Source organism: Orcinus orca, chromosome 8 (assembly GCF_937001465.1).
Source record: "Orcinus orca chromosome 8, mOrcOrc1.1, whole genome shotgun sequence".
Taxonomy (NCBI): Eukaryota; Metazoa; Chordata; class Mammalia; order Artiodactyla; family Delphinidae; genus Orcinus; species Orcinus orca.
Genome location: NC_064566.1, coordinates 86,812,947 through 86,885,035, shown reverse-complemented (window position 1 = coordinate 86,885,035; position 72,089 = coordinate 86,812,947).

Here is a 72,089-nt window from a genome sequence, read left to right as displayed (position 1 = left end):
TACCATTTGCCCTAGGGTTCTATCTGTCCGCTTTTTAGTTTTGGGTTTTTTTTTCTTATAGTTTTTAGCACTTGTTATCATTGGTGGATTTGTTTTTTGGTTTGGTTGCTCTCTTCTTTCTTTTTTTTTTTTTCTTTGATTACAAAAAAAATTTTTTTAATAATTATATTTTATTTTTTATTTTAATGACTTTATTTTATTTTACTTTTACTTTATTGTATTTTAACTTCTTTCTTTTCTCCTTTATTTTCTGAGCAGTATGAATGACAGGCTCTTTGTACTCCTGCCAGGTGTCAGGGCTGTGCATCTGAGGTGGGAGACCCAAGTTCAGGACACTTGTCCACAAGAGACTTCCCAACTCCATGTAATATCAAATGGCAAAAATCTCCCAGAGATCTCCATCTCAAAGCCAAGACCCAGCTACACTCAAAGAACAGAAAGTTACAGTGCTGGACACCCTATGCCAAAAAACTAGCAAAACAGGAACACAACCCCATTCATTAGCAGAGAAGCTGCCTAAAATCATAATAAGGCCACAGACACCCCCAAAACACACTACCAGACGTGGACCTGGCCTCCAGAAAGACAAGATCCAGCCTCACCCACCAGAACACAGGCACTAGTCCCCTCCACCGGAAGCCTACACAACCCAATGAACAAAACTTAGCCACTGGGAAGAGACACCAAAAACAACGGGAACTACGAATATGCAGCCTGTGAAAAGGAGACCCCAAACACAGTAAGTTAAGCAAAATGAGAAGACAGAGAAACACATAGCAGATGAAGGAGCAAGGCAAAAACCCACCACACTTAAAAAATGAAGAGGAATTAGGCAGTCTATGAGAAAAAAAATTCAGAATAATCATAGTAAAGATGATTCAAAATCTTGGAAATAGAATGGAGAAAATACAAGAAACGTTTAACAAGGACCTAGGAGAACTAAAGAGCAAACAAACAGTGATGAGCAACACAATAAATGAAATTAAAAATTCTCTAGAAGGGATCAATAGCAGGAGAACTGAGGCAGAAGAACGGATAAGTGACCTGGAAGATAAAATAGTGGAAATAACTACTGCAGAGCAGAATAAAGAAAAAAGAATGAAAATAATTGAGGACAGTCTCAGAGACCTCTGGGACAACATTAAACGCATCAACATTGGAATTATAGGGGTCCCAGGAGAAGAAGAGAAAGTCAAAGGGTCTGAGAAAATATTTGAAGAGATTATAGTTGAAAACTTCCCTAATATGGGAGAGGAAATAGTTAAACAAGTCCAGGATGCACAGAGAGTCCCATACAGGATAAATCCAAAGAGAAACACATCAAGACACATATTTATCAAACTATCAAATATTAAATACAAAGAAAAAATATTAAAAGCAGCAAGGGAAAAACAACATATAGCACACAAGGGAATCACCATAAGGTAAACAGCTGATCTTTCAGCAGAAACTTTGCAAGCCAGAAGGGAGTGGCAGGACATATTTAAAGTGATGAAGGAGAAAAACCTACAACGAAGATTACTCTACCAAGGAAGGATCTCATTCAGATTTGATGGAGAAATTAAAACCCTTACCAACAAGCAAAAGTTAAGAGAATTCAGCACAACCAAACCAGCTCCACAACAAAGGCTAAAGCAACTTCTCTAAGTGGGAAACACAAGACAAGAAAAGGACCTACAAAAACAAACCCAAAACACTTAAGAAAATGGTCATAGGAACATACATATCAATAGTTACCTTAAACGTGAATGGATTAAATGCTCCAGCCAAAAGATACAGGCTTGCAGAGGGATACATAAACAAGATCCAAAATATGCTGTCTATAAGAGACCCACTTCAGACCTAGGGACACACACAGACTGAAAGTGAGGGGATGGAAAAAGATATTCCATGCAAATGGAAAACAAAAGAAAGCTGGAGTAACAATAGTCATATCAGATAAAACAGACTTTAAAATAAAGAATGTTACAAGAGAGAAGGAAGAACACTACAGAATGATCAAGGGATTAATCCAAGAAAAAGGTATAACAATTATAAATATATATGCACCCAACATAGGAGCACATCAATACATAGCACAACTGCTAACCACTATAAAAGAGGAAATTGACAGTAACACAATAATAGTGGGGGACTTTAACACCCCACTTTCACCAATGGAGAGATCATCCAAAATGAAAATAAATAAGGAAACATAAGCTTTAAATTATACATTAAACAAGATGGACTTAATTGGTATTTAAAGGACATTCCATCCAAAAACAACAGAATATACATTCTTCTCAAGTGTTCATGAAACATTCTCCAGGATAGATCACATCTTGGGTCACAAATCAAGCCTTGGTAAATTTAAGGAAATTGAAATCCTATCAAGCATCTTTGCTGACCACAACGCTATGAGACTAGATATCAATTACAGGAAAAAATACAAACAGAAGGAGGCCAAAGAATATGCTACTTAATAACCAAGAGATCACTGAAGAAATCAAAGAGGAAATCAACAAATACCTAGAAACAAATGACAATGAAAACACGACAAACCAAAACCTATGGGATGCAGCAAAAGCAGTTCTAAGAGGGAAGTTTATAGCAATACAATCCTACCTTAAGAAACAAGAAATGTCTCAAGTAAACAACCTAACCTTACACCTAAAGCAATTAGAGAAAGAAGAACAAAAAAACCCCCAAAGTTAGCAGAAGGAAAGAAATCATAAAGATCAGATCAGAAATGAAAAAGAAATGAAGGAAATGATAACAGAGATCAATAAAACTAAAAGCTGGTTCTTTGAGAAGATAAAATTGGTAAACCATTAGCCAGGCTCATTAAGAAAAAAAGGGAGAACACTCAAATGAATAGAATTAGAAATGAAAAAGGAGAAGTAACAACTGACACTGCAGAAATACAAAGGAGCATGAGAGATTACTACAAGCAACTATATGCCAATAAAATGGACAACATGGAAGAAATGGACAAATTCTTAGAAATTCACAACCTGCCAAGACTGAACCAGGAAGAAATAGAAAATATGAATAGACCAATCAGAAGCACTGAAATTGAAACTGTGATTAAAAATCTTCCAACAAACAAAAGCCCAGGACCAAGTGGCTTCACAGGCGAATTCTATCAAACATTTAGAGAAGAGCTGACACCTATCCTTCTCAAACTCTTCCAAAATATAGCGAACACTTCTCAAACTCTTCCAAAATATAGCGAACACTCCCTAACTCATTCTACGAAGCCGTCATCACTCTGATGCCAGAACCAGACAAAAATGTCACAAAGAAAGAAAACTACAGGCCAATATCACTGATGAACATAGATGCAAAAATCCTCAAGAAAATGCTAGCAAATAGAATGCAGCAGCACATTAAAAGGATCATACACGATGATCAAGTGGGGTTTATCCCAGGAATGCAAGGATTATTCGGTATATGCAAATAAATCAAGATGATACACCATATTAACAAACTGAAGATAAAAACCATATGATCATCTCAATACATGCAGAGAAAGCTTTCAACAAAATTCAGCACCCATTTATGATAAAAATTCTCCATAAAGTAGGCATAGGGGGAACTTTCCTCAACATAATAAAGGCCATATATGACAAACCCACAGCCAACATTGTCCTCAGAGGTGAAAAACTGAAACCATTTCCACTAAGATCAGGAATAAAACAAGGTTGCCCACTCTCACCACTATTATTAAACATAATTTTGAAATTTTTAGCCACCACAATCAGACAACAAAAAGAAATAAAAGGAATCCAAATTGGAAAAGAAGAAGTAAAGCTGTCAGTGTTTGCAGATGACATGATTCTATACATAGAGAATCCTAAAGATGCTACCAGAAAACTAGTAGAGCTAACCAATGAATTTAGCAAAGTAGCAGCATACAAAATTAATGCACAGAAATCTCTTGCATTCCTATACACGAATGATGAAAAATCTGAAAGTGAAATTAAGAAAACACTCCCATTTACCATTGCAACAAAAAGAATAAAATATCTAGGAATAAACTTACCTAAGGAGACAAAAGACCTGTATGCAGAAAATTATAAGACACTGATGAAAGAAATTAAAGATGTTACAAATAGATTAAGAGATATACCATGTTCTTGGATTGGAAGCATCAACATTGTGGAAATGACTCTACTACCCAAAGCAATCTACAGATTCAATGCAATCCTTATCAAACTACCACTGGAATTTTTCACAGAACTGGAACAAAAAATTTCACAATTTATATGGAAACACAAAAGACCCCGAATAGCCAAAGCAATCTTGAGAAAAAAAAACAGAGCTGGAGGAATCAGGCTCTTGGACTTCAGTCTATACTACAAAGCTACAGTAATCAAGACAGTATGGTTCTGGCACAAAACCAGAAATACAGATCAATGGAACAGGATAGAAAGCCCAGAGATAAACCCATGCACCTACTGCCACCTTATGTTTGATAAAGGAGGCAAGAATATACAGTGGAGAAAAGACAGCCTCTTCAATAAGTGGTGCCAGGAAAACTGGACATTTACATGTAAAAGCATGAAATTAGAATATTCCCTAACACCAAACAGAAAAATAAACTAAAAATGGATTAAAGACCTAAATGTAAGGCCAGACACTATCAAAGTCTTAGAGGAAAACATAGGCAGAACACTCTATGACATACATCACAGCAAGATTCTTTTTGACCCACCTCCTAGAGAAATGGAAATAAAAACAAAAATGAACAAATGGGACCTAATTAAACTTAAAAGCTTTTGCACAGCAAAGGAAACTATAAACAACACGAAAAGACAACCCTCAGAATGGGAGAAAATATTTGCAAGTATTTGCAAAGGATTAATCTCCAAAATTTACAAGCAGCCTATGCAGCTCAATATCAAAAAGCAAAAACCCAATCCAAAAATGGACAGAAGATCTAAATAGAGATTTCTCGAAAGAAGATATACAGATTGCCAACAAATACATGAAAGAATGCTCAACATCATTAATCATTAGAGAAATGCGAATCAAAACTCCAATGAGATATCATCCCACACTGGTCAGAATTGCCATCATCAAAATATCTACAAACAATAAATGCTGGAGAGGGTATGGAGAAAAGGGGACCCTCTGCACTGTTGGTGGGAATGTAAATTGATACTGCCACTATGGAGAACAGTATGGAGGTTCCTTAAAAATTAGAAATAGAACTACCATGTGACCCAGCAATCCCACTACTGGGTGTATAGCCTGAGAAAACCATAATTTAAAATGAGCCATGTACCAAAATGTTCATTACAGCTCTATTTACAGCTGTAGTTACATTACAGCTCTATTGCTTCCAGGACATGGAAGCAACCTAAGTGTCCATCAACAGATGAATGGACAAAGAAGATGTGGCACATATATACAATGGAATATTACTCAGCCATATAAAGAAACAAAATTGAATTATTTGTAGTGAGGTGGATCTACCTAGATACTGTCATACAGAGTGAAGTATGTCAGAAAGAGAAAAACAAATACCATCTGCTAACACATATATATGTAATCTAAAGAAAAAAAAAAAAAAGGTCATGAAGGACCTAGGGGCAAGACTGGTATAAAGACACAGACCTACTAGATAATGGACTTGAGAATACAGGGAGGGGTAAGGGTAAGGTGGGATAAAGTGAGAGAGTGGCATGGACATATATACACTACCAAACGTAAAACAGATAGCTAGTGTGAAGTAACCTCATAGCACAGGGAGATCAACTCGGTGCTTTGTGACCACCTAGAGGGGTGGGATAGTGAGGGTGAAAGGGATGGAGATGCAAGAGGGAAGAAATATGGGGACATATGTATATGTATAACTGATTCACTTTGTTATAAAGCAGAAACTGACACACCATTTTAAAGCAATTATACTCCAATAAAGATGTTAAAAAACAAAACAAAACTAAGGCAGCATTGAAATTGGTTCCTTTGTTTAAAACATGCAATATTTATTGCTGAAAGTCTAAATAAATGTCTATAAATAATGAAACATTCAACTTCAATTCATAGAAATTTAAAAATTCTTCATGTGTTTTGATTAGTGCTACAGCAGACCTGTTAAGTCTTTTGAACATTGATTACCTAACATATTAGGGGGCAAAGATTGCAACCTCCTTCCAAACCCATGATGAAGTCTGAATGACTCCATCATATTTATTTTTGATTGGAAAATATATTCTTGCTCTTTATTCAGGGAACTGTACTGATAATCTATGTTTTGCTGTTTTTCTACCCCAAAGGTAAAAATTAATAGGGAAAAAAATTTGAGGGCAAAGAGGTTAATGTCTAGTTGATTGAGGGAATGGCTTATTCCTTCCAGAAGAATAATTTACACTAAAGTCCACTAATCCCAACATTAAATATTAAAGAAAATAAGCAATTAAAAACAAAGGCAGTCTTCTGACTTCAAATATAGTAACATGTGATAAGTCTGAGAAAACAAAGGGCCCATCAATACCTTATTTATGAAAGGATAAAATAATGATTTTTTCTTACCTTTATGATATTCTGTTTTAAAAATAATATTATTGTAGTATATTTACATAAAATAAAATGCAACCATAAGTTTTGACAAATGTATTTATGTATGTAACTAACATCACGACCTAGATAAAGACTATTTCCATTACTCTGAAATGTCTGTCCATTTGCAGCTAATTCCCCACCCACCCCCTGCTGGATGCAATCTCTGTTCCACTTTATGAAAGAATAGATTGGTTTTGCCTGCTCCGGAATTTCGTATAAAGGGAATCATACAAGATGTACTCTTTTATTCTTGCTTTTCTCACTAAGCATATTACATTTATCAGTAATTTATTCCTTTCTTATTGGTAAGTAGTATTCCATTGTAAGTTCATGCTGAAATTTGTTTATCCATTCACCTGTTTGGTGGACATTTCAGCTATTTCCAGCTTGGGTCTACTAAAGCTGCAGTGAACATTTGAGTCCAAGGTTTTTGGTGGACAGATGTTTTCTTTTCTTATGGGTAAATTCCTCAGAGTGGAATTGCCTGAATGTACAGTAAAGCATGTTTAAGTTTATAAGAAGAGGCCAAGAAGTTTTCCAGTGTAGCTGTACCGTTGCTAGATTCCAACCAGCATTGTATAAAATTTCCAGTTCTTTGACATTTTTGTTAATGTCACTAATGATACTTTATTATTCGTGTTCATGATTTTTCTTTTTACTTCGAGTTCATTTCCTGGAATCTTGTTTATAGGAATTCTTTGAGATCTGTTTTGAATAAGAGATTCTCCAAAGAGGATTTGTGTTTTCTTCTTCTAGTTGTTCTATAATGGAAATTAAATATCCCTGCATCAGAACTCTCTAGATGCTCCAGATTTTGTTATTTCTGAGGCATAGTTCTTCATAATTTCCTGAATTTCTGAGCTTTTACAGGAGTTATTCTCTGTACCAATGTCCCTGTCCCATTCCCATTCCCAATTACTTGACATAATGAGTGAGTCTTTACTTCTTTACAACTGAGAACCTAAGAATGTCTCCTGAATTGTAAGCAGCTGTGGATAGAGTGGATACTATGCCAGGAAAGAAACCTAGAGGTTCTTCCTTAATCTGTCATACGATTTTGGGTCCTGGACTTCCACATTTATTTGGAAGAAATGAGTCTAACTTCCAGTGCCCTCCAAAGATATTATGGAATTACTTTGTTGTAAACCCAACAAACCCTGGCCATGCGTCTCACAACTTGGTGCTATGCTACACACCGCCCATTCAGGAGACAATGAGATGGTAAGTCAGAGAAACAGGGGAAATGCATGTGGGAGTCCAGTATCACACTCCACATGCAGAATCAGTTATGGAAATGCAGCAATATCCAACTTGCAATGCCAATTTCTGGCTCTATGAAATTTGGGGAAATTTCTTCCTCTGTTAAGCAAATACAGTACTGTACTGTATAAACATGGCTTCTGTTTTTAGTGCATGCCAAGAATGGTGTTTGAACTGAGCACTTGGTGATCTTTTCAACTATTGATTCTTGGCTGTGTCTCATGTTCACAAGGTGAAAATAGCTGCACCATTTTCCAAGTTCTAGTGCTTATTTATTTACCTAGTAATATAGTGCCCTTTGGGTTAATTGGCTTATTGATTAATTACTGCCTTAAGCAGAAAAATTTTTTTTTCTAGTTGGGAGAATAGCTCAAAGGCCTTTCATATTTGAAAAGTTGTATCTACACAGTAACTAATCAGAGGTCAGTGGTTTACAATAGGTTTGGTACTTATAGGTTCATTGGCCCAGAGTTTAGAATTACAAATGTAGTCACAAACATACATTCCATGTTCTGGCCCTCAGCAATGAACACCGGGCAGTACAAACTTTTGCATGTTCAGGTGCACATTTGCAATGTATTCGTGCATATAGAAGGAAGATGAATTAGAAAAAAAAATAAAGATTGAATTATAACCTACATTTTTCTTCACTACTGTGTTCTAAACATCCACATAGTCATACTGTGGGATTACTTATTCAGAAAGAACTGAGAATTTTTTTGATAAACTTTATTTTTAAAGCAGTTTTATGTTCACAGAAAAATTGAATGGAAGATTCAGAGATTTCTTATATATCCTTGTCCCCCACCCCCAACAGCCTCCCCTCCTATCAACATCCCACACCAGAGTTGTACATTTGTTACAATCCATGAACCTATTGTACATTGACAACTCATATCACCCAAAGTACATAGTTTACATTAGGGTTCACTCTTGGTGTTGTACATTCTATAGACAAATGTATAATGGCATGTATCTGTCATTATGGTATCATACAGAGTATTTTTCACTGTCCTAAATACCCCCTGTGCTCCATCTATTCACCCCTTCCTCCTCCCTAAACCCTGGAGACCATTGGTCCTTTGACTGTCTGCATAGTTTTGCCTTTTTCCTGAACATGATATAGTTGGAATCGCACAATATGTAGCCTTTTCAGATTGGTTTCTTTCACTTAGTCATATGCATTTAATGTTCCACCATGTTTTTTCATGGTTCATTTTGTTTTAGCACTGAAGAATATTCCACTGTCTGTGTCTGGATGTACCACGGCTTAACTGGGGAATTGTTTTTTTAAATTATTTATTTATTTTTGCTGTGTTGGGTCCTCGTTTCTGTGCAAGGGCTTTCTCTAGGTGTGGCAAGTGGGGGCCACTCTTCATCGCGGTGTGCAGACCTCTCACTATCGCAGCCTCTCTTGTTGCAGAGCACAGGCTCCAGACGCGCAGGCTCAGTAGTTGTGGCTCACGGGCCTAGTTGCTCCGCGGCATGTGGGATCCTCCCAGACCAGGGCTCGAACCCATGTCCCCTGCATTAACAGGCAGACTCTCAACCACTGCGCCACCAGGGAAGCCCTGGGGAATTTTTTTAAATGTTATTCTTTGGGGGTGATTAGAATGTAATCAAGTATGGAATAAGCCTCTTAAAGTGGAAAGAGGAAATTAAAGACCTAAGACACTCAGTTGTGGAGTGGAAAAGAGATTGCCTAATCGCATTGCAATACAAAGTGAGCAAGCAATAAATGTTTGTTGAATTGAACATAAAGAGGGCTCTCCCTGGAATAAGACTTGCATGCAGGGAGTAAAGGAAATGTGGGCCACAATTAACTATACTACTTATCATGTCATCTATCAGAAGACAGTTGCCTGCTAGTGACTCAGGGCTCAGTCTTAAATTATTAAATTGGCCAGCCAGTGTTTTAGGGGAATACTTGACAAGTGATCAGAGAAAAGCTCTTTCCTCATGCCTGATTTTTAGTTAAACAATTATTTTTTCAATGTAGTGAGTGAAAAATTCAAATTCTAACAGGCACTCTTAAATCAAAAGAAATTTCTACAAAATTACATTTATTTTCTACTCAAGAGAATCCTAAGCAATAATCTGATATATCTGTACCTATTTCTCAGGCCTCTGCTGATGACATTTTCTTTTCTTGAATTGTTTCAAAAGTCCAAATAGTGCCTTAAGTGGGGTAGACAAAGAGAAGTTAGTTCAAGGGCAAGTTCTGAGAATGAGCTGGCCACTGCTTCTGAGCCTCACTTACCTAGAAGAATGATGACCAGCTCCCTTGAGATGATTGGCAGTGATGACATCCAACTAAAAGTTTTTATTTTGGGCCCAAGGATTGGGCTTTTTCTGGTTTCAAAATGAAACATCACAATGTTGTGAGCATGTTCAATTTTCTATGACATCACGCAACTCCCCCCATTATTGTAACTTGTATGAATAATTTCTTGGGACTGTAGTAGTCTAGACATAACTTTTGTATTCATTAGATAATTAATTCATTAATTCAAGCAATACTTATTCTGCACTTATTGTGTCAGATAGTGTTCCAGGCACTGAGGCTACAAGAGTGAATTAAATAGACAGGAGCTGTTCTTCATGGACTTTATCATCCAGTGGGAGAAATAAACTATGAGCAAGTAGAAAACATGGTTTTGAGGATAGTAAAGAATTATAAAGGAAATACAACAGGTTAATGAAATAGTCACTGAGTGTGGAGACTGTTTTACACAGGGTAGTCAGAGATGGACTTCATAGCACTGTACAGCAAAGGATCAATTTTTCTTTAAATGACTGAATGAAATATTTAGGGAGAAACATGGTACCACTGTGGATATATACATTCATTCCTCATCTGGCTTTTGGGGGTTCTCTTGCTCACTTACCCTAAAGTGAATCTTGTGAAGCAACAACTGCACCCATATACACTGTGGCCCTGTTGCTTCATTTTAAAATATAAATAGACATCAAGAGTCTAGACATATTTGGGAAATATAGAAACATAAAGTAAAAGACCTCTCCCAACCCTCTAAAGAAGAAAAACAAAACCAGAAACAAATAATCTAAGACGAATTAGAGGTAAATGTGAGAACAGGTGAAAACTTCAGATAAATGGTTTTGACCCCAAACTGCAGTAAACTAAATGGGACAAGACTATTAGCAGTTGGTGAGTGCAGAGCAGGAGTGTCCATTTAAACTAAATGTGAGAATTATTCTTCAAGTGTCAGAGAATTGACACTTTAATGGCAATTCAAATGGCATCAGAGTCTTGGAGAAGGAAGAATAGTCATAGTACACAGGGTGTCTCTGCAGATAATATTTACATGATTACAATAATGTAAACATCATTTACTGGTGTTCAACCTTTGCAATCAATTTGTAAAGGAATGATGAAAGACTTAACCATCATAACTACCATCCACTTTAACTATGAAAGTAAAGTTAGAGTTGACAGGTGTTAGGAGGTAAAGGGGGAATAGAAAGTGAAGAGAAGAAGGAATCCACCAATAACCCCAGCTCCAAAATGGGGAGGCAAGAAAAATTGGCTGTCTGAATGGTGAAGGTTTAAGTCTGAAGTTTCAGACATGAACTGAGAAGAGTGATATAACTATATTTGGAGGCAGAGGGTAGAGGAAATGCAAGGTGGTACAAGGGAACTAAACTTTATCTATTACAACCTTCATCAATTGCAGCTAATCATTAAAGGTGATACACTATGAAATAGTGATTTAAGCATACTATTTAGAGTTATAAGTAACCACCAGAAAAATAATTAAAAATGGTTCCCCCTGGACTTCCCTGGTGGCGCAGTGGTTGTGAGTCCGCCTGCCGATGCAGGGGACACGGGTTCGTGCCCCGGTCCGGGAAGATCCCACATGCCGCGGAGCGACTGGGCCCGTGAGCCATGGCCACTGGACCTGCGCGTCCGGAGCCTGTGCTCCGCAACGGGAGAGGCCACAGCAGTGAGAGGCCCGCATACCGCAAAAAAAAAAAAAAAAAAAAGTTTCCCCCTAAGGAGAGATGTCACAGAGGGGGATGAGTGGACCAAATAACTGGTGTTTTCCATTATAAGCTGTGGTGCTAAGTAATTTATGTATATAAAATTTGTATCCTGAGGAAATTTCTGAACCATCTTTCCCTCCAGTCCTTAAGGAGGGGCACACGTGCCTCCATCATCTGATGGCATGAGTATAGGAGCCTTTTCTGTATAATGACACAAATCATTTACTAATTTAGTTTGGGGGGGGGCGGGAGAAAACACCTTTATTTACTGAGGTGAGGGGTGAAAATCTCACCTCAATTTCTTCAGACTCGTATCTTTAAACTATTTTTTATTGTGGCAAATATATATAACAAAATTTGCCATTTTAGCCATTATTAAGTGTAAAGTTCAGTGGCATTAATTATACTCACAATGTTGTGCAATCATCACCTCTACCTATTTCCAAAATTTTGCATCACCTCAAACAGAAACTCTGTTCCCATTAAGCAAGAACTCCCAATTCTCTCACCCCCAGCCCCTGGTAAATTTTATTCCGCTTTCTGTTTCTATGAATTTGCCCATTCTAGGTACCCCATATAAGTGGAATCATACAATATTTGTCCTTTCATGTCTGACTTGTTCCACTTATCTTCAGGTTATCTTTGACAATTTTCTGAAGCCTTCTTTGGCCAATGGCAGGGCCTGAAAGTCATGAAAAATGTGAATTTAAAGTATTTTAATCCATATAAAATCTGGTGGTACCAGAAAAAAATGCATTATATTCATAAGGAAAAATGGCTGCTGAATTTTCCGGAATCCAGGAAAGGTGACTGTGCCACAACTTTCTCTGACTGAGGTCATTACAGCAGAGAGGCACATATTGTTAGAGTGGGGAAGAAAGTGCTATGAAATCTGGTGCAGTGCCCTCCAAACAACACTGGTACCAGCCTGCCCATACTGAAACTGGTATCTGACTGCCCATACTGAAACGGTGCTGGGAACCAATCTTCAGAACTCAGTCTGGCTCACGCTGTTAATTCTCTTCACCAGCTGAGAAAGGCATGGTTGTTGCATGGACAATTTAATAAGATGAATCATCCAAATCTTGCCCTTTATGTACACACTGATACTGTTTCATTCATGCTCTGCATTTCTTTCTGGAACTTCTATCTCCAGTGTGTTTCCAGGGGAATGAATATGTATGCAGTGATATGAGTTACAACATACCTGAAGAGATTAAACCATCTCTTGTTATTTGTATTGATTTTCCATTACCAACTAAAATTAGTTTCAAGAGTATAGCAATTTGTAGGAAAACTGAAGACAGGACTGATAACTACTGTGTTATTTTCCATGCTTTCTTGAATAGCTGTCATTCTTGACAGATACCCTGGAATGCAGTTATGCAAGGAAATGCTAAACTGTCAGCATTTCATTAAAAATAAACTGCTGGAGATAACAGGGTGACTACTTTACCATGCCCCAAAGCACAGAGAGTACCAATATATTTGCAAGAATATTCCCAAGAGCTCAAGAGCAAAGCATCTTTGTGAATGATTCACCTTCTCAGCATCTGCAAAGGCACAACAGGGAGAATTTCATGTATCTCAGAGGTGACCATTCCTGAGAGGGACTTGTAGCTAAAATGTAACTGTCAAAATGAATTGGGACGTGGGAGCTCTGATTTCACAAGCTAAACAGACATGAAGGATGTATGCTCTGTGTGTGTGTGTGTGTGTGTGTGTGTGTGTGTGTGTATGTGTGTGTGTGTTAGGGTAATGGAAAGAGAGTTTAGGCAGCTTTACTGTGAAAACTGCCGGGATATCATCTACAATGATACCGTATAAAGAGTTATGCTGTTAGACTATTTTGAAGCGGACATCCATTAATGGAAACACCAGTGGAAAGACAGGGAGGAAGAGAGTAATGGGCCTTTAAAAGCATGAAAGGAGAAGCAAGCAATAGGGTCTTGAAAAAGAGATTCCAGGCATTTGGATTGTACTGGGCTGTTCACTTCAAGGAAAGATGAGATGGTGGGAGTAGGGGTGAAGGTGGGGTGAGGTAAAGCTCTGTAGGATGAAAACACTAAAAATGGCTTGATTGACGTATGGGATATAGGACAAAGGTTTTGAGTGGGCTCTATAAGAATTACTGCATTAAGGAGAATTCATCAGTTATATAAATATGTCTGAAGGGTTACCAAAGGGATAGGTTTGTTGACAGCTTAAGATTGCTGATTTATGGTTAATCGGAGAAGGTTAAATAAGGAAGGGTCGTCCTTGTCTTATGCTCACGTCCCCTCACAAAGCTTGTTTTCACACTATGTGTTTAGAATGCATTTATTCCTCTGGTGATAAGTAAGAGGGAAGCAGAACAGTACAACTTGACTCCGTTTGTGCTGCTAGACTCAGAGGACATTGGTGCCACCCCAAGTAGGAGGTGTGACCTGGGGGACAGAGCTCCATTGACTTTACAGGATCTGAAAGAGAGGTTTTGCAATGATTTGACTTTGTTTCTGTTTTCCACCTTCACACCTTGTGACCAGAGTCAGCCACCCACATCAGGCACCTGTTGTCTTGGTGGTTTGGGAGGATCTACTGGACCCATGGAACTGAGCCTTGTGACATTGCTGCCTGGTCTAGCCTGACCCACTCAAGATCCAGTTAGTGTCTAGGACAAAGTCCTTGGGGATCATGCTTGTGTCTCTTCTATTTGTCTCTTACCCCATAGACAATCTGGCAGGAAACTGTGTCAGCTCCTCCTGCGAAATACATCCAGAATCCAGCTACTGAAACACCACCTTCCTGGTGAACACGCTGATCCCAGCCACTTCTAAGCTGTCTCCCACTTCTGCCCCTGTGCCCAGTAGTCTCAACCCCTTTGCCCAAAGCCGTCCAGTGGCCCCCAACCCACTCAGTGTGAAAGCCCAAGTCCTAATCTGGCCCACAAGGCCCCACAGAGTTTGACCCCTCAGCTCTTGGGCCTTGTCTCCTACTCTTCATCCCCACCCCGTGACCTTCTTGCAGTTACTCAGATATGCTCACTGCTCTCGCCTCTGTGTCTTTTCTGACTCTATTCCCTCTGTCTGGAGCCTCTTTGCCCTAATAGTCCTATGACTCACTTCCTCATCTCTTTGGGTCTTTGCTTACATACCCCCTTCCTAGAGAGGCCATCCCTCCTTGGCCATCTCATTTAAAACCTTCTCCCACACCCATTATGTCCTGTCTCTCTTCTCTGCTTTATTATTCTCCATTGCATTAATCACCCTCTGCTATATATTTTCGTATTTATTTTATTTATAAGTCTATCTCCTCTGATAAAATGTAACTTCATTGGGAGCAGGGATTTTTATATGCTGCTATATCCCTAGTGCCTTGAATATCATCTGACATATTGTAGGACTCAGTACATGTTTGTTGGGTGAATAAATGAATGAATGTCTCTTATTTCCTATTTCTGGGGCCAGGACCTGGCCTTGTTCTAAGTGTCATCCTGATTCAGACTGTGTCTGAGGTCCTTGTCTTAATAGCTTACCCTGTCCTGGTCCTTGATGACTTGGTCTTGTTTTTCCCTTGCCATCATTGCCCTTCTACTCCACCCAACATAGCAGTCTCTTCTTGAGCCCCAGTCTTGTGAAATGAGGGGTACCACCTCCTACCAGCCCTCCCTGGGGCTGGTCTACCTGCCAGAGTCACTTATATGATCGTTCTTAGGGTTCCCCTTGTCCTCACCTGCTGTTACTGTTTACCACACTTCATTGATGACTAAAGAAAGTACAGTCTGTTTTCCATCACCATGCTACCCAGGTACTGTTCTCCAACACTGTGAGCCCATCATCACCTATATGGCCACATTTTCTTTTCATATTCAAAGTAATGACAGAGTCCCCATCCTCCCTATGATGAAAAGATGTTTCTTTCACTTCTGGAGTACTTCATCCCATGATAACAAAATTCTCAGGGTCTTACTCAATCCAAAGACTCTCATCAAAGAAGAAAACCAGAAATCTACTTAGTCCATTGGGAAGTTCAGGGTTGTTGTTACTTCCACCTGGTGGCAGCCTGAATGGTGGTATTGCCCTAGCCTGCTGGCAGGAAAACCACAGTTACCTGGTGCTAAGTGTCATGTTACCACTGATATCTGGAAATTCAGAAGCCTAGGCTGATCCTGTTGTACACTGAACAAAGATGCTTCAGTGCCTGGGGGCTGTGGCTGCAAGCTCTGGGTGAAGGTCTGGATGAGGAAGTCCTGACCTCAAGTATTATCCTGAACTGCTGTCATTCCATGCCAGTGTGGGCCTGGGATCCCAGCATCATTGCTTCTGGGGTAGCTGGCTCAGTAGTTCATGTACAAACACATATAAACATCCATGCACACTCCACCCCAGGCATGTCAAAGGGGTGAGTTCCTAAGAGGTTTTCAGCAGCCACCTGGATCAAGCTCTCCCCTTACCCCAAGTCCTGATCCTGAGAGTGCAAGAAACCCTTCATTTTCCTTGACTCAAAGCCACCTAATTTTGTATTTCAGATGAATGACATTTCTTTTAGACAAAATGTCATCTTATTACACATACAGTTAGGCCCATGTTCCAGGTACTTGCCTCACCCAACTGGCAATGTGTCCTTTTTAGATTGCCTGATACTTCCTAGCTTTCGTTCCTGCCCATGTTGTAGGATTTGACAAAGCTTGACTTTGATGGAAAAGGCAACCCAAAGGGAGTACTTTAACTATAAGGACAATGCTATTGGGGCAACAAAAAAGAACAAGGAAACTCTGAAGAGATGACTGATTTATTAATTAATAATAAAAATAATCAAGAAAATAGTTATCAGTTAGGCAACTAATATATGCCTGACTTTTAGGCATATTATTTCATTCGACCCTTATTAAGCGTCCTGAAAGCAAATATTATTAACAGAAATGTAGAGATAAGAAGTCCAAGAGGTAGAGAAGTAAAGTAACTCAAAGCATAAAGCCTTGTGCAGCAAAGTCAGGGTTTAAACTTAGGTCTTTCAGACTTTAAAGCTTGGAATCTTTCCAATGACTACACTTACTCTTTAGTAAGTGAATAATTATGGAATGTTTGGGTTCATGACTACTGAGAGATACATACATTATTGGTTATTCCCAGACTGACTGCTACCAAATCCATTCACCTACCAAAAAAAATCCTCCCATACTTTTGGTTCTGGGGGTGTGTTTAAGTTAGTGTCTTCTTTACCTTTTAGATCATTCTTATTTCAACTCACTCTTTTAGAGTGACATGATAATTTTCTGATCTGCTCCTTCATATCTCAGCTGAAGGAACAGAGGGAGAAACAAGTCACTTGGACTGATGGAGGTGGAGTCCCTTGGAGATGCCTTGGAGCACGCAATTGTCCTTGTTGGAAGATCACTCTGGCACCTCCAATAAAAGTGAGGATGTCCTTAGTGAGAGATGTTCTTTTCTGAAGTGTGATCACAGCTCTGGGCCTGGGGATTTCTTAGCAAAGTGTAATTCTTTATTTCTCTTCAGAGTTTAAATGACCCCTATAATTCATTGGCATTGTTAGTCATAAAGTGAACTACTGAAGTGGAGAAGATAAAAGGCCAACACCTCAGAAAACAGTGAGAATTTCATTTGGTGTTGCCTTCATCTCACACTTGATAATTCCGTAGGGTTTTTGCTGTCACCCTACAGCAGTTTTCTTTTGTCTCAGAAAAAGCCCCCAGCGTCTTGCTATCTAACTTGGGGTCATTAAAATGCTTGAGTAAACTTCTAAGTTCCTCTTGGTTAAGAAAAACTTATGTAGGAGGTGTGTCTAGGCCAGGCATCAAAATGCTACAGGAATTATCTCAAAAGAGGAACATTTCCATTCTGCAATGCTTTCATATGAGCATATTCAAATATTCCAAATCCTCTTATATTTTGGCATAGTTTTTTCTTGATTTGCCTTAAGGATTTCTAAATAAGAATCACTTGATTATACATTTGTGTTATTGATGCCTCACAGCACACCCCAGAGAAGTGAGCACATTTCCAAAGGAGGAAAACCAAAAAAAATTTCTTTAAGCTAGAATGCTTACAATGCAAAGATCTTTGTTCTATTTTATTTTCTGAAATGGAAGTAAGAAGAGAAATGATGGAGAGTCTGAAGTTCTTAATCCTGAAAGCTTTTACCTACATTAGGGATTTCTTTTGTCCAATTATCTCAATTTTACTGAACCCTAAATGTATTAAGAGCCTCAGCTGACATGGGAGGGGGTCACTAATGTTTTGGCAATGACTCTAACAGCCTCCATACTTTTAGTTATGTGATTCTTATTCCTCTTCTTGACTCTATCAATTCATATATTTTAGCTTATCTCTATTTGAGGATAATGGTGCAGAACTAAAACATTTTTCATTTACTAAATGGATTTTATTTGAAATGTATACTCCATTAATTTTCCCAATAATGTATAGGTCATACAATTAATTACTGAATATTATGGGATATCTTGCTTTGATGAGAAAGCAGCACATCAGGTGTTTACTGTTATTTTATAGGGAGTTATTCTTCAACCTCTTCAGTAAACCACAGTGAATTTTCCTTCTTGATTATGCTAGGAGATAGAGCAGAAATTTGTGGATATGTTATTAGTAATTAGACTTTAGAATCTAGATAGTGTCTAATTTACTTTTTAAAGTACACTCAAAGTAAAATTGATGGGACAAGGTAGCTTGTTAATACAAATGAAGATGGTCAGCATTCCAATTTCTGGCCAAAATTGAAAGAACTAAAATATTTTAAAAAGGCAATGGAGTCTATTCCAAAGTAATAAAAAAGAACCCTTTCTCTAAAGAATAAGAATATTAGGTATCTGTGATGCTTACTGGAACTATGGATATGAATCTATAAGACTACACCAGGGGTCATAAACTTAAAAGTCTACAAGGCCAGGCCAGTAATATTAATTTTGGCTTGTGAGAACTGAGGTGAACTGCAGAGTATACTCATGTTATCTAGAAGGGGCAGCTGGTCCTCAGCTCTTGCTGGTTGTTACCATTTGGAAATGTGGATGTGGCCTTGTCAGAGCTCTTATCTCTTCAAGAGAAGCCACAAGCCTGGATTTGCATAGGAAGTTCCTACACCCTTGACCTAGACTTTGACAGGGTGCTTTATCTCACCTTAGATATTAGCTCTGCATTTCAAACAGTTATAACCAGGGAAATGATTGTGTTGGACATTTAGCTACATGAGTCAATAATCCAAACTTTCCCTGAGGGAGAGGGAATAGCACATTATTTAATTGATTATACTTTTTTTTAAAAACAAGACAAACTTTCTTAAAAACAATCTAACGGGGTGGCGGGGGGGGAGACCTTCAAAATGGCAGAGGAGTAAGACGTGGAGATCATTTTCCTCTCCACAGATACATCAAAAATACATCTACATGTGGAACAACTCCTACAGAACACCTACTGAATGCTGGCAGAAGACCTCAGACTTTCCAAAGGGTAAGAAAATCCCCATGTACCTGGGTAGGGCAAAAGAAAAAAGAAAAAACAGAGACAAAAGAAGAGGGACAGAACCTGCATCTCTGGGAAGGAGCTGTGAAAGAGGAAAGGTTTCCACACACTAGGAAGTCCCTTCACTAGTGGAGGCAGGGGGTGGGCAGTGGGGGGAAGCTTCGGAGCCATGGAGGAGAGCACAACAATGGGGGTGCAGAGGGCAAGGCAGAGAGATTCCCGCATAGAGGATTGGTGCCGACCAGCACTCACCAGCCTGAGATGCTTGTCTGCTCACCCACTGGGTGAGCAGGCAAGCTGAGGTTCGCGCTTTGGAGGTCAGACCCCAGGGAGAGGACTGGGGTTGGCTGCGTGAACATGGCCTGAAGGGGGCTAGTGCACCACAGCTAGCTGGGAGGGAGTCAGGGAAAAAGTCAGGACCTGCCAAAGAGACAAGAGACCATTGTTTTGGGGTGTGTGAGGAGAGGGGATTCCTTCCCTCTGTGCCCACGGAAGGCAGATCACCATGTATGTAAATTCTAGAGGTAGGCATGAGCTGTGGCTATCAGCTCGGACCCCAGAGACAGACATGAAACACTAATGCTGCTGCCTCTGCCACAAAGAATCCTGTGTGCAAGCACTACAACTCCCACCCCCAGGAGGCTGTTCAGCACAACACTGCCAGGGTCCTGAGATCCAGGCACAACTTCCCTGGGAGAACACACGGCATGCCTCAGGCTGTTGCAATGTCACTTTGGCCTCTGCCACCACATGCTCACCCTGCATTCCAATTATGACCACCATAGCCCACCCTCGCTCTGGCATGAGAGAGCAAGAGAGCCCTAATCAGCTGCTGCTTTAACCCCCTCCTTTCTGGGCAGGGAACAGATGCCTGAGGGCAACCTACATACAGAGGTGGGGCCAAAAGAAAAGCTGAACCCGAGGAGCTGTGCAAACAAAGAAGAGAAAGGGAAACTTCTCCATGAAGCCTCAGGAGCAGTGGATTAAATCACCACAATCAACTTGATGAACCCTGTATCTGTGGAATAGCTGAAGAGACAATGAATATTCCCAATATTGGGTCAGTGGACTTTGGGAGCAACTGTAGACTTGGGGTTTGCTGTCTGCAACTGATTTGTTTCTGATTTTTATATTTACCTCAGTTTAGTTTTTAGTGCTTGTTATCATTGGTGAATTGTTTATTGGTTTGGTTGCTCTCTTATTTTTTTATTTTAAAATTTTTATTATTATTAATTTATTTAACTTAAAAATTTTTTCCTCCTATTTTTTCTTCCTTTTCTTCTGAGCTGTGTGGCTGACAGTGTCTTGGTGCTCCAGCAGGGGGTCAGGTCAGAGCCTCTAAGATGGGAGAGCTGAGTCCAGGACATTGGACCACAAAAGACCTCCTGGCCCCACATATCAATCGGCAAGAGATCTCCCAGAGATCTCTGTCTCAACACTAAGAGCCAGCTCCACCCAACAGCCAGCAAGCTCCAGGGCTAGATGCCCAGGCCAAACAGCTAGCAAGACAGGAACACGACCACACCCAATAGCAGAGAGGCTGCCTAAAATCATACTAAGTTCACAGACACTGCAAAACACACCACCGGATGTGTCCCTGTCCACCAGAAAGACAAGATCCACACCCAACAAACAGAACACAGGCACCAGTCCCCTCCATCAGGAAACCTACACAAGCCACTGAAAAAACCTCACCCACTGGGGGCAGACACCAAAAACAACAGGAACTACAAACCAGCAGCCTGCAAAAAGGAGACCACAAACACAGTAAGTTAAACAAAATGAGAAGATAGAGAAATATGCAACAGATGAAGAAGCAAGGTAAAAACCCACCAGACCAAAAAAATGAAGAGGAAATATGCAGTCTACCTGAAAAAGAATTCAGAGTAATGATAGTAAAGATGATCTAAAATCTTGGAATAAAATGAAAAAAATACAAGAAAAGTGTAACAGAGACCTAGAAGAACAAAAGAGCAAACAAAAAATGATGAACAACAAAGTAAATGAAATGAAATTAAAAATTCTCTCGAAGGAATCAATACCAGAATAACTGAGGCAGAAGAACAGATAAGTGACCTGGAAGATAAAATATTGGAAATAACTACCACATACAGAATAAACAAAAAGGAATGAAAAGAATTGAGGACAATCTCAGAGACCTCTAGGACAACATTAAACACACTATCATCGAATTATAGGAGTCCCAGAAGAAGAGAAAGAGAAAGAGACTGAGAAGAAATTTGAAGAGATTATAGTTGAAAACTTCCATAACATGGCAAAAGAAGTAGTCAGTCAAGTCCAGGAAGTGCAGAGAGTCCCATAAAGGATAAATCCAAGGAAAAACATGCCAAGACACATATTAAACAAACTATCAAAAATTAAATACAAAGAAAAAATGTTAAAAGCAGCAAGGGAAAAGCAAGAAATAACATACAAGGGAATCCCCATAAGGTTAACAGCTGAACTTTCAGCAGAAACTCTGCAAACCAGAAGGGAGTGGCAGGACATATTTAAAGTGATGAAAGGCAGAAAACTACAACAAAGATTACTCTACCCAGAAAGGATCTCATTCAGATTTGACAGAGAAATTAAAACTTTACAGACAAGCAAAAGTTAAGAGAATTCAGCACCACCAAACCAGCTTTACAATAAATGCTGAAAGAACTTCTCTAGGCAGGAAACACAAGAAAAGGAAAAGACCGACAAAAACAAACCCAAAATAATTAAGAAAATGGTAATAGGAACATATATGTCGATAACTACCTTAAATGTAAATGGATTAAATGCTCCAACCAAAAGACATAGACTGGCTGAATGGATACAAAAACAAGACCTGTATAAATGCTGTCTACAACAGACTCACTTCAGACCTAGGGACACATACAGACTGAAAGTGAGGGGATGGAAAAAGATATTCCATGCAAATGGAAATCAAACGAAAGCTGGAGTAGCAGTTCTCATATCAGACAAAATAGACTTTAAAATTCAGACTATTACAAGAGACAAAGAAGGACACTACCTAATGATCAAGGGATCAATTCAAGAAGAAGATATAACAATTGTAAATACTTATGTACCCAACATAGGAGCACCTCAATACATAAGGCAAATGCTAACAGCCATAAAAGGGGAATCTGACAGTAACACAATCATAGAATGGGACATTAAATCTCCACTTTTGAGAGAGGAACTTCAAGATGGCAGAAAAGTAAGATGTGGAGATCACCTTCTTCCCCAAGTACATCAAAAAAAATCTACATGTGGAATAACTCCTACCAAACACCTACTGAAACCTGGCAGAATACCTCAGACCTCCCAAAAGGCAAGAAACTCCCTACGTACCTGGGTAGGGAAAAAGAAAATAGAAAAAACAGAGATAAAAGATCAGGGACAGGACCAGCACTAGTGGGAAGGAGCTGTGAAGGAGGAAAGGTTTCCACACACCAGGAAGCCCCTTCGCAAGCAGAGACTGTGAGTGCCAGAGGGGGGAAGCTTCGGAGCCACAGAGGAGAGCACAGCAACAGGGGTGCAGAAGGCAAAGCGGAGAGATTCCCGCACAGAGGATAGGTGCTGACCAGCACTCACCAGCCCGAGAGGCTTGTCTGCTCACCCTCCTGGGTGGGTGGGGGCTGGGAGTTGAGGGTCAGGCTTTGGATATCAGACACCAGAGAGAGGACTGGGGTTGGCTGCAGGAACACAGCCTGAAGGGGCTAGTGTGCCACAGCAAGCCGGGAGGGAGTCTGGGAAAATGACTGGAGCTGCTGAAGAGGCAAGAGACGTTTGCTGGCCTGTTTGTTTCCTGGTGCGTGAGGGGAGGGGATTAAGAGCGCCACTTAAAGGAGCTCCAGAAACAGGCGTGAGCCGCGGCTATCAGCATGGACCCCAGAGACAGCCATGAGATGCTAAGGTAGCTGCTGCAGCCACTAAGGAGCCTGTGTGCAAGCACATCACTATCCACACCTCCACTCACGGGAGCCTGTGCAGCGCGCCACTGCCAGGGTCCTGTGATCCAGGGACAACTTCCCCGGGAGAACGCATGGCACGTCTCACACTGGTGCAACTGCATGCCAGCCTCTGCACCTCAGGCTCGCACCGCACTCCGTATCCCTCCCTCCCCCCATCCTGAGTGAGCCAGAGCCCCCAAATCAGCTGCTCCTTTAACCCCGTCCTGTCTGAGCAAATAAGAGATGCCCTCAGGTGACCTACACGTGGAGGCAGAGCCAAATACAAAGCTGAACCCAGGAGCTGTGCGAACAAAGAAGAGAAAGGGAAATATCTCCCAGCAGCCTCAGGAACAGCAGATTAAATCTCCACAGTCAACTTGATGTACCCTGCATCTGTAGAATACCTGAATAGACAAAGAATCAACCCAAATTGAGGAGGTGGACTTTGGGAGCAACAATATATATCTTTTTTCCCCTTTTTCTCTTTTTGTGCATGTTTATGTGTATGTCTGTGTGGGATTTTTTTCTGAATAGCTTTGCTTTGACCATTAGTCCAAGGGTTCTGTCTGTCCGTTTTTTTCAATTTTTTTTTTTAGTATAGTTTTTAATACTTCTTATCATTGGTGGATTTGTTTTTTTGGTTTGGTTACTCTCTTCTTTCTTTCTTTTTATCATTTTTCTAATTACTTAAAATTTTTTTTCATACTTAATTTTTATTTTAATACATTTTTTATTTCATTTTATTTTATCTTTTTCTTCTCCCTTTTATTCTGAGCCATGCAGATGACAGTCCCTTGGGGCTCCAGCCAGTCATCAGGGCTGTGCCTCTGAGGTGGGAGACCCAAGTTCAGGACACTTGTCCACAAGAGACTTCCCAACTCCATGTAATATCAAATGGCAAAAATCTCCCAGAGATCTCCATCTCAAAGCCAAGACCCAGCTACACTCAAAGAACAGAAAGTTACAGTGCTGGACACCCTATGCCAAACAACTAGCAAGACAGGAACACAACCCCACCCATTAGCAAAGAGGTTGCCTAAAATCATAATAAGGCCACAGAAACCCCAAAACACACCACCAGACGTGGATCTGCCCACCAGAAAGACAAGATCCAGCCTCATCCACCAGAACACAGGCACTAGTCCCCTCCACCAGGAAGCCTACACAACCCACTGAACCAAACTTAGCCACTGGGGGCAGACAACAAAAAACAACGGGAACTACGAACCTGCAGCCTGTGAAAAGGAGACCCCAAACACAGTAAGTTAAGCAAAATGAGAATACAGAGAAACACACAACAGATGAAGGAGCAGGTAAAAACCCACCAGACCTAACAAATGAAGAGGAAATAGGCAGACTACCTGAAAAAGAATTTAGAATAATGATAATAAAGATGATCCAAAATCTTGGAAAGAGAATGGAGAAAATACAAGAAACATTTAAAAAGCACCTAGAAGAACTAAAGAACAAACAAACAGTGATGAACAAAACAATAAATGAAATTTAAAATTCTCTAGAAGGGATCACTAGCAGAACAACTGAGGCAGAAGAACAGATAAGTGACCTGGAGATGAAATAGTGGAAATAACTACTGCAGAGCAGAATAAACAAAAAATAATAATAAATAAATAAAAGAATTGAGGCCAGTCTCAGAGACCTCTGAGACAACATTAAAAGCATCAGCATTTGAATTAAAAGGGTCCCAGAAGAAGAAGACCAAAGAAAGGGACTTAGAAAATATTTGAAGAGATTATAGTTGAAAAGTTCCCTAATATGGGAAAGGAAATGGTTAATCAAGTCCAGAAAGCACAGAGAGTCCCATAAAGGATAAATCCAAGGAAAAACATGCCAAGACATATATTAATCAAACTATCAAAAATTAAATAAAAAGAAAAAATATTAAAAGCAGCAAGGGAATAACAACAAATAACCTACAAGGGAATCTCCCTAAGGTTAACAGCTGATCCTTCAGCACAAATTCTGCAAGGCAGAAGGGAGTGGCAGGTCATATTTAAAGTGATGAAGGGAAAAACCTATAACTAATATTACTGTACCCAGCAAGGATCTCATTCAGATTTGATGGAGAAATTAAAACCTTTACAGACAAGCAAAAGCTAAGAGAATTCAGCACCACCAAACCAGCTGTACAACAAATGCTAAAGCAACTTCTCTAGGCAGGAAACCCAAGAGAAGGAAAAGACCTACAATAAAAAAACCCAAAACAATTAAGAAAATGGTAAAAGGAACATATATGTCAATAACTACCTTAAATGTAAATGTATTAAATGCTCCAAACAAAAGACATAGACTGGCTGAATGGATACAAAAACAAGAGCCCTACATATGCTGTCTATAAGAGACCCACTTCAGACCTAGGGACACACACAGACTGAAAGTGAGGGGATGGAAAAAGATACTCCATGCAAATGGAAATCAAAAGAAAGCTGGAGTAGCAATTCTCATATCACACAAAATAATCTTTAAAACAAAGACAATTACAAAAGCCAAAGAAGGACACCACATAATGATCAAGGGATCAATCCAAGAAGAAGATATAACAATTGTAAATATTTATGCACACAACATAGGAGCAACTCAATACATAAGGCAAATACTAAGAGCCATAAAAGGGGAAATCAACAGTAAAACAATCATAGTAGGAGACTTTAAAACCACACTTTCACCAATGAACAGATCATCCAAAATTAAAATAAATAAGGAAATACAAGCTTTAAATGATATATTAAAAAAGATGGACTTAATTGATATTTATAGGACATTCCATCCAAAAACAACAGAATACACTTTCTTCTCAAGTGTTCGTGGAACATTCTCCAGGATAGATCATATCCTGGGTCACAAATCAAGCCTTGGTAAATTTAAGAAAACTGAAATCATATCAAGTATCTTTTCTGACTACAACGCTATGAGACTAGATATCAATTAGAGGGAAAAATCTGTAAAACATACAAAAACATGGTGGCTGAACAATATACTACTTAATAACCAAGAGATCACTGAAGAAATCAAAGAGGAAATCAAAAAATACCTAGAAACAAATGACAATGAAAACTGATGGCCCAAAACTTCTGGGATGCCGCAGAAGTAGTTCTAAGAGGGAAGTTTACAGCAATACAATCCTACCTTAAGAAATAAGAAACATCTCAAATAAACAACCTAACCTTACACCTAAAGCCATTACAGAAAAAAGAAAAGAAACTCCAAAGTTAACAGAAAGAAAGACATCATAAAGATCCGATCAGAAACGAATGAAAAAGGAATGATGGAAAAATAGCAAAGATCAATAAAACTGAAGCTAGTTCTCTGAGAAGATAAACAAAAGTGATAAAGCTTTAGCCAGACTCATCAAGAAAAAATGGGAGAAGACACAAATCAACAGAATTAGAAATGATAAAGGAGAAGTAACAACTGACACTGTAGAAATACAAATGATCATGAGAGATTACTACAAGCAACTACACTCCAATATAATGGACAGCTTGGAAAATGGACAAATTATTAGAAAAGCACAACCTTCCAAGACTGAACCAGGAAGAAATAGAAAATATGAACTGATCAATCACAAGCACTGATATTGAAACTGTGATTAAAAATTTTTCAACAAAAAAAAGCCCAGGACCAGATGGCTTCACAGGTGAATTATATCAAACATTTGAAGAAGAGCTAACACCTATCCTTCTCAAACTCTTCCAAAATATAGCAGAGGGAAGAACACTCCCAAACTCATTCTACAAGGCCACCACACCCTTATAGCAAAACCAGACAAAGATGTCACAAACAAAGAAAACTACAGGACAATATCACTGATGAACATAGATGCAAAAATCCTCAAAATAATACTTGCAAACAGAAGCCAACAGCACATTAAAAGGCTCAAACACCATGATCAAGTGGGGTTTATCCCAGGAATTTAAGGATTCTTCAATATATGCAAATCAATCAATGTTATACATCATACTAACAAATTGAAGGACAAAAACCATATGATCATCTTCACAGATGCAGACTAAGCTTTTGACAAAATTCAACACCCATTTATGATAAAAACTCTAGAAAGTAGGCATAGAGGGAACATACCTCAACATAATAAAGGCCATATACAACAAACCCACAGCCAGCATCATTCTCGATGGTGAAAAACTGAAAGCATTTCCTCTAAATAAGGAACAAGACAAGGTTGCCCACTCTCACCACTAGTATTCAGCATAGTTTTGGAAGTTTTAGCCACAGCAATCAGGGAAGAAAAAGAAAGAAAAGGAATCCAAATTAGAAAAGAAGAAGTAAAACCGTCACTGTTTGCAGATGACATGATACTATACATAGAGTATACTAAAGATTCTACCGGAAAACTACTAGAGTTCATCAATTAATTTGGTAAAGTGGCAGGATACAACATTAATGCACAGAAATCTCTTGCATTCCCATACACTAATGATGAAAAATCTGAAAGAGAAATTAAGGAAACTCTCCCATTTACTACTGCAACAAAAAGAATAAAATACCTAGGAATAAACATACCTAAGGAGGTAAAAGCCCTGTATGCAGGAAACCATAAGACATTAATGAAAGAAATTAAAGATGATACAAACATATGGACAGATATACCATATTTTTGGATTGGAAGAATCAACATTGTGAAAATGACTATACTATCCAAAGTAATCTACAGATTACATGAAATCCCTATCAAACTACAAATGGCATTTTTCACAGAACTGGAACAAAAAAATTCACAATTTGTATAGAAACACAAAAGACCCCCAATAGCCAAAGCCATATTAAGAAAGAAAACAGAGCTGGAGGAATCAGTCTCCCTGGTTTCATACTATACTAGAAAGCTACAGTAATCAAGAAAGTATGGCACTTGCACAAAAACAGAAATATAGATCAATGGAACATGATAGCCCAGTGGTAAACCCACAAACATATGGTCACCTTATCTTTGATAAAGTAGGCAAGAGTACACAATGTAGAAAAGACTGACTCTTCAATCAGTGATGCTGGGAAAACTGGACAGGTATATGTAAAGGAATGAAATTAGAACACTTCCTAACACTGTACAGAAAAATAAACTTAAGATGGATTAAAGACCTGAATGTAAGGCAGACACTATAAAACTCTTAGAGGAAAACATAGGCAGAACACTCTATGACATAAATCACAGCAAGATCTTTTTTGACCCATCTCCTAGAGTAATGGAAGTAAAAACAAAAATAAACAAATGGGAACTAATGAAACTTAAAAGGTTTTGCACAACAAAGGAAACCATAAACAAGATGAAAAGACAATCTTCAAAATGGAAGAAATAGGGCTTCCCTGGTGGTGCAGTGGTTGAGAGTCCACCTGCTGATGCAGGGGACATGGGTTCGTGCCCCAGTCTGGGAAGATCCCACATGCCGTGGAGCAGCTGGGCCCATGAGCCATGGCCGCTGAGCCTGTACATCCGGAGCCTGTGCTCCACAACAGGAGAGGCCACAACAGTGAGAGGCCCAGGTACTGCAAAAAAAAAAAAAAAAAAAAAAAAAAAAGAATGGAAGAAATAGTTGCAAATGACACAGGAGTAATATCCAAAATATACAAGCAGCTCATGCAGCTCAATATCAAAAAATCAAACAACCCAATCCAAAAATGTGTGGAAGACCCAAATAGACATTTCTCCAAAGAAGATATACAGATTTCCAACAAACACATGAAAAGATGTGCAACATCACTAATCATTAGAGAAATTCATATCAAAACCACAGTGGGGTATCTCTTCACACCAGTCAGAATTGCCATCCTCAAAAAATCTACAAACAATAAATGCTGGAGAGGGTGTGGAGAAATGGGGACCCTCTTGCACTGTTAGTGGGAATGTACATTGATACAGCCACTATGGAGAACAGTATGGAGCTTCCTTAAAAACTAAAAATAGAACTACCATAAGACCCAGCAATACCACTACTGGGCATATAGCCTGAGAAAACCATAATTCAAAAAGTGTCATGCACCAGAATGTTCACTGCAGCACTATTTACAATCGCCAGGACATGGAAGCAACCTAAGTGTCCATTGACAGATGAATGGATAAAGAAGATGTGGCACATATATTCAATGGAATATTACTCAGCCATAAAAAGAAATGAAATTGAGTTATTTGTAGTGAGGTGGATGGACCTAGAGACTGTCATATAAAGTGAAGTAAGTTAGAAAGAGAAAAACAAATACCATATGCTAACACATATATATGGAATCTAAAAAAAAAAAAATGGTTCTGATGAACCTAGAGACAGGACAGGAATAAAGACACAGACATAGAGAATGGAGTTGAAGACACAGGGAGGGATAAGGGTAAGCTGGGACAAAATGATTGAGTAGTATGGACATATATACACTACCAAATGTAAAATAGATAGCTAGTGGGAAGCAGCTGCATAGCACAGGGAGATCAGCTTGGTACTTTGTGACCACCTAGTGGGGTGGGGTAGGGAGAGTGCGAGGGAGGTGCAGTAGGGAGGGGATATGGGGATATATGTATGGATATAGCGGATTCACTTTTTTAAACAGCAGAAACTAACACAACATTGTAAAGCAATTATACTCCAATAAAAATGTTAAAAAAACTCAACAACCTAACATGTGATGAAAGAACACAATTATGTGACTAAATTATATTTTTTAAAAAGCCGTTTGATTATAATCAAAATTGCTAATTTTGATTAATATGTTTTAGAGATTATATAATTTGGGACAAAATCTAATGATCTACATACACTTTCTTGGCTAGATGTGTACTGTTATTAATTTAACAACTTAGCTAACTTAGTTTCCTCTGTGAGGTCCATGAGACCCTGAACTCATCACAGACATAGATGATGACACAGAGCCAAATCTCAGCCCTCGATTTTGGTACTTTTGGACTCAATATCTCTTTAGGTGGATAATATCTTACTTACTGCTCTTTTGCATTTGATTCCTCTGTCGTAGATTGACCTAATATCCTTAATGATGTGAAGGGTCTTGTAAACTCAGTTAAATGCATTTGCTTGTATTTACAAAATATCCTTAAGGATGTGAAGACTCTTGTTAATGCAGTTAAATGCATTTGCTTGTATTTCTTGATGAACCTCGTCTACATGTTCCAAATTCCTAACCCATACAACTTTGAATGAATCAGTTAACCTCTTCATGCCTGAGCACTGTCATGAGGATGCTGGTCTTAAACATTTCCAAGGCTCCCTCCACCATTCTGGCCAATGTACTACATTCTCAGGTTTTCAGGCCTGTCCTCTGATTAGGATATAATTCCCTTATTTCTATACTTTGATGACTCTTTAAGTTTGAGATGTCTTTCTAACCCACTGTGGTTTACTCCTTTTCTTCCTCCTCTGCATTATGAGTGAATAGCTCATCCAGACCTGTGTATTAGGACCTATTATTCTGTGTTATGTGTGTGTGTGTTTATTCTTGGAGCTCCTCAAAAATAGGGACAAAACATTTTATCTTATATTGCTAGCGTGCAGTTATTGGTACATAATAGACATGAAATGAATTAACAAATCATCAAATTAGTGTCCCTAATTTTATCATTTTTTCCTCTGCCTAGTTTTCAAACACCTTTTAAACAAAACACTGCTTAATTTTGAGAAAGTGGGTTTCTTCAAAATTTCTAAGACTCATTATTAAAAATGAGTTGTACTGACAGTTTGGTTACCATTTGGACTCCATACTATATGCACAGACTTACATATATACACACATTAATGTATATATTTCATATATAGTTTTGATTGTTGTTGACATTGATTAGGACAGTATTGAAGTCCAAATTCATCTTCCTAACCTAATTGGTCAGTCTTTGTGTTTGTGTCCTAGGGACTAACTGCACATCTAAACCAACACTCTCTTATATACAATACATGCCCAGTTCAGTGTGGTTTCTTTTTTGAGAACAGTTATGTAAGTACGGAATAGATTTAGGGTATGATATATAGTGGGTTTTTTTTTAACAAAATTTAAGATGACCCAATTTTGAACACAGTTAAGAGGTTCTTGGACATATGAAGAATGCTCATGTTTGCCTCAGGGATATTAACTAAGAAAATAAAACCATATTTACTCCAAACATCATTGAAATTACATTTAAAGATGTCTCAGGGCTTCCCTGGTGATGCAGTGGTTGAGATTCCGCCTGCTGATGCAGGGGACATGGGTTCGTGCCCTGGTCCGGGAAGATCCCACATGCCACAGAGCGGCTGGGCCTGTGAGCCATGGCTGCTGAGCCTGCATGTCCGGAGCCTGTGCTCCACAACAGGAGAGGCCACAACAGTGAGAGGCCCATGTACTGAAAAAAAAAAAAAAAAAGATGTCTCAGCCAATTCATCATATACAGAAAAATCTCTTGAAAGGAACATTTGTGTTGTAGATTTATTTTATTTAGCTTTATGTGCCTAACTACAACTACATATAAAATAATTCCCTTGAAAGGGGACCTGAAAACAGGAAGAACAGAGCTTCCACAACAAGGCTAAAGGAACAGCATCAAGATGTATAGGAGAGGCAGAGATATGATATGGAAAAACACACACCCCAGCCAGAGAAATCCACAATCAGGAGGGATCACAAAGGTATAGATTTTTTCCCTGAGGAGGAAGGAACAAAAAAATCCCACTCTTAAAGGGCTCACTCACAGACTCACTTGACCTGAAAATCAGCACAAACACACCAGACTGAGAAGTGCATGGCCCAAAGGTGAAGGGAACACACTTACTAATTTTAAGGCATCTTCTGGAGGGGCAGGAAAAAGGTGGGACACTCCCTGGGACTTAGACACTGGTGGGAGAAATTTTTGCAATCTAAGGTTACCTTGCTAATGCCAGGGTTTGTGGGTGTCAGTTTGGAATTTTCCTTCTAACCTGATAACATCGGTGGGTAGGTGATAACATGGGACAGGACCCATGGAGAGTCCTGTCCACTCCTGAGCCTTGGCCAGGCCTCACAGCCAACCAAACAGTAGTACCACCCACCAGAGTGCCAGAAGTCATAGGCAGGCCTTGAAGCCAAGCCAGAGGCCAGCCCCATCCACCAGCATCCGTTAGTAGCAGACATAGTCCCACCACAACAGAAGAGCACACACAGCCCACATGGGGGTCTCCCCTTGAGTGCTTGGCTCTTGTGGCCATTCAGGATTGGATCTCTGAGCTCCATAAGACATTTCCTAAATAAGGTCAATCCTTGAAGATGCAGAGAGATAGCTAACTTGATACATATAAACAAACACAGAGAACTAGGCAAAATGAGGAGAGAGAAGAATATGTTCCTATCTAAAGAACAAGACAATACCACAGAAAAAAAGTGAACAAAATGGAGATAATCAGTTAATCTGACAAAGAGTTCGAAGTATGGTAATGGTAATAAAGATGCTCAATGAACTCAGAAGACTCTATGAACACACTGAGAACTTTGACAAAGAAATAGAAAATAGAAAACCAAATAAGTTATAAGTGATCTGAAAAATATAGTAGAAGAATATATAGTATATATTCAACAATAAACTGGATGAGACAGAAGAATGAAACAGGCAGCTGGAAGATAAAACAATGGGACTTACCCAGACAGCAGCAAAATGAAGAAAGAATTTAAAAAGTGAAGATACCTTAAGGGACCTTTGGTACAACATCAAGTGGAATAATATGTACATTATAGGAGTCCTAGAAGAAGAAGAAGAGAGAGAAAGAACCAGAAAAATTATTTGAAGAAATAGTGGCAGAAAACTTTCCCAATCTGGGGAAGGAAACAGACATCCAGGTCCAGGAAGCCCAGAGACTTCCAAATAAGATGAATACAAAGAGAAGCACACCAAGATATATTATAATTAAAATTGCAAAAGTTAAGGATAGAGAGAGAATCATAAAAGCAGCAAGAGAAAAGGGAAACCCCATAAGGCTATGAGCAGATTTTTCAGCAGAGACTTAACAGGCCAGAAGGGAGTGGCATGACATATTCAAAATGTTAAAAGGAAAAAAATCTCCAACCAAGAATTCTCTCGGGCTTCCCTGGTGGTGCAGTGGTTGAGAGTCCACCTGCCAATGTAAGGGGAAGATTCCCACATGCCATGGAGCAGCTGGGCCCGTGAGCCATGGCTGCTGAGCCTGCATGTCTGGAGCCTGTACTCCACAACGGGAGAGGCCACAACAGTGAGGGGCCCATGTACTGCAAAAAAAAAAAAAAAAGAAAAAAAAGAAAAAAGAATTCTCTCATTCAAAATAGAAAGAGACATCAAGAGTTTTCCAGATAAGCAAAAACTAAAGGAGTTCATCCCCACTAAACCAGCCCTGCAAGAAATAGAAAAGGGACTGCTTTAAGCTGAAAAGAAATGACACTAGTTAATAATAAAACATATGAAAATAAGAACCTCACAGGAATAGATAAATATACAATAAAGGTAGTGGGTCACTTACAAAGCAAGCATGAAGGTTAAAAGACAAAAGTATTAAAATTAAGTAAAATTAAAATAACAGTTAAGGGATGTATAAAATAAAAAGATGTAAAATGTGTCATCAAAAGTATAAAACATAGGGAATGGGAGAAAAAAAATAAAGCTTTGGAATGTCTTCCAATTTAAGTTGCTACCAACTTAAAACAGGCTACTATTTATGTAGAATATTGTATGTGAACCTCATGGTAACCACAGGAAAACATTTATAGTAAATACACAAAAGAAAATGAGAAAGGAATCTAAACATAACACTAAAGAAAACCACCAAAACACAAAGGAAGAGAAAGAGAAGGAATTAACAGAAGGACTGCAAAAACAGCCAGAAAACAATTAACAAAATGAAAACAAATACATACCTATCAATAATTACTTTAAATATAAATGGACTAAATTTGCCAATTAAAAGACATAGAGTGGCTGACTGAATAAAAAATCAAGACTCATTTATATGCTGCCTACAAGAGACTCACTTCAGAAGGAAGGACACACACAAACTGAAAATGAAGTATGGAAAAAGATATTCATGCAGATGGAAATGAAAAGAAAGCTGGAGTAGCTTTACTGACATCAGGCAAGATGGACTCTAAAACAAAGACTGTAATAAAAGACAAAGAGGGTAATTACCTCATGATAAAAAGATTAATCCAGAAAGAACATAAAACATTTATAATGTATATGCACCCAACAGGGACACACCAAGATATATAAAGCAAATATTAATGGACCTAAAGGGAAAAATTGCAAGCAATGTAATAATAGCAGGGGACTTTACACTTTACACTTATATCAATGGATAGATCATCCAGACAGAAAATAAGTAAAGAAACAGTGGTCTTAAATGGCATAGATCAGATAGACTTAATATATATAAACAGAACATTCTGTCCAAAAGCAGCAGAATACACATTTTCCTCATTGTTTTAAGTGCAACATTCTCCAGGATAGATGACATGTTAGGTCACAAAACAAGTCTCAGTAAATTCAAGAAAATTAAAACCAGATCAAGCGTCTTCTCCAGCCACAGTGATATGAAACTAGAAATCAATCACAAGATACAAACAAACAAAACCACAAAAGTGTGGAGATTAAACACTGTACTACTGAACAACAAGTAGAGTATCAAAGAAATCAAAGATGAAAATTTTAAAAACCTAGAGACAAGTGAAAACAGAAATACTACATACTGAAACCTATAGAATGTAGAAAAAGTGGTTCTAAGAGGGAAGTTCAGAGCAATTTAGGTCTACCTCAGAAAACGAGGAAGTCCCAAATAGACAATCTAACTTTACACCTAAAGGAACTAGAAAAAGTAGCACAAACAAAGCCCAAAATTAATAGAAGGAAGGAAATAATAAAGATCAGAGTGAAAATAAATAAAATAGAGATTAAAAGGAAAAAAAATAAAAAGATCAATTAAACTAAGAACTGTTTTTTTTTGAAAATAAACAAAATAAACAAAATATGAAAAACTAACCAAAAAAAAGAGAGAACTCAAATAAATAAAATTAGAAATGAAAGAGAAATTACAACTGATACCAGAGAAATACAAAGGATCATAAGAGACTACTACAAATAATAATACACCAAAAAATTGGGCAACCTAGAAGAAATGGATAAATTCTTAGACACATACAATCTTGCAAGACTGAATCATGAAGAAATAGAAAATCTGAATAGACTGTAAGACTGAATAGACTAGTAAGGAGATTGAAACTGTAATTGAAAATATCCCAACAAACAAAGCCCAGGACCAGATGGCTTCACTGGTGAATTCTACAAAACATTCAAAGATTTAGTACCTAAAAGGTATTCTCAAACTCTTCCAAAAAATAGAACTTGATCCAGGTATTTCACTTCTGAGTATTTATGTGAAGAGCATGAAAACACTAATTTGAAAAGATATATGCACTTCTATGTTCATTGCAGCATTATTTACAATAGCCAAAATAAGAAGCAACATAAGTGCCCATCAATAGTTGATTGGATAAAGAAGATTCAGTATATATACACAATGAAATATTACTCAGCCATAAAAAAGATGAAATCTTGTCATTTGTGACAACATTGTTGGGCCTTGAGGGTATTATTCTAAGTGGAATAAGTCAGATGGAGAAAGACAAATACCATAGGATTTCACTATATGAGGAATCTAAAAACAAAAACAAAACAAATGGACAAATAAAAGAAAAGAAAAACAAACTCATAGATACAAAAATCAGATTAGTGGTTACCAGAGGAGAAGGGAGTTGTTGGGGGTGGTCCAAACGGGGAAAGGGCTCAATTCTGCAAGGATGAGTGGCAACTGGACTTGGTGATCACACTGTAGTGTATACAGATGTCCAATTATAATGCTGTACACTTGAAACTTTTGTATATAAAAAGTCAAAAAATAGAAAGAGAGAGTAGAAAACTTGTTTTCAGGGGCTGGGGGTTGGTAGGGAGAGGTTGATAAAACGGTACAAAGTTTAAGTTATAGAAGAATAAAGTCTGAGGATCTAATGTATTACATGGTGATTATAGTTGATAACTCTGTGCTGTATAATTGAAATTTGCTAAGAGACTAGAGCTTAAATGTTCTTACCACCCCACTCCCCTTCAAAAAAGGAAAATATGTGAGATAATGGGTGTGTTAATTAACTCAATGGGAGTAATCCTTTCACAATATATACCTGTGATGATATCGAATCATCACATTGTATACTTTAAATATCTTAAAATTTAACTGTCAACTATATCCCAAAATAGTTGAAAAAAAAGGATATTCAAGATTCCAAGAGTGGAATAATATAACTTTACAATGTTAAGAAAAAGGGTTTCATTTAACTTACAATGGTTTGCCTTGTTATCATAATGTGGAACCAATCAGATTTTCCCAACAAATTCTAGATTCAGAACCTAAAACTCTGATTTGATCTTGCCTGGTTCTACTGACCTGAAGGCATGTGATTATCACACCAAATAGACTTAGAAATCTCTGGATCCACAATTCAAATCTGCAGGATTTGTCTTTATCAGGAAGTAGACTGTTCTAATTTACTGATCAGAAGAGGTAACTGAGAAACAGAGGTGGAAATATTCTTTATTGCTTTGTAGACCATCATGTGAGTGGGCAAAGGAAGCTTTGACTTTAGTCAGTGCTAGTAATTGTATTTGAATCCCTTGTCCTCTACTCAAGGAGCAGTCTTTTATGTGCCAGAACAGAAAGGGCTGGTTGTCTGATGATACTTAACCACTGGGATTGCTGAGAAGTTATTTGTCAGCTTGCATATCCTCAGAAATCAACTCCAGCTCATATCCATCCTGATCATTTCTCATCAAGAGTGGAGGAGTCTGCCCAGGCAGATTTTTACCATTTATTGATCAGATATTTGCAAGAGGTAGATATCTTCTTGAGGTCGGGGATTTTTCTGATGTCGTATTGCAACGGAATGAGACCAAAGCTGGGAAAAAGTAAAAGTAGTCCGGTGCTCACTGCTCCCTTTTGAATTCTCATGAAGAATATAGTTCACCTCTGAGGTATAATTCCCAACAGCCCCTGGAGGGAGCCAGCCTTATTTCTCAGGGCCATGGATGAGGGGACTAGATGTGGTTTCCTTCTCTAGTGTGTTCAGAGACCAGTCTTTAAAACAGCTTGGCCAGAAGTAAGCTCGTTCTTTGAAGCACTCACAGATACATGGGTAATAACTTGCCCCTGCAAAAAATAGAAATCTATAAATATTTCCATTTAAATAAATATATATTCTATATAATAAATTGTATTTAGGTAGTTCAATTTAATTTAACAGAATTCAAGGTATTCAAAGGCCACTCCTTTCTCTCAAAGGCCTAATGTCTATAAAGATGAGCTCATTACCCACAGAGCCTTTTATTTAAGCATATTCTCAAAGTGGTTCTTAGTAACATCCCTGAACTTGTATTCCAGTGTCTTGTTAATGGGCAGTGTCAGGGATTCTGGCCTTCAAGGAGACTGTTACGGTCTTGGCCATCACCATTATTGATTCTTCAGTGAGTCAGTTTCAGTTTTGATTTAGGAGTAAGCCATTTCCTGTGATGAGGTGAATGGACTCTTCCTGTATCCCCCAGGTATTAATCATCTGTCAGGAATTAGAGAAGTTATCATCAAATTCTTAGAAAAAAATAGGGTCTAAAAAGAGGAAAATTACAGCCCAACTCGTGGGGAAAAGGGGCCTGTGATAGTGAGAGTCTCCTTGAAACCAAACAAAGCAAAACTCTCATCTCTAGGCTGTCCCACCTGCCGTCTCCATCTGCCCGAAATTCTACTTTCCATTTCTCTCCTGTTTGCTTGGTCTCCCCATCTGTACTCCACCCATACTCCTCAATTTGCTCTGCTTATTTCAGGCCCAATTTTTGCTATTCATCCAATCAATCTGTAAGAAACTCACATTTTCCCCGTCCTCTAGAGAGCTCCTCTCTTTGCTTAAAGGCAATGATTTTAAAATCAGGTAGACCTGGTTCAGATCCCAACTTCACCTCTTACTAACCTTATGATATTCTACAAGTTTTTAAACTTCTCTGAGATTCCATTTTTCCATCTGGAAAATAGGGTTAACAACATGTCTCAAAAGAGCTGTTGTAAAGATGAAATGTGATCAAGTAAGTGTTTAAGAGAGTGTGGCAGGTAAGTCCTCAAAAACCTAGTGATTTGAATAATATCCTACCTCTTTTCTCCTGATGTTTCAGTTCATTCATGTTTTTCTACTATTACACTGATGTTGCTTTAAGCATCTTCTCTACTGCTTCAGGAATTACTCTCAGCCCTCATTTGACACTAACACCACACAGGTTTTTATGATACAGCAGAAAGGGCATGGGTTAGGGTCCTATGATCTGGGGTGCTTTCTTGGCTCTGCCATGTACCAGCTAGACTTTGAGTGAGTCATTTAACCTTTTTGAACCCCAATTTCTTACACAAGATAGGGAATATGAAGTGCCTAACTCATTAGATTGTTGATTAAACATGATTAAATGTGTACTCTCAGCCTTCTCTGCTCCCGAGGGCTTTCTTGAAGGCTTTCATGTTAGTGCCAGGCACTAATGTGTCTGAACTTAGCTGTCAATAACAAGAATGACAGAACAGTGATAATAACATAATGGTTAAGAGTTTCTGTGGACTTACTTACTTTGTACTAGACTAGTACTAGTTTATGTGGATTATCTCATTTACCCCTCTCCACAATCCTACAAGTTACATACTATAATTAACCCATTCTATAGATGAGGAATCTGAGCCTTGGAGAAATTCTGTAACCTGCCTATTGCCATGGAGCTAAGAAGAGGTGGTGTTTAGAGGCTCTGATTTGGAACTTGTGGTCAGACTCTGGAGACTGAACCCTTGAATTCTTAAAAATTGGCACTAGATTGCTTGACCATCTTTTAACTTCTTGTTTTACAACTGTTTGCTACTAAATTTTTTCTGAAAAAAAAAATATATATAGTGGCAAAATATACATGACATAAAGTTTACTATTTTAACCATTTTTTACTGCACAGTTCAGTGGCATTAAGTCCACTCACATTGTTATGCAACCATCTTCACCATCCATCTCAGAACTTTTTCATCAACACAAACTGAAACTCTGTCCACATTTGACAATAACTCCTCACCCCCCTCCTCCTTCCCAGTCTGTAAATATGGTTTCTTCTAAGGTATGTATTTGACCTTTTCAATTCTTGAGGACTCGTCTGAGAACTTCTACTATACAGGCCTTTGCAAATTCTGCACCCTTATGATTATCTTACTCAGCTTGGCCCTGGGGTCTTGTGACCTTCCTACTTTCCATCTGATACTAGCAGGCCCAGGGTCAGAAAGATCTTTGGTGACAGATAGCATCTCCTGTCTGAATCAGACCCTTTGCACATTTTCCCATTTCAGGGCTTGTTCATTTTTCTTTTATCGCCTCCACATCCCCATGACATGGGCACAGAATTCTGAGTCACCAGCTTTACTTGCGTCAAAGAAAGCTACAAAGACAAAAGGAAACTGCTGTAATTATTATCTGCTGTAAACTGTGTGCTGACTTGCTGGGTGAGGGAGAATCTCTATTCTGGGTGGAAAATTTCAGCATCATTCATAGCTCAGTAATGGATAGAGTTGATGAAACAATCTGGTTAGAAGTACTAAAATAATCCATTTGTATATATAGTGAGAATATAGAGGGTCATTGACGGACGTTAGGGTCTCTGTCCCTGTTGTCCTTTCCCAGACATTCCTCTTCAGGTTGTGGATGGCCTGACATTGTTCACCTCGACAAGCCCAGTTTATGAAACAAACACAGATCCAGAGTCAGAACACCACAGTTGTTTAATGCTGCAGTCTACCCAATGTCCTTGTGATAGACACTTAAAGTCACAGTATCTTTAAAATAGAGCTGGTGTCCACAGCAGCTATGGTGTCTTGTAAATAAGCTTATTTTGCATAATGTCTATATGGATACAGACATGATTATAGAAAATTTTAGTTTTTGCTTTCAGTTTCCATGTTGCTACAGACCATATTTTTTATTCCTCCCTCCTTAATACATATGTCTCTCAAAATTCACTTTTTCTTTTGTTTCCCATCTTTCTGGCATTTATGTCTGCTCTCAGATGATACAAATCTTATGCCTTTTGTATTTAGTTTCACTGAGCAAGGGATTCTTTTGTCTTTCAGTACGTTTTTAAACAATTCTATCATTCCATGAAGGCTTCCTTGAAAAACATAAAAGGAATTGATAATATTTTTTCATTTAATTCTTTTATGATTTACATTTATTGACATAGTACCCAGAATTCTGTCATTTAAAACACTTTTTATTGATTAATAGTATATGGAAAAATGCACATACCAGACTCTACAGCTCACTAAATCTTCTCATTTCAACACACCCATGGAACCAGAGCAGAGATGAAGAAACATAATATTATAGTGACTTCTAGGAGCATAGATTAGTTTTATCTATTTTTGGAACATTATATAAATGGTAATCACACCATTTACACTCCTTTACTTAAAATATTTTTTCCCTACTACTTGAAATTGTGATCCAAATAAGTTTGCAATTGGTTATTACGTTATTTATGTCTTTTGTATGTATTCTCTCCATCTTTTATTTTTCTTTGAATTTATTTTGAAAAGTAGCTGAGATGTTAATCCCATAGAATCTCCTGAAGCCACTGAAAATTATTGCCTGGCTCCTGGATGAGGATATGGAAGCAGGCAGAAGTTAAGTGATTTGACAAAGTGCTCAAGGCAGAGCCGGGGTCTCATGCGGTCTACTCCAGGGCACTTTATACTTCAGACTGGCATTGAAAACTGAAGAGTAATTTCTGAATGTAGTTCAAATATTTTTACTCACTAGAGACTCAAGTATCTAACTCTTGCTTCTGGGTGTCCTCTGTTTGGAAGGCACAGGCCACGTACCTTGTACTTCTTCCCTAGTGCACAACATTATGTGTGAGGGAAGTGGTTTTGTGTGAAAACAGTGTAGAGAGGAAATGCCTACTTTTTATGGCATTTTTATTTCAGAAGGATAGTGTCAATTAAATGCAGTTAAATATGTATTTAATAACCACATACTGTGTGCTCAGCAATGTGAAAATATAAAGAAGGATAAATTAATGTTCCTGCCATTGAGGTGCTCCCAATCTTTTTCATGGAATCTTACATCTGAGAGGAATTACCCACATACATGATCAGTGGAAGAAAGAACTAGTCTCTGAGTCTGAAGACAGGGATGAACGTTTTGCCTGTGTTGTCTTCTGGCTCTGTGACAATGTGCAGGCAGTCTTATGACTGGGTCTTGGTTTCCTTGTCTACAAGGAAGTGGGCCTGTCCCACAGGGTGGTTACAAGTTTCAGATGAAATAATGGTTGTGGAGAGCATTATAGTAATGATATTTTTATGTCATCCCTGCTTGGATATTATAGGAAAGGGAGAACCCATCACTTTAAAATCAGGTGGTTCATTTTTTGAAAAACTGTAATTATTATAACATTTTCCTTTGAATGAACCCAAATCTTTCCTCCTGCAATTTCACCCATTGAATCTGGTCAGTATCTTGCAGTGTAAGTATACATCTCCCTTTCTTCACAGTGGAAGTGTAGATTTTTCTTTCTTATGTTAGTCCTTCAGACATTTGAAGATATCTATCATCATGTTTTTATTTTCCAGGAAAACAATCCCCAGCTTATTCAATAATTTTCCCCATGCCAGGGTTCTAAACAAGTAATTTTTAAGATAAGGTACACATCAGAATCACCTAGAAGTTTAAAAGATGTGTGCATTTTGACAAATCTCACCAGCTGATTTTAAAATTCGTAAGTATATTAATATCTTAATCATCTCTAAAACTTTTTAAATTTGTTAATATCTGTCTTAAAATACAACTCTATAATCCAAATAAATACTGCAGATATATGTGGACTAGCTGAATTAGTTAGAGTTTGCTAACTGTTATAACAAACAAATCAAGAAGTGGTGGTGGTTCAAACACAATGGAAGTTTGTTTCTTGCTTCTGTGAGTTTAAAGTGGACTTTCCTGATTGGCTTGTGGCTCTCTTCCAAACACTGACGAGGGGGCCAGGTTTTTGCCTCCTATAGTTCTGCTGTCTTTAAAACAGAACCACTAGGGTCATTGAGTTCATCTGTATAAAGTAAAAAAAAAAGAGCGTATGGGCATTTTTCTGGACTTAGCCTGAAGCAGTGTGCAACACTCCAGTTATAAAACCACATGGCTACTGCAAAGAAGTGTACCTAGGAATGAGAGAAATTGGGTTTGGGGGACAGCTAGCCAGTCTGTACTGCTATAGTGTATAATGCGTCCTGACTATTTCTTCTGACATCATGAATCCACCTGTCAATGAGATCCGGATTTAAACTGTCTGGATGACAGAAGATACCTTAAACAAAATTAAAAGACAATGGATCCTATGCCATACTGTTAACTCATTGAAATAATAGTCAATAAATGTTTCCAGTTTTTTTCAAATGAAATGCCACATCAGATTTCCTCCTATTCTATAATCATTCAATTGATTTTTAAAACCTAACCACAGGACTTTATATCAGGTTAGTTCAGACCCATCCAAATATGGGCTTTTTCAAGGTCTTATCTAATACATTAATAACACATAGCTTTGTAGCAGTCATACATTCAGTAATAATTTCTCCTTTCTCTTTAGCAGAGATATTATATATAGAGAAAAAGTGCACTCTGTCATATAATCAAATTTGTATTATATAATACTAATTTCTATATACTTATTGTTTGTATATTTTTAAAGCACTCTGCTAAATGCTCCACCTGCATTTAGTTTTAAAATTTTCACAACAATCTCATTAAGTAGATATCATTATCTTCCTTTTAAAGATGAAGAAATTGAGGCTTACAGAGGCTAAATAATTTGTCCAAAGTCACATGATGAGTAACTGTCAGAGTTAGGGTTCCAATGTATGTATGTCTTATCTCAAAGATGAATTTTTTAATTGTTTTGCTATGTCATCCTCTACATAGGCAATACCTTTCATAAAATGCCAAAGTAGGGAGAGAAAAATGTGGTGAATGTAATCAGGGAAGATTTTATTGGAAGTAAGATTCGTTATGACCCTAAATAAAAGGTAGGATTTAGATAGGTGGAAAAGAGGATAAAGGGCAAGTGTATACTTACATATTGTATTTTCTCTAAGGAGACCCAGCCATTCTATAAGAAGCAATATTTTGAGCCTTGGCTGACAAGGATGATAAAAATGAATACTGAGCTACAGAAAAGTTAGGTCTTGTATTGAGGCACCGCATGGCCTGAGCCTCTTCAAGACACATGTATTGCCAGTATTTGTCATTCAAAGAATGTATGTTTTCAATGCTCTACCTGAGGAGACTTAAATATCCATGACTGAATAAAAGAACTACTTGTGTGGGAAGACACTAAGAAAATTACACATTAAGATGGCTTCTTGGGCCAACTTGCTCATTTCTGGAGCTATGTCTCCGCCTGGTGGGAGGTAATGGAATAACAGTAAATTCACAAGGGCCACTTGGGTAGAATGATTACATCCAGCTATAAAAATCATTCAACTAATGATAGGAAACCAACTAACCAACCAACAAACAAACCAAACAAAAACAATAAAATATGCAGTTTCCTGAAATTGTCTTTCCTACTGCAGTGAATTACTTAGGACATATTGATTTTTTCCCCGTAGAGAGCTATACTGCTTTCCTGCAGGCATTATTAGGAGCATTGATTGGGAAGCATCGATATTATTCTTTTAAAGGGCTGCTGCAATTTTCAAAAATTTTTGCTTTATTTGCTAGTGTAAAGGCTAAACTTCATCTAAAACATTATTAATATCAATTCAAGGGAAGGGGGTTGAGGTGGGAGGAATAAATCAGAAATAAATTTCAAAACTTTTCCATGGATTCAAATCATTCACATACATGATTAATGTAACTGAAAACTATAACAATATTGATTACAGTTTAATTAATTTTGGTTGTAGTTAGTATATCCTGACCTTTGTCGCTTGTATGGATCATTTCCTTTTAATCCCTGGTAAAAGCATAAATTAACATATAACCTGCCTCTTCGTTTAGAAATAGAGATGAGGATTTGTCTGTCTTAGAATCACCCATGACCTCTTTGGGTATAAAAAGTTGAGTTGGAAATAGCATGCAAAGTTTTTGTCCTATTAGTTATGTATAGTAACCGGAAAACAAACTTAGACTGTTTTAAAAGGGCATCTTACCCTGTATGTAGGAAGGGAGAACTAAGAAGTCGCAAAAGGTTTAAAAATTTAATTGATTTATTGGATAGCTATGGGACAGGAACTAACAATTGGTTAATGTCCTAAGAGTCCTAAACTTGGTTAGGTGCTTTAAATATACAACATGCTTTTGAAAAAAAAACAGGTGTTATTTTCCCAATTTACAGAAAGGGGAAAAACAATACCTAAGTAACTTGCCTAAGGTCACATACCTATTAAAATGTGGACGTGGTTGGATTGGCTTCAGATTCCTGTCTTTCCCACTGCTTTGTTTATAGCCACATCCTTCATTTTAGTGACAAAGACCTGGTGAGACCAACACTTGCAAGTGGCAAAGCCAGTTAAGGAGGTGATTCAGAGTCAAGTCAATGAAAATGCTTAATAAAAATGAAAATATATGAATACCTTATAACAGTGTGTAATGTTTTCTCTTTGTCATGCCCATCAGTTTTCAAATGCTTTTATAGACATTATTCCATTTGCTCCTCATAGCAATTCAAGAGGAATGCAGAGCTAATAGTGATTTTCTCTTTTTACAGGTCAGGAGACTGAGGCTTGGAGAGATTTTTTCTCCCCCAAGACCACTGAAATCCTTTTGATATGTGAGTTCTTTATGCCACAAAGGAGAAGGTAGTTGTCACACCACTTTCCTCTCCAGTTCCCATCCTTCAAACCTCATCATGGGCTTTCAGTGCTAGGCACAAAGTAGGATGACAATGCAAATGGAACCACAGTGGATTTTACCACTGGCATCTTTCTCATCCTCAGATCTAGACCCTCCAAGTTTTAACACAGAAAGACACTATGTGTTAACTCAATACTTGCTGTACACTGAACAACAATTTTGTGAACAATAGTAAGGACATGCAACAAGATACAAATTCTAAGCTAAATATGAAGACAATAATTTCAAACTTCTATGAATTGATTCAGGTGATCATCAATGACATTTTTGAGCTCTCAATCTATTATAAGATATACATATTTAATAAATATTGGTCAAATTAATTAATTATTGACTCCACAATACTAAATGAAGAGGCATGGTGTGATGGGGGATCAAATGTATTACTTGCCAGCTGTGAAACCTTCTTGCAGGCCAATCTTTCCTAATAGTTTTCTCATTTTTAAAAAGGACCTAGTAATGCCTATTTTAAGGTGCTTTAGTAAGGATTAAATAATAGCTCATGCAAATGACTTTATGAAGTACTTTGTACATAGTAGGAACTCAATTACCATGGATATTTATAAAACATATTTTCTGAGTTGCCTGAGAGAATTATATTTTAATGGGGAAAATTTTTTTTAAAACTCCACCAAAAACACTCATGGCAGATATACTTAAACATATCTCTATTGTAGCTGTATATGGGAATAATTCAATGGCATATTTTGGTTCTCAAAGAAAATAAGACATTTAATTGTTCCTCCCATAATGGAAAGAAAATTAAGTTAGGAGCTAAAAGGAGTCCTGGCTCTATTATTTAGCATCTCTGTGACATCAAGGAAGCCACTTAGATTTTTTGAAATTCAGTGTCTTCATCAATGAAATGAGGTTATCTACCTTCATTACTTCCTATCTATGTTGTTATGAAGACAAATTGATTTCTGGATGTGAAAGGCATTTTTTTTCTGTGTGTATTATTACAGAAATCTATCCCTCCACAGCATTATTTGTTGGGTTCCCATGTGAGGAGATGGGATTTCCTTTGCCAAATTTTGAGCCTCAAATCCAGGAGAACAGTGACTCTGGTAGATACCTTATGTCAAGAGAAAGTGACAGATTATTTTGAATATACTTCTTCCATTGTATGTTTCTTTGGAAGGTTCCTGGTTGTGACATGCATTCCCATCAAATATGCTGACTGAAACAGATTTTTGCAGGGGAACTGGAAGGGCCTTGATGGTTTGATGTCAGTGCCCCTCTTGGGCTGGTGCTGATGCTGAAATCCTCAGAGAGAGCTTGTGCTCCAGGATGCCCAGGGCAATCTTTCAGTCCCAGGAGCGACTGTCTAGATTGAATTAGCTTTGGTTCTTCCATCACTAATTAGAAGGCATAGCAGGCCTGCCTCAGGGCACAAAAGCATTAATTGAGTTCCTGTAATAAGACTAACGAAGTACCTTCACCATGATTCAGGGTGCCAGTTCTTTAAAACTTGCCCTGAAATATATATTGGCACACCCAGTCAATTTACAGACACAACAGAAAACAAGAAAAAGTTACATAGGTATTTTATTAGAGGATATGCTTACATTTTCTCCAAAGCTAGGTTTGAAAGTGACCTTGAGATAACAAGTAGTTTATCCCTTAGATTCCACAGTGGATTTTGACGGAACTGTCCTGGGAGTCAGAACGTATTCTAAATTTCTAAATGCTGGAAGTGCCACAGCCGCTTTGTAACACATCCAACTATCTAACAACCTTTACTATCCTCATTAGTATGAAATACAACTCATTCATAACTGAATATCACCCACTTGCCTAATATTGTCTTGATCCAAGAAACTTCCATGTTAAGTTGAAAATCAAATACGTAGAAATGAAAGAAAATTAATGGGTAATATAAGATTTTCAATAAGAACTTGTATTTTATATAGTGCTATATATTTTGCAGAGCATTTTCACATCCAGTTTCTCATAAGAGAATCTGCAGCAGAGTCCATGGACCTGGAACAATGGGCTGAGGGGAAACCATTAAGGAGGAGAAAATAAAGAGAGAGAAAGTACAGATTCACAGCATCTTAACCTTGAAAGGAATTGTAAATTTCATCGTCTGTCCTCTCATCCATATAGACATTCTCTTCTTATGCTTAACTGGTAATCGACCGGCTTCTGCTTAAACATTCCTAATGCAGGGAGGCATCTGGGTTCTGAGGCAGTGCTGCCCGTCATTGAACGGCTCCATCTGCTAGAATCACTTCCTTGTATTTAGCCAAAATCTGCCTCCTGTAACTCCTTCCACTTCTGCATTTGCTTTTGGTCACAAGAAAACACAAGTCTGTTCTTTATTCATAGCGAGTTATTCAAAACTAAAGGACTAGAAATATGTCCCCACTATGAAAATCTTCTACATGCTAAATAGTCCATTTCTGTCAACAACTATCATAGATTGATTTTCAGATTCCAAAATCCTCCAGATGTGGACTCTTCTCTGAAAATACACTAGTTCCTTGCTATTCAAAAAGTGCTCTGTGTCTCAGCAGCTTCAGCATCACCTGGGAGCTGGTCATAAATGTAGACTATTAGACCTCAAGCCAGATCTACTAACTAAACTATGGTTTATATGAGAATTAAAGTTTGAGAAGCACTGTGCTAGTTTGTTGGACTGTCTGCTAATATACAGCAACCCAAATTACATAAATCCTTCAAGTGTGGTCTGAGGACCACAAAATATTGTGAGATTATTTACTGGGCTCTGTGCATTATATTTGTATTAAATCTTCTGTCATTGCTTTATTTTACTTTTAATTTAATTTTTTTTTCAGCAAATGCCTTACACAGTTAACACCTCCTAAGCTTATGGCCAAGGATAAGACCCAGATCTTTTTCACATAAACCATTGTTAATCAGGTTTGCTTCTTCTCACAACGGTGTAATTGATATTTTACACCTATGTATGAGAATATACACATCATTATGAAATTTCATCCTATCAGTTGGAGCCAGTCTTTCTACTCTGCTAGGATATTTTGAAGCTTTATTTCATCAACCATCACATTATTTCTCTCTCCCAGCTTGTATCCTTTGAAAAATGGATGAGCATATCTCTCTTTATTAAGACACTGATAAAAATAGTGAATATAACAGAGCTAAAGGCAGAATGCATTAATATATTTCTGGAAACTCCCCTCATATAAACAACATTAAGTTCAACAAATGTGTGCTGGAAACCTGTCATGTGTTGGAAACCACCCTGAGTTAGACACCTGGAATACACAGACAATGAGGCACCTTCCTTTCCTTGAGAAGCCCACTGTCTAATGAGAATTCCGGGTTTGGAGATCATGCAAGAACAGCTCTTGCCAGGGCTACCACCCCTTCATTAGACTAATTATGGGAACAGAGTCTATGTTTGTGTGCCCTGAGGCAGGTCTTCTTTGCCACCTAATTAGTGATGAAAGAACCAATGCTAATTCAATCTAGTCTGAATTAGTCTGAACTGAGGAATTATCTTAGACACCATGAGCACATAAACTTCTCTTGAAATTATAAGAAAAGACAGCCACCACCACGAGATTTTTATTTTTCCTGAGGCGCTCATTAAAACAAAGAGCATGAAATGTGTACTTGGAGGAAGATAAAAGAAACTCATCATATATAATGTGCATAGCAACATCTCAGACTGATGGCCTAGGAGAGAACCTAACTTCTGACCAATTTTTTATTAGTCTGCTGAGGTCTTAGAATTTACCAGTCATTGGTAAAATAAGTCAAGCTCAAGATCTACAGCAAATTCAGATGAACATTAAAAAATATCCAGCTTTGTGTGAGAAAGATCTGAATAAATTTACTTTTAAACTGACCAGTGCCTGACCATTTGACCCCATGCTAGCATAATTTAGTCTTCAATTACCTTGGAGTTGAAAATTCTCTGTCCCACAAGTCCTACCAACCTGCTGTTGGTATCTGGCATCTGCCTGCCTTGCCACTGAACCCTAGCATTCTTCATTTAACAACCATTCAATACATGTTTATTATATGCTTTTTGTGAAACGGGTCTTTATAAAACTTACATTCTATGAGTAAGAAACAGAAAATAAAGAAGTACATCAGAAAATAAGTGAGATAATTGTAGTTATTAACAAATGCTGCAAAGAAAATAAAACATGGTAAGTAGTGAGTGACATGGGGTGTGCTCTTCATATTTGACCAATGAGAAGAAGCCAGTGTTGTCCAGTTCTGAGGAAAGAATGTTCCTGGCAAAGGGAATGGGAAGTCTCATGTTCTCCTATCCAAATCTTCCTGAGACTGGGTCCTTGGCCGCTATGGCTCTGTCCCCCCAAGTTCTCTCTACCCACTTGGACCTCAGCCAGATATCTGCCCTACATCACTTTCAATGGACACCTTAGATTTGTAGCTAGTTTGGATATTTTATGTAGAGTATTTGTAAATCTTTCTTACCCAGGCCTTGTGGATTGAATTCCTGCTTCAGGTCTCCTTTAAGATGTGTACCTCCAAATCCTCCTCTTTAGAGAAACACACCCCTGGCTTGCTCCTCTGATTAGCACCCAGCAGGTTTTATTCTGTATCACCATAGTGCCCTATGCTTTCCTTTCTCATAGAACTTGTCATGCTTTGTTGTTGTCATTTATATGACCATTGTCCCCACCAGACAGTGAGCTCTTTGAAAGCAGGGGCTAAATCCTCAATTGACAACACATCACCTAATACCTGACACATGCTAGTCTTTAGACACTTGGGATGAGCGGATAAGGAGTTATTAAGTGGTTTTAGATTCAGATTTTTCACTTTACCTCATTTGGCTGAGTCACATGCCACGTATTTTTAACATAGTTTTCCTGATGACTTTAACTACTAAGAGTCATTTTGAAACAGAGCAGGACCCTATTGTCTAGCTCCCCATGTCCTCAGCCTGGCTTTTGTCTGTGGAAAAACTTTAGCCAAAGAATAAGTTTAATCAGAGAACTGAGAAAATGCAGAAGCAAAGAAAAGCAGTCCAACAAGACTAAATAATAACAGTTTAGTCATTAAGCAAAGTCAAGGACATTTAGTTAATTCTCAAGGGCTATAGGTAATATCCTGAGCCGTATCCTGTGAGCTGTATTGTAGATAATGAAACCCCCACCAGATGGAAGGAGTTAACTACATGATAGCCAGACTGTAGTTATGACATAAGCTGCCACAAATCTGAGAACTGGCCTCAAGGAAATGAGAACAAATTGACCCTGGAACTGAAGATTAACTGTACTTAAACCAATCAAGATGACCCTGGTCAGATCACTGCATGACCAATTTCAAGATGACTGTCAGAGCTGAGTGTGCTGTTTCTACACGTAGCCCCCCCAGCCTGTCTATAAAAGCTCTTGCCCACTGGTTGTCAGTGGGGGGGATTCGGCCTTTGGACAAGAGTCCACCCTCCACTCCCACCTTCCTCCCCCCTCCTCCCCCCTGGGCTGCTGGCATCTAAAATAAAGCAAACTTTCTTTTCTACCAACCTTTCCTCTTTAATGGCTTTTGAGCAGTGAGCATCTGGACCCCACTTTTGGTTATAATTTCATGTGGCTATATTTTCACTTTATTAGAAGTATGGTACATTTTGCAATTTAAGTTTAATTCCACTCTACTTAAAATGGCTTTCAGCAAGCAGTCTTACTGGGCAATATAAAATTCAGTGGGGTATTTGTGGCACAAGATCAATACATCCCTAATTTACCTCTGGTATATATTTTGCTCAGTTTTAAACATGTGACAATAAATTATTGATTTTTCACTTTAGAAAACCAAAGTATTTAACATTTTTTCCTATCATTTAGGTGCATTGGTTCAACAAGAAACCTCTGGAGAGTTTTTCAACCATTCTTCTTTGACATAAGAAGAAATCATACTTTTCCAGGAAGACTTGGAAGTTTTAAGCTTGGCTTAAAACTCAGATACAGGGACAGTCTTACAAGTAAAAGTGATAGAATGAGTAATATGATTTTGGGAAAGAGGGAGAGCTCCTGTGTCTCTCCCCAAATTCTCTTCTAGCCAATGTATTATTTTTAAAAAATCTTTATTGGAGTATAACTGCTTTACAATGGTGTGTTACTTTCTGCTGTATAACAAAGTGAATCAGCTATATGTATACATATATCCCCATATCCCCTCCCTCTTGCACATCCCTCCCACCCCCCCATCCCACCCGTCTAGGTGGTCACAAAGCATGGAGCTGATCTCCCTGTACTATGCAACTGCTTCCCACTAGCTATCTATTTTACATTTGGTAGTGTATATATGTCAAGGCTACTCTCTTATGTCTCAGCTTACCCGTCCCCCTCCCTGGGTCTTCAAGTCCATTCTCTACGTCTGTGTCTTTTTTTTTTTTTTTTTTGCGGTACGTGGGCCTCTCACAGTTGTGGCCTCTCCCATTGTGGAGCACAGGCTCCGAATGCGCAGGCTCAGTGGCCATGGCTCATGGGCCCGGCCGCTCTGTGACACGTGGGATCCTTCCCTGACTGGGGCACGAACCCGTGTCCCCTGCATTGGCAGGCGGACTCTCAACCACTGCGCCACCAGGGAATTCCACGTCTGTGTCTTTATTCCTGTCTTGCCTCTAGGTTCCTCATGACCATTTTTTGGTTTCTTTTTTAGATTCCATATATATGTGTTAAGATATGGTACTTGTTTTTCTCTTTCTGACTTCACTCTGTATGACAGATTCTAGGTCCATATCCCTCACTACAAATAACTCAATTTTCTGTCTTTTTATGGCTAATATTCCATTGTATATATGGGCCACATCTTCTTTATCCATTCATCTGTCAATGGACACTTAGGTTGCTTCCATGTCCTGGCGACTGCAAATAGTGCTGCAATGAACACTGTAGTACATGACTCTTTTTGAATTATGGTTTTCTCAGGGTATATGCCCAGTAGTGGGTTTGCTGGGTCGTATGGTAGTTCTATTTTTAGTTTTTTAATGAACCTCCATACTGTTCTCCATAGTGGCTGTATCAATTTACATTCCCAGCAACAGTGCAAGAGGGTTCCCTTTTCTCCACACCCTCTCCAGCATTTATTCTTTGTAGATTTTTTGATGATCACCAGTCTGACTGGTGTAAGGTGATAACCTCATTGTGGTTTTGATTTGCATTTCTCTAATGATTAGTGACGTTGAGCATCCTTTCGTGGTTTGTTGGCAATCTGTATATCTTCTTTGGAGAAATGTCTATTTAGGTCTTCTGCCCATTTTCAGATTGGGTTGTTTGTTTTATTGATACTGAGCTGTATGAGCTGCTTGTATATTTTGGAGATTAATCATTTGTCAGTTGCTTCATTTGCAAATATTTTCTCCCATTCTGAGGGTTGTCTTTTGACTTATTTATGGTTTCCTCTGCTGTGCAAAAGGTTTGAAGTTTCATTAGGTCCCATTTATTTTTGTTTTTATTTCCATTTCTCTAGGAGGTGGGTCAAAAAGGATCTTGCTGTGATTTATGTCATAGAATGTTCTGCCTATGTTTTCCTCTAAGAGTTTTATAGTGTCTGGCCTTACATCTAGGTCTTTAATCCATTTTGAGTTTATTTTTGTGTATGGTGTTAGGGAGTGTTCTAATTTCATTCTTTTACATGTAGCTGTCCAGTTTTCCCAGCACCACTTATTGAAGAGGCTCTCTTTTTCCCATTGTATATTCTTGCCTCCTTTACCAAAGATAAGGTGACCATATGTGTGTGAGTTTATCTCTGGGCTTTCTATCCAGTTACATTGATCTATATTTCTGTTTTTTGCCAGTACCATACTGTCTTGATTATTGTAGCTTTATAGTATAGTCTGAAGTCAGGGAGCCTGAGTCCTCCAGCTCCGTTTTCCTTTCTCAAGATTACTTTGGCTATTTCAGGTTTTTTGTGTTTCCATACAAATTGTAAAAATTTTTTTCTAGTTCTTTGAAAAATGACAGTGGTAGTTTGATAGGGATTGCATTGAATCTGTAGATTGCTATAGGTAGTATAGTAATTTTAATAATGTTGTTTCTTCCAGTCCAAGAACATAATATATCTCTCCACCTCTTTGTATAATCTTTAATTTCTTTCATCTGTGTCTTATACTTTTTTCATACAGGTCTTTTGTCTCCTTAGGTAGGTTTATTCCTAGGTATTTTATTCTTTGTGTCGCAGTGCTAAATGAGAGTCTTTCCTTAATTTCTCTTTCAGATTTCTCATCATTAGTGTATAGGAATGCAAGAAATTTCTGTGCATTAATTTTGTATCCTGTTACTTTACCAAATTCATTGATTAGGTCTAATAGTTTTCTGGTAGCATCTTTAGGATTTTCTATGTACAACATCATTTCATCTGCAAACAGTGACAGTTTTACTTCTGCTTTTCTTATTTGGATTCCTTTTATTTCCTTTTCTTCTCTAATTGCCGTGGCTAAAACTTCAAAACCTATGTTGATTAATAGTGGTGAGAATGAGCAACCTTGTCTTGTTCCTGATTTAGAGGAAATGGTTTCAGTTTTTCACCTTTGAGAACAATGTTGGCTGTGGGTTTGTCATATATGGCCTTTATTATGTTGAGGTAGGTCTCCTCTATGCTCACTTTCTGGAGAGTTTTTATCATAAATGAGTGTTGAATTTTGTTGAAAGGTTTTTCTCCATCTATTGAGATTATCATATCCTTCAATTTGTTAATATGGTGTATCACATTGATTAATTTGCATATATTGAAGAAACCTTGCATTCCTGGGATAAGCCCCACATGATCATTTGTGTATGATCCTTTTAATGTGCTGTTGGATTCTGTTTGCTAGTATTTTGTTGAGGATTTTTGCATCTATGTTCATCATTGATATTGGCCTGTAGTTTTCTTTGTGACATCTTTGTCTGATTTGGGTATCAAGGTGATAGTGGCCTCATAGAATGAGCTTGGGAGTGTTTCTGACACTGACATGTTTTGGAAGAGTATCTAAATGTTTGATAGGATTCACATGTGAAGCCATCTGGTCTTGGGCTTTTATTTGTTGGAAGATTTTTAATCACATTTTCAGTTTCAGTTCTTGTGATTGGTCTGTCCATATTTTCTATTTCTTCCAGGTTCAGTCTTGGAAGGTCGGACTTTTCTAAGAATTTGTCCATTTCTTCCAGATTGTCTATTTTGTTGGCATATACTTGCTTGTAGTAGTCTCTCATGATCCTTTGTATTTCTGTAGTATCAGTAGTTACTTCTTTTTCATTTCTAATTCTGTTTGAGTCTTCTCTCTTTTTTTCTTGATGAGTCTGGCTAATGGATTAACAATTTTGTTTATCTTCTCAAAGAACCAGGGATTAGTTATATTGATCTTTGCTATTGTTTCCTTCATTTCTTTTTCATTTATTTCTGATCTGATTTTTATGATTTCTTTCCTTCTGCTAACTTTGGGGTATTTTTGTTGTTCTTTCTCTAATTGCTTTAGGTATAAGGTTAGGTTGTTTATTGGAGATTTTTCTTGTTTCTTGAGGTAGGATTTTATCCCTATAAACTTCCTTTCCAGGACTGCTTTTCCTGCCTCACATAGGTTTTGGGTTGTCATGTTTTCTTTCTTTTTTTGTTAAACATAAATCTCTTCCAAACTCACATCACATTCTGATTGCCTCTCTTTTACCAATGGAACATTTTTCCTTGTATTATAGTTACTCATGTATATATATTTTTGAATTATATTTTATTATTTTTTATACAGCAGGTTCTTATTAGTCATCAATTTTATACACATCAGTGTATACATGTCAATCACAATCGTCCAGTTCATCACACCACCACCCCCACTCCCCGCCGCTTTCTCCCCTTGGTGTCTATACGTTTGTTCTCTATATCTGTGTCTCAATTTCTGCCCTGCAAACTGGTTCATCTGTACCATTTTTCTGGGTTCCACATATATGAGTTATTATACGATATTTGTTTTTCTGTTTCTGACTTAACTTCACTCTGTATGACAGTCTCTAGAGCCATCCACATCTCTACAAATGACCCAATTTTTTTCCTTTTTATGGCTGAGTAATATTCCATTGTATATATGTACCACATCTTCTTTATCCATTCATCTGTTGATGGGCATTTAGGTTGCTTCCATGACTGTGATATTGTAAATAGTGCTGCAATGAACATTGTGGTGCATGTGTCTTTTTGAATTATGGCTTTGTCTGGGTATATGTCCAGTACTGGGACTGCTGAATCATATGGTAATTCTATTTTTAGTTTTTAAGGAACCTCCATACTGTTCTTCATAGAGGCTGTATCAATTTACATTCCCACCAACAGTGCAAGAGGCTTCCCTTTTCTCCACACCCTCTCCAACATTTGTTGTTTGTAGATATTCTGATGACGCCTATTCTAACTGGTGTGAGGTGATACCTCATTGTAGTTTTGTTTTGCATTTCTCTAATGATTATGATGTTGAAAAGCTTTTCGTGTGCTTCTTGGCCATCTGTAGTCTTCTTTGGAGTAATGTCTATTTAGGTCTTCTGGCTATTTTTGGATTGAGTTGTTTGTTTTTGTAATATTGTGCTGCATGAACTGTTTATATATTTTGGAGATTAATCCTTTGTCAGTTGCTTCATTTACAAATATTTTCTCCCATTCTGAGGGTTGCCTTTTCATCTTGTTTATGGTTTCCTTTGCTCTGCAAAAGTTTTGAAGTTTCATTAGGTCACATTTGTTTATTTTTGTTTTTATTTCCATTACTCTAGGAGGTGGATCAAAAAAGATCTTGCTGTGATTTATGTCAAAGAGTGTTCTTCCTATGTTTTCCTCTAAGAGTTGTATAGTGTCCGGTCTTACATTTAGGTCTCTAATCCATTTTGAGTTTATTTTTGTGTATGGTGTTAGGGAGTGTTCTAATTTCATTCTTTTACATGTAGCTGTCCAGTTTTCCCAGCACCACTTATTGAAGGGACTGTCTTTGCTCCATTGTATACCCTTGCCTCCTTTGTCATAGATTAGTTGGCCATAAGTATGTGGGTTTACCTCTGGGCTTTCTATCTTGTTCCATTGATCTATGTTTCTGTTTTTGTACCAGTACCATATTGTCTTGATTACTGTAACTTTCTATAGTCTTAAGTCAGGGAGTCTGATTCCTCCAGCTCTGTTTATTTCCCTCAAGACTGCTTTAGCTATATGGGGTCTTTTTTGTCTCCATATAAATTTTAAGATTTTTTTTGTTTTAGTTCCATAAAAGATGCCATAGGTGATTTGATAGGGATTGCATTGAATCTGTAGATTGCTCTGTGTAGTATAGTCATTTTCACAATATCCAAGAACATGGTATATCTCTCCATCAGTTGGTATCATCTTTAATTCCTTTCATCAGTGTCTTATACTTTTCTTCATACAGGTCTTTTGTCTCCCTAGATAGGTTTATTCCTAGGTATTTTATTCTTTTTGTTGCAATGGTAAATGGGAGGCTTTCCTTAATTTCTCCTTCAGATTTTTCATCATTAGTGTATAGGAATACAAAAGATTTCTGTGCATTAATTTTGTATCTTGAAACTTTACCAAATTCATTGATAAGCTCTAGTAGTTTTCTCGTGACATCTTTAGGATTCTCTATTCATAGTATCATGTCATCTGCAAACAGTGACAGTTTTACTTCTTCTTTTCCAATTTATGCTTCTTTTAATTCTTTTTCTTCTCTGATTGCTGTGGCTAGGATTTCCAAAGCTATGATGAATAATAGTGGTGAGAGTGTACATCTTTGTCTTGTTCCTTATCTTAGAGGAAATGCTTTCAATTTTTCACCATTGAGAATGATGTTTGCTGTGGGTTTGTCATATACGGCCTTTATTATGTTGAGGTAGGTTCCCTCTATGCCCACTTCCTGGAGAATTCTTATCATAAATGGGTGTTGAATTTTGTCAAAAGCTTTTTCTGCATCTATTGAGGTGATCATATGGTTTTTATTCTTCAGTTTGTTAATGTGGTGTATCACATTGATTGATTTGTGTATATTGAAGAATCCTTGCATCCCTGGGCTAAATCCCACTTGATCATGGTGTATGATGCTTTTAACCTGTTGTTGGATTCTGTTTGCTAGTATTTTGTTGAGAAATTTTGCATCTATATTCATCAGTGATATTGGTCTGTAATATTGTCGTATCTTTGTCTGGTTTTCGTATCAGGGTGATGGTGACCTCATAGAATGAGTTTGGCAGTGTTCCTTCCTCCACAATTTTTTGGAAGAGTTTGAGAAGGATGGGTGTTAGCTCTTCTCTAAATGTTTAATAGAATTTGCCTGTGAAGCCATCTGGTACTGGATTTTTGTTTGTTGGAAGATTTTTAATCACAGTTTCAATTTCATTACCTGTGCTTGGTCTGTTCATATTTTCTATTTCTTCCTAGTTCAGTCTTGGAAGTTTATACCTTTTCCCATTTCTTCCAGGTTGTTCATGTTATTGGCATAGTGTTGCTTGTAGTAATCTCTTAGAATGCTTTGTATTTGTGCTGTTTCTATTGTAACTTCTCCTTTTTCATTTCTAATTTTATTGATTTGAGTCCCCTCCCTCTTTTTCTTGATGAGTCCGGCTAATGGTTCATCAATTTTGTTTATCTTCTCAAAGAAGCAGTTGTTAGTTTTATTGATCTTTGCTATTGTTTTCTTTGTTTCTATTTCATTTATTTCTGCTCTGATCTTTTTGTGTGTGTGTAGTACGTGGCATCTCACTGCTGTGGCCTCTCCCATTGCATAGCACAGGCTCTGGACGCTCCTGCTCAGCGGCCATGGCTCACGGGCCCAGCTGCTCTGGCATGTGGGATCCTCCCAGACCGGGGCACAAACCCATGTCCCCTGCATCAGCAGGTGGACCTTCAACCACTGTGCCACCAAGGAAGCCCTCTGCTCTGATCTTGATGATTTCTTTCTTTCTGTTAACTTTGGGTTTTGTTTGTTTTTCTTTCTCTAGTTCCTTTAGGTGTAAGGTTAGATTGTTTATTTGAGATGTTTCTTGAGGTAGGCTTGTATAGCTATAAACTTCCCTCTTAAACTGCTTTTGTGCATCCCATAGGTTTTGGATCATCGTGTTTTCGTTGTCACTTGTCTCTAGGTATTTTTTGTATTCCTCTTTGATTTCTTCAGTGATCTCTTGGTTATGTGGTAACGTATTGTTTAGCCTACATGTGTTTGTGTTTTTTATGATGTTTTCCCTGTAATTCATTTCTAATCTAATGGCATTGTGGTCAGAAAAGATGCTTGATATGATTTCAGTTTTCTTAAATTTACTGAGTCTTGATTTGTGACCCAAGATGTGATCCATCCTGGAGAATGTTCCATGAGCACTTGAGAAGAAAGTGTAATCTGCTGTTTTTGGATGGAATGTGTTATAAATATCAATTAAATCTTTGTGGTGTATTGTGTCATTTAAGGCTTCTGTTTCCTTATTTATTTTCATTTTGGATGATCTGTCCATTGGTGAAAGTGGGGTGTTAAAGTCCCCTACTATGATTGTGTTACTGTCAATTTCCCCTTTTTAAGGCTGATATTTGCCTTATGTATTGAGGTGCTCCTATGTTGGGTGCATAAATATTTACTATTGTTATATCTTCTTCTTGGATTGATCCCTTCATCATTATGTGGTATCCTTCTTTGTCTGTTGTAATAGTCTTAATTTTAAAGTCTATTTTGTCTGATATGAGAATTGCTACTCCAGCTTTCTTCTGATTTCCATTTGCATGGAGTATCTTTTTCCATCCCCTCAGTTTCAATCTGTATGTGGCCCTAGGTCTGAAGTGGTCTCTTGTATGCAGCACATATATGGGTCTTGTTTTTTATCCATTCAGCCAGTCTGTGTCTTTTGGTTGGAGCATTTAATCCATTTACCTTTTAAGGTAATTATCGATATGTATGTTCCTATTACCCTTTTCTTAATTATTTGGGGTTTGTTTTTGTAGGGCTTTTCCATCTATTATGTTTCCTACCTAGAGAAGTCCTTTAGCATTTGTTCTATAGCTGGTTTGGTGGTGCTGAATTCACTTAACTTTTGCTTGTCTGTAAAGTTTTTAATTTCTCTGTTGAATCTGAATGAGATCCTTGCTGGGTAGAGTAATGTTGCTTATGTTTTTTTTCCCTTTCATCACTTTAAATGTGTCCTGCCACTCCCTTCTGGCTTGCAGAGTTTCTGCTGAAAGATCAGCTGTTAACCTTATGGGGATTCCCCTGTATGTTATCTGTTGTTTTTCCCTTGTTGTTTTTAATATTTTTTTCTTCTTATTTAATTTTTGATAGTTTCATTAATTTGTGTCTTTGTGTGTTTCTCCTTGGATTTATCCCGTATGTGACACTCTGTGCTTCCTGGACTTGACTATTTCCTTTCCCATATTTGGGAAGTTTTTAACTATAATCTCTTCAAATATTTTCTCAGTCTCTTTCTTTTTCTTCTTCTGGGACCCCTATAATTCAAATGTTGGTGAGTTTAATGTTGTCCCAGAGGTCTCTTAGGCTGTCTTCATTTCCCTTCATTCTTTTTCTTTATTCTGCTCTGCAGTAGTTATTTCCACTATTTTATCTTCCAGGTCACTTATCCGTTCTTCTGCCTCAGTTATTTCCTATTGATTCCTTTTAGAGAATTTTTAATTTCATTTATTGTGTTGTTTATTTTTGCTTGTTTGCTCAGTTGTTCTTCCAGTCCTTGTTAAATGTTTCTTGTATTGTCTCCATTCTATTTCTGAGATTTTGGATTATATTTACTACCGTATTTACTCTGAATTTTTTTCAGGTAGACTGTCTATTATCTTGTCATTTGTTTGGTCTGGTGGGTTTTTACCTTGCTCCTTCATCTGCTGCATATTTCTCTGTCTTCTCATTTTGTTTAACTTACTGTGTTTGTGGTCTCCTTTTTGTAGGCTGCAGGTTTGTCATTCCTGTTTTTTTTGGTGTCTGCACCCAGTGGATGAGGTTGGTTCAGTGGCTTTGGGGAAAAACAAACAAACAAAAACCGAACATACAGAATCCCAAACCAAATGGTAATAGCAATACTAAACAGACAAAATCACACAAAGAAACTCACACACACACTCATAAAAGAAAATGACATGTAAACAACTAAAAAAAAAAAAAGGACAGTACACTAGGACAAATGGTGAAAGCAAACCTAAACAGACAAGATCACACAAAAAACATACACATACACACTTGCAAAAAGAGAAAAAGAAAAAAAATAAAACTTTAAAAAATAGTAATAAAATAAATAAAATAAAAAATGAGATAAAAATAATAAATAAAAAATAATAAAATCTTTAAAAAAAGAGAGTAACAAAAGCAATAAACAAATCCACCAATGATAACAAGCACTAAAGACTAAACTAAGATAAAGATAAAACCAGAAACAAACCAGATGCAGAAAGCAAACCCCCAAGTCTACAGTTGCTCCCAAAGTCCACCACCTGAACTTTGGAAACATCCGTTGTCTAATCAGGTATTCTTCAAATGCAGGGTTTTTCAAGTTGATTGTGGGGATTTAATCTGCTCCTCCTGAGGTTGCATGGAGAAATTTCCCTTTCTTTTCTTTGTTTGCACAGCTCCTGGTGTTCAGCTTTGGTCTTGATCCTGCCTTTGCGTGTAATTCACACTCAGGCATCTGTTCCCCTCCCAGACAAAAGGGGGTTAAAGCAGCAGCTGATTAGGGCTCTCTTGTTCACTCAGGCCAGGGAGAGGGAGGGGTTTGGTAGTCATAAGTGGAATGTGGGGCAAGTTTGTGGTGGCAGAGACTGGTGTGACATTGCAACAGCCTGAGGCATGCCATGTGTTCTCCCAGGGAAGGTGTCCCTGGATTGTGGGACCCTGGCAGTGGCATGCTGCACATGCTTCTGGGGCAGTGTGGGTAGTGACCTGTGCTTGCACACAGAATTCTTGGTGGCAGCAGTCATGGTGTTAGCAGTTCATGCCCATCTCTGTGGTCTGAGCTGATAGCCATGGCTCACACCCATCTCTGGAGCTCGCTTAGGTGGTGCTCTGCCTTCTGTGCACACATGGAGTAGGAATCCCCTCTCCTTGTGCACCCTGAAACAATGGTCTCTTGACTTTTTGGTAGGTCCAGACTTTTTCCCACACTCCCTCCCAGCTAGCTGTGACACACTAGCCCCATTCAGGCTGTTTTCATGCAGCCAACCCCAGTCCTCTCCCTGGCCTCTGATCTTCTAAGCCCAAGCCTCAACTCCCAAACGCCACCTGTCCCAGTGGGTGAGCAGATAAATATCTCAGGTTGGTGAGTGCTGGTCAGCACTGATCCTGTAGTCTGGTATCTCTCCGCTTTGCCCTCTGCACCCCTGTTGCTGCACTCTTCTCTAAGGCTCTGAAGTTTCCCACCTGCCCACCCCTTGTCCCCACCAGTGAAGGTGCTCCCTAGTGTGTGGAAACTTTACCCTCTCACAGCTCCATCCCAGAGGTGCAGGTCCTGTCCCTACTATTTTGTCTCTGTTTTTTTCTTTTTTCTTTTGCCTTACCCAGGTACTTGGGGATTTACTTGCCTTTTGGGAAGTCTGAGGTCTTCTGCCAGCGTTCAGTAGGTGTTCTGTAGGAGTTATTCCACATGTAGATGTGTTTTTGATGTATTTGTGGGGAAGAAGTTTATCTCTCCATACCTTACTCCTCTGCCATCTTGAAGGTCTTCCTAGCCAATGAGTCTTTTTCTGAAATTTCACATTTAAAAATTTTTCTTGTTAAAGTGCAAATTCTCTTAGGAGGGATTGGGTATGAAGCTTTGTTCACACTGAAATTTAAGGGGATAATATCAGATTTTACTCCTGAAGACAAGTTAATAGCTTATAAACTCCCAAGCTCTGCAGGGAGAAGGAAGGGAATAAGAAAGAACTACAGAGATGATGATGTAACAACAACAACAAAAATGCTGGAAACCCCTAACTTAGACTTTGTCAACTCTGCAGTTCTGCAGGGTTGATGTCACCATCTGGGCAAGGACCTGAGGCCAAGCCTGGGAGAATGTGCTGTTCTCTCTTTATTCTCTACAATTAGTTTTCAGATTCAATATTGCTCAATCCTTTAACAGTTTCCTGATGGCATACCATGAAATGTGGGGAAATAAATCCCCTATCTATTTTGTAATTCAGAGTGAAATATCCTCAGTTTATTGGTTTTGAGTATACAATTGATTCTGGTCAGTCATTCATTAGTAATGGGCAAAATGATTTTAAATATTCAATAACTGTTCTATGCCCATTTCTGTATCTACATATGTCTTCATAAGAATCACCAAGGGTAATTTTACGTTTATCTATTCAAGCTCTGGCCAATGCTGAGTTTAGCAATAAATTACTTACAGACACTTTTTATTTTAAAGCTCGATTAAGATTCCACAATGTATATATTTGTCAAATACTGAATAATTCAGATGGTTTTTAACTAGTTCTAACTACAAAGGCTGAGGGTGGGGAGTAGGACTTAGAGAGAAAGGCATCATAGAGCCCAGGAGAAAAAAGAGCAAGAAGCGAATTAACAACTCCAAGTTAATATGAAAGTAAATGGATAATTAGAGAGCTAGGTGATCATACTAATTTGAATGGAGAAGTTCATCTGGGTTGATGGTTGGAGCAAGGCTAGGGTTAATAAAAGCAGTTAACATTATTTTGTGCCATGCTCTGGGACTGTGCTAAGCCCTTTACATGCATTATCTCACTGAACCATTACAGAAGACCTAGGAACAAGGTACCACTATAATCCTGATTTTATAAATAAAAATATTGTTGTTGAGACATGTCAGGTAATGTGCCTATTTCCAGAACCAAAGAGTAAAAGTTAGTCTCGCCTGTTGGATGATGGCTATCTAACTGGTCAGAGGCCATATGACTTTAGAGTCCAAACTTGAAACCACTGCATTCTACTGAGAGGGATCAAGGTACAGGCAGGAGGGAAGAAAAGGCAAAATTGATAAGGATCTTGGAACATGGATTGTTGGGATCAGAGGTACACACACTACAGCTCCATCTTTGCTGTGAGGTGTGTTCAGTACCTACAGTTGCAATCAATCTTTTCTCTTCTGGGATCCCATAGTACTTTGCATATAACCCTGTTATAATACTTTCATAGTCTGATTTGTTCTTTATTATATACTGACTTTAAAAATTAATTTTTAGCAACTTTATTCACATACAATAAACTTCACATATTTAAAATGTACAATTTGATAAGTTTGACTAATGTGTATGCCTGTGAAACCATCACCACAATCGTTACCTCCAAAAGTTTCTTGGTGCCCCTTTTATAATGTGTTGTTTTACTTCTTGTATCAGTCAGAGTTCTCCAGAGAAACAGAACCAATAGGTTATATATTATAAGGAATTGGCTTCTGCAGTTATGGAGACTGAGAAGTCCCAAGACCTCTAGTTGGCAAGCTGGAGACCCAGGAGATTCAGTGGTGTGGTTCCAGTCTGAGTCCAAAGGCCTGAGAACCAGGAGACGCAATGGTTAAGCTCTAGTCTGAAGGCTGTAGGCTCCATTCAAAGAAGAGCTGATTTTTCTGTTTGAGTTCAAAGGCAGGAAAAAATTGATGTCCCAGCTCAAACAGTCAGGCAGGAGGAGTTTCCTCTTACTCAGCTTTTTTGTTCTACTGATTCTATTTTGTTCAGTCGATTGATGAGACCCAACCACAGTAGGGAGGGCAATCTGCTTTACTCAGTCTACCTAGTCAAATATTATTCTTATCCAGAAACACTCTTACAGACACACCCAGAATAAAGTTTGAACAAATGTCTAGGCACTCTGTGGCCCAGTCAAGTTGACAGATAAAATTGACCATCACAACTCTTTTCCTTGTTCATCTACCCAGTCAACAACTATTGATCTTTTTCTGTCACCATACATTAGTTTGCATTCCTTAGAATTTTATATAAATAAAATCAAACAGTATGTACTGTACACTTTTTTCTCTGACTTTTTTCATTCAACATAATTATTTCACTCACACTGTTGCACATATGAATAGTTCATTCCTTTTTATTGCTGAATAGTTTTCTGTTGTATAGATGTATCACAGTTTATATATCTATTCATCTGTTGATGGATATATGGGCTGTCTACAGTTTTTAACAATTACAAATAAAGCTGCTATGAGTGTTCACGTACAAGCCTTTGTGTGGACATATATCAATACTTTTATTTCACTTGGGTAAATACCTAGAAATGGAATGGATGGATCATATGGTAGGTTTATGTTGAACTTTAAAAAAAAAGTGTCGAGATGGCGGAAGAGTAAGATGTGGAGATCACCTTCCTCCCCACAAATACATCAGAAATACATTTACATATGGAACAACTCCTACAGAACACCTACTGAACCCTGGCAGAAGACTTCAGACCTCCCAAAAGGCAAGAAACTCCCCACGTACCTGGGTAGGGCAAAAGAAAAAAAAACAGAGACAAAAGAATAGGGATGGGACCTGCACCAATGGGAGGGAGCTGCAAAGGAGGAAAGGTTTCCACACACCAGGAAGCCCCTTTGCGGGCGGAGACTGTGGGTGGCAGAGGGGGGAAGCTTCAGAGCCACGGAGGAGAGTGCAGCAACAGGGGTGCAGAGGGCAAAGTGAGAGACTCCCACACAGAGGATCGGTGCCAACCAGGACTCACCAGACCGAGAGGCTTGTCTACTCACGCGCTGGGGCGGACGGGGCTGGGATCTGAGACTCGGGCTTTGGAGGTCGGATCCGAGGGAGAGGACTGGGGTTGGTTGTGTGAACAGAGCCAGAAGAGGGCTAGTGCACCACAGCTAGCTGGGAGGGAGTTCGAGAAAAAGTCTGGAGCTGCCGAAGAGACAAGAGACTATTTCTTCACTCTTTGTTTCCTGGTGTGTGAGGAGATGGGATTAAGAGCGCCACTTAAAGGATCTCCAGATATGGACACGAGCTGTGGCTATCAACACTGACCCCAGAGTTGGGCATGATTTGAAAAGGCTGCTGCTGCATCCACCAAGAAGCCTGTGTGCAAGCACAGGTCACTGTACACACCTTCACTCTCAGGAACCTGTGCAGCTTGCCACTGCCAGGATCTCATGATCCAGGGACAACTTCCCTGGGAGAAAACATGGCTTGCCTCAGGCTGTTGCAACGTCACACCAGCCTCTGCCACCCGAGGATCGCCCTGCACTCCATACCCCTCTGTCCTCCTGGCCTGAGTGAGTCAGAGGCCCCAAATCAGCTGCTCCTTTAACCCCATCCTGTCAGATCAACAAACAGACGCCCTCAAACAACCTACACGTAGAAGCAGGGCCAAATCCAAAGCTGAACCCCAGGGGATGTGTGAACAAAGAAGGGAAAGAGAAATTTATCTCAGCAACCTCAGGAGCAGCGGATTAAATCTCGACAATCAATTTGATGTACCCTGGATCTGTGGAATACATGAATAGACAATGAATCATCCCATTTGAGGAGGTGGACATTGGGAGCAATGATATATTATTTTTTCCCCCATTTTTCTCTTTTTGTGAGCGAGTATGTATATGCTTCTGTGGGGGATTTTGTCTGTATAGCTCTGCTTTTACTATTTGTCCTAGGGTTCTGCTTGTCCATTTTTTTTTTTTTTGTATAGTTTTAGTGCTTGTTATCATTGGTGGATTTATTTTTTGGTTTGGTTGATCTTCTTTCTTTCTTTCTTTTTTATTACTTAAAAATTTTTTTAATAATAATTTTTATTTAATAATTTATTTTATTTTATATTCTTCTTTCATTCTTTCTTTTTTTTCTCCCTTTTATTGTGAGCCATGTGGATGACAGGTGTTGGGTTCTCCAGCCAGGTGTCAGAGTTGTGCTTTTGAAGTGGGAGAGCTAAGTTCAGGACATTGATCCACAAGAGACCTCCCAGCTCCACATAATATCAAACGGTGAAAATCTCCCAGAGATCACCCTCTCAATGCCAAGTCACTCAATGACCAGCAAGCTCCAGTGCTGGACACCCTATGCCAAACAACTAGCAAGACAGGAACACAACACCACCCATTAGCAGAGAGGTTGCCTAAAATCATAATAAGGTCACAGACACCACAAAACACACAACCAGATGTAGACCTGCCCACCGGAAAGACAAGATCCAGCCTCATCCACCAGACACAGGCACTAGTCTCCTCCCCCCGGAAGCCTAGACAACCCACTGAACCAACTTTAGCCGCTGGGGACAGACATCAAAAACAACGGGAACTAAAAACCTGCAGCCTGCAAAAAGGAGACCACAAACACAGTAAGTTAAACAAAATGAGAAGACAGAGAAATATGCAGCAGATGAAGGAGCAAGGTAAAAACCCAACAGACCTAACAAAGGAAGAGCAAATAAGCAGTCTACCTGAAAAAGATTTCAGAGCAATGATAGTAAAGATGATCCAAAATCTCAGAGTTATAATGGAGAAAATACAAGAAACGTTTAAAAAGGACCTAGAAGAACTAAAGAGCAAACCAACAGTGAAGAACAAGACAATGAATGAAATTAAAAATATTCTCATAGGGATAAATAGCAGAATAACTGAGGCAGAAGAATAGTTAGTGACCTGGAAGATAAAATAGTGGAAATAACTACTGCAGAGCAGAATAAAGAAAAAATAATGAAAAGAATTGAGGACAGTCTCAGAGACCTCTGGGACAACATAAAACACACCAACATTCGAATTATAGGGGTTCCAGAAGAAGAAGAGAAAAGGAAAGGGACTGAGAAAATATTTGAAGAGATTATAGTTGAAAACTTCCCAAATATGGGAAAGGAAATAGATAATCAAGTCCAGGAAGCACAGAGACTACCATACAGGATAAATCCAAGGAGAAACATGTCAAGACACATATTAATCGAACTATCAAAAATTAAATACAAAGAAAAACTATTAAAAGCAGCAAGGGAAAAGAACAAATAACATACAACGGAATCCCCATAAGGTTAACAGTTGATCTTTCAGCAGAAACTCTGCAAGCCAGAAGGGAGTGGCAACACACATTTAAAGTGATGAAAGGGAAAAACCTACAACCAAGATTACTGTACCCAGCAAGGATCTCATTCAGATTTGAAGGAGAAATTAAAACCTTTACAGACAAGCAAAATCTAAGAGAATTCAGCACCACCAAACCAGCTTTACAACAAATGCTAAAGGAACTTCTCTAGGCAGGAAACACTAGAGAAGGAAAAGACCTGCAAAATCAAACCATTAAGAAGATGGTAATAGGAACACACATATAAATAATTACCTTAAATGTAAATGTATTAAATGCTCCAACCAAAAGACATGGACTGGCTGAATGGATACAAAACAGGACCCATATATATGCTGTCTACAAGAGACTCACGTCAGACCTAGGAACACATACAGACTGAAAGTGATGGGGTAGAAAAAGAGATTCCATGCAAATGGAAATCAAGAGAAAGCTGGAGTAACAATTCTCATATCAGAGAAAATAGAGTTTAAAATAAAGGCTATTACAAGAGACAAAGAAGGACACTACACAGTGATCAAGGGATCAATCAAAGAAGAGGATACAACAATTGTAAATATTTATGTACCCAACATAGGAGCACCTCAATACATAAGGCAAATGCTAACAGCCATAAAAGGGGAAATCAACAGTAACACAATCATAGTAGGGGACTTTACCACCCCACTTTCACCAATGGACAGCTCATCTAAAATGAAAATAAATAAGGAAACACAAGCTTTAAAAATACATTAAACAAGATGGACTTAATTGATAATTATAGGACACTACATCAAAAACAGCAGAATAAACTTTCTTCTCAAGTGCTCATGGAACATTCTCTATGATAGATCATATCTTGGGTCCCAAATCAACCTTGGTAAATTTAAGAAAAATGAAATTGCATCAAGTATCTTTTCCGACCACAATGCTAAGAGACTAGATATCAGTTACAGGAAAAAATCGGTAAAAAATACAAACACATGTAGGCTAAACAATACATTACTTAATAATGAAGAGATCACTGAAGAAATCAAAGAGGAAATTAAAAAATACCTAGAAACAAAGACAGTGAAAACACAATGACCCAAAACCTATGGGATACAGCAAAAGCAGTTCTAAGAGGGAAGTTTATAGCAATACAAACCTACCTTAAGAAACAAGAATCATCTCAAATAAACAACCTAACCTTGCACCTAATGCAATTAGAGAAACAAGAACAAGAAAACCCCAAAGTCAGCAGAAGGAAAGGAATCATAAAGATCAGATTAGAAATAAATGAAAAAGAAATGAAGGAAATGATAGCAAAGGTCAATAAAACTAAAAGCTGGTTCTTTGATAAGATAAACAGAAGTGAGAAACCATTAGCCAGACTCATCAAGAAAAAAAGAGAGAAGACTCAAATCAATAGAATTAGAAATGAAGAAGTAACAACTGACACTGCAGAAATACAAAGAATCATGAGAGATTACTACAAGCAACTATATGCCAATAAAATGGACAACGTGGAAGAAATAAACAAATTCTTAGAAATGCACAACCTTCCTAGACTGAATCAGGAAGAAATAGGAAATATTAACAGACCAATCTTAAGCACTGAAATTGAAACTATGATTAAAATCTTCCAACAAACAAAAGCCCAGGACCAGGTGGCTTCACAGGCAAATTTTCTCAAACATTTAGAGAAGAGCTAACACCTACCCTTCTCAAACTCTTCCAACATTTAGCAGAGGGAGGAACACTCCCAAACTCATTCTACGAGGCCACCATCACCATGATACCAAAAGCAGACAAAGATGTCACAAAGAAAGAAAACTACAGGCCAATATTACTGATGAACATAGATGCAAAAATCCTCAACAAGGGCTTCTCTGGTGGCGCAGTGGTTGAGAGTCCACCTGCTAATGCAGGGGACACGGGTTCGTGCCCCAGTCCAGGAAGATCCCACATGCCACGGAGCGACTAGGCCCGTGAGCCATGGCCACTGAGCCTGTGTGTCTGGAGCCTGTGCTCCACAACAGAAGAGGCCACAACAGTGAGAGGCCCACATACTGAAAAAAAAAAAAAAGAAAAAAAAAATATCCTCAACAAAATACTAGCAAACAGAATCCAACAGCACATTAAAGGATCATACACCGTAATCAAGTGGGGTTTATCCCAGTAATGCAAGGATTCTTAAATATACACAAATCAATCAGTGTGATACACTTATTAAAAAATTGAAGGAGAAAAACCACATGATCATCTCAATAGATGCAGATAAAGTTTTCAACAAAATTCAACACCGATTTGTGATAAAATACCCTCCAAAAAGTAAGCATAGAGGGAACTTTCCTCAACATACTAAAGGCCATATATGACAAACCCACAACCAACATCGTCCTCAATGGTGAAAAACTGAAACCATTTCCACTAAGATCAGGAAGAAGACAAGGTTGTCCACTCTCACCACTGTTAGCCAACATAGTTTTGGAATTTTTAGCCACAGCAATCAGAGAAGAAAAATAAATAAAAGGAATCCAATCAGAAAAGATGAAGTAAAACTGTCACTCTTTGCAGATGACATGATACTATACATAGAGAATCCTAAAGATCATACCAGAAAACTTGTAGAGCTAATCAATGAATTTGGCAAAGTAACATGATACAAAATTAATGCACAGAACTCTCTTGCATTCCTATACACTGATGATGAAAAATCTCAAATTGAAATTAAGAAAATACTCCCATTTACCATTGCAACAAAAAGAATAAAGTATCTATGAATAAACCTACCTAAGGAGACAAAAGACCTGTATGCAGACAATTATAAGACACTGATAAAAGAAGTTAAAGATGATACAAACAGATGGAGATATATACCATGTTCTTGGATTGGAAGAATCAACATTGTGAAAATGATTGTACTACTCAAAGCAACCTACTGATTCAATGCAATCCCTATCAAACTACCACTGGCATTTTTCACAGAACTAGAACAAAAAATTTCACAATTTGTATGGAAACACAAAAGACCTCGAATAGCCAAAGCAACCTTCAGAAAGAAAGACAGAGCTGGAGGAGTCAGTCTTCTGGACTTCAGACTATACTACAAAGCTACAATAATCAAGACAGTATGGTACTGGCACAAAACCAGAAATATAGATCAATGGAACAGGATAGAAAGCCCAGAGATAAACCCACGCATATATGGTCACCTCATCTTTGATAAAGGAGACAAGAATATACAGGGGAGAAAAGACAGCCTCTTCAATAAGTGGTTTTGGGAAAACTGGACATTTACATGTAAAAGAATGAAATTAGAACACTCTCTAACACCATACACAAAAATAAACTCAAAATGGATTAAAGACCTAAACGTAAGGCCAGACACTATCAGTCTCCTGAGAAAAACATAGGCAGAACACTCTATGACATAAATCACAGCAAGATCTTTTTTGACTCACCTACTAGGGAAATGGAAATAAAAACAAAAATAAACAAATGGGACCTAATGAAATTTAAAAGCTTTTGCACAACAAAGATAACCATAAACAATACGAAAAGACAACCCTCAAAATGGGACAAAATTTTGCAAATGAAGCCACTGACAAAGGCTTAATCTTCAAAATTTACAAGCAGTTCATGTAGCTCAATATCAAAAAAACAAAAAACCCAATCCAAAAATGGGCAGAAGACATAAATAGACATTTCTCCAAAGAAGATATACAGATTGCCAACAAATACATGAAAGAATGCTCAACATCATTAATCATTAGAGAAATGCAAATGAAAACTACAATGAGATATCATCTCACACTGGTCAGAATGGCTATCATCAAAAAATCTACAAACAATAAATGCTAGAGAAGGTGTGGAGAAAAGGGAACATTTTTGCACTGTTGGTGGGAATGTAATTGACACAGCCACTATGGAGAACAGTATGGAGGTTCCTTAAAAAACTAAAAATAGAACTACCGTACGACCCAGCAATCCCACTACTAGGCATACTGAGAAAACCATAATTCAAAAAGAGTCATATACCACAATGTTCATTGCAGCTCTATTTACAACAGCCAGGACATGGAAGCAACATAAGTGTCCATCAGCAGATGAATGGATAGGGGCTTCCCTGGTGGCGCAGTGGTTGAGTCTGCCTGTCGGTGAAGGGGACACAGGTTTGTGCCCCGGTCCGGGAAGATCCCACATGCCGCGGAGCGGCTAGGCCCATGAGCCATGGCCGCTGAGCCTGCGCATCCGGAGCCTGTGCTCCGTAACGGGAGAGGCCACAACAGTAAGAGGCCTGCGTACTGCAAAAACAAAGAAACAAACAAACAAACAAACAACAACAACAACAAAAAAAACAGATGAATCGATAAAGTAGATGTGGCACATATATACAATGGAATGTTACTCAGCATAAAAAGAAATGAAATTGAGTTATTTGTAGTGACGTGGATGGACTAGAATCTCTCATACAGAGTGAAGTAAGTCAGAAAGAGAAAAACAAATACCATATGCTAACACATATATATGGAATCTAAAAAACAAACAAAAAAATTGTCATGAGGAACCTAAGGGCAAGACAGGAATAAAGACGCAGACCTACTAGAGAATGGACTTGAGGATATGGGGAGGGGGAATGGTAAGCTGGGACAAAGTGAGCAAGCGGCATGGACATATATACACTACCAAATTTAAAATAGATAGTGGGAAGCAGCCGCACAGCACAAGGAGATCAGCTCAGTGCTTTGTGACCAGCTAGAGTGATGGGATAGGAAGTGTGGGAGGGAGAGAGATGCAAGAAGGAAGAGATATGGGGATATATGTATATGTATAACTGATTCACTTTGTTATAAAGCAGAAACTCACACACCATTGTAAAGCAATTATACTCCAATTAAGATGTTAAAAAGAAAAAGAAAAAAACATGTCACACTCTTTTCCAAAGTGGGTTTATCATTTTATATTCCTACCAACAGTGTATGAGAGTTCCAGTTCTTCCAGAACCTTGTGAACACTTAATATGGCCAGTCTTTAATTT